This window comes from Myotis yumanensis, unplaced genomic scaffold (assembly GCF_028538775.1).
Source record: "Myotis yumanensis isolate MYYU_CA2020_CCGP unplaced genomic scaffold, mMyoYum1.0.hap1 SCAF_3, whole genome shotgun sequence".
NCBI lineage: Eukaryota > Metazoa > Chordata > Mammalia > Chiroptera > Vespertilionidae > Myotis > Myotis yumanensis.
Genome location: NW_027223754.1, coordinates 130,639,254 through 130,711,342, shown reverse-complemented (window position 1 = coordinate 130,711,342; position 72,089 = coordinate 130,639,254). Strand labels below are relative to the sequence as shown.

The window sequence follows — 72,089 nt, the reverse complement described above, 5'->3', positions numbered from 1 at the left end:
TGTCAGAAAGACATGAAACAGTTGTTAAAACAAAAGATCTGAAAAACTTGCTGAAAATTAAAGGTCAGTGGAGAACTGTGAATAACTCATCAGGAATAGTAATGGACAATATCAGCCAGGCTTTCTGCTGATGAAAACATTACAATTTGAAAGTACTCAAATAAAGATGAAATACTAGATATTTAAATACATTCTGTGTGTGTACTGGAAGGTAGTTCATGTTAATCCTTTTAAATCTCTGCGCAGTATTAAAGCTTAGAGAATCCTTCAGATGGCAGCAAGGGGTCATTTTTCAAAGGGGGGGTAATGGAAAGATAATCCTAATATTTGCTGCTTGATTTTTTAGGCCTCATTCAGTTCATGTGAAATTGAAACTTGTTTTACAGGTTGATTATAAAATATTATAAATCTCAAATATTAGCAAAAGCATACAAAAGAGTGAGTTCCAAATTATCCATCATGTGAAGTGGGAGAGTGAGAATGTTGAAGGCCAGCTCCCATAATGACGTTGCCATATTCTGTAAATGTGCTACATTCTGGATGCCTTAAATTGTCAAGAACATTTTACAATAATGTATTTATTAAGCGGTATAAATCTGGATACCACAACAAAGACTGCTGTGAGACTTGACTTCTGCATTGCTCTCATGGGGATACTTTGTGTGGCATAAAATGGCACAACAGCCTCCTGGTCACTTAATGTGGCACAGTACCACTTGAACTAAAGGTTAGATCTACTGCCAAAACCGGTTTGGCTCAGCGGATAGAGCGTCGGCCTGCGGACTGAAAGGTCCCAGGTTCGATTCCGGTCAAGGGCATGTACCTGGGTTGCGGGCACATCCCCAGTGGGGAGTGTGCAGGAGGCAGCTGATCGATGTTTCTCTCTCGTCGATGTTTCTAACTCTCTATCTCTCTCCCTTCCTCTCTGTAGAAAATCAATAAAATATATTTAAAAAAAAAAAAAAAAGGTTAGATCTACTGATGCTTTATCTGTAATTCATGCCATGTGTGGTGCATGATTTTATGTGTTGACTTGACAAGGGCATTGTAATACGTTTATTTGTCAAACATCAGTCTAGATATTGCTGAGAAAGCATTTCTTAGATGTGTTAATGTATAAGCAGTAGACATTGACTAACTCAAATTACTTTCCATAATATGGATGGACCTCATTTAAGACTGAAGTCTTAAGAGTAAAGACTGAAGTCATCTGAGGAAGAGAGAATTTGCCTTTAAATTGCCTTTGGACTCTAGACTGCAACATCAACACTTCCTTTGGTCTCTAGCCTCCTGATCTATTTGTGGATTCCAGATTTGTCAGTCCCCAGAATCACATGAGCCATTTTTTTTTTTATATACAAAAAAACAAACAAACAACTCTCTATCTATATACACACACATCCTATTGGTTCTGTTTCCTGGACAACATTGACTAATACACCAGACAAAAGAGAAACCCTGCAATTCTTCCATGTTGTGCTATCAGTGTGTCTGAATCACTTGTAAAAGCAAGTGGGTTAACCATCATGAGATATGCTGAAGAGAGAGGTATAAATATATATGCTGAAAAGAATTCCTGTAGCTATTGACCTAAAGTAATATGCTTTCTCTTAACATTAGGGTGAATAATATATCTCTGACTGTTTCTGTTTTCTAGTTGCCTAGTAGAAGTAAAAATAATTATTATAAGCACTGAACATTAAATTGCTACATAAACCTTCTGGCTTTCTGTATAAAAAACAATGATCCTATTCCAAAAATAATACAAAGTGTTTTGATATTGTTTTCTAATAATGATGATGGCTTGATATACATGATATATCCATGTTTTCTTGTGACCAAAAGTAGATAATCCTATATAATAAAAGCCTAGGTGGCATCATGCAACGTCGTCACAAGATGGCCACCACAAGATGTCTGCCCTCATGTCATCACAAGATGGTCACCACAAGATGGCCGGCAGGGGAGGGCAGTTGGGTGCAATCAGGCTGGCAGGCAGAAGTGGTTAGGGTCAATTAGGCAGGCAGGCAGGTAAGTGGTTAGGAGCCAGCGGTCCCTGATTGTGAGAGGGATGACTGGCAGTTGGACATCCTTCGAGGAGTCCCAGATTGGAGAGGGTGCAGGCTGGACTGAGGGACACCCCCGCCCTCCATGCATGAATTTTGTGCACTGGGCCTTTAGTAAACAATATAAAAATTCAACCTACTTCATCTCATTTAATATTTGTTGAGGGCCCAATACATTTGGTGTTGGAGATTTAAAAAAAGAAAAAAGATGCTGGAACCGGTTTGGCTCAGTGGATAGAGTGTCAGCCTGCGGACTGAAAGGTCCCAGGTTCGATTCCGGTCAAGGGCATGTACCTGGGTTGCGGACACATCCCCAGTAGGGGATGTGCAGGAGGCAGCTGATCGATGTTTCTCTCTCATCGATGTTTCTAACTCTCTATCTCTCTCCCTTCCTCTCTGTGAAAAGTCAATAAAATATATTTTTTAAAAAAAATAAATAAAAGAAGAAAAAAGAAATAACTCTGCCTTCAAGAGGTCACTGTTCAGTGGGATGACAGAATATAGATTTTTTTAGTCACATAAAGATATACTTTTATATCATAAAAATTTTGGAGCTTAAGGCATATAAAATTATTAAAAATAACCAAATGTAATAAGATTCTAAGTCAAATAAACCAATTGTGAAAAAAGTGATAGAGAAAATTTGGAACACTGTATAATTGGTGATATTAAAAGATGCTTTACTAAGCATCAGCAATTATTCTGTGACCATGAGATACAAAGCATGAGAGAAAGACTGAAAGAATTATAGAGACAATGGCCTGCTATCTTTGAACTGCTGAATTCTGCAGCTCAGGCCATTGCACTAACATTTAAGGCAGGACTTAAAGACTAACCTCATCCCTTGCCAGTTCTGTATTGCATATTTTATGCAGAACAGTAAGAAAGGCTGGGAGAGTGATCATTTGACAGATAAGAGAGAAGGGGACCAGGTATAAGAATAGGAGGAAGCAACCTACAGTGATGGTCACATGTTCCTAAAAAAGGACACTTCTGCAACTGTACTTGAAAAATAAATAATAATAATAAAAATGTTAAAGGACACTTTTGTTCTTAATAAGATCAAGCATTATAAAAAATAAATAAATAAATAAACCACACACAGAAAAGCTTCTTTTGTACTATGAATTTTTGCCAATTAGTCTTTTTTTAAAATTGAAAGCAAAAGTTAAAATTTTCAATTTTAGTTGACTTACATTATTATATTAGTTTCAGATGTACAACTGAGTGATTAGACTTACATAAGATTAAATAACTTACTAAGTGATCATCCCAGTAAATCTCATATCCATCTGAAACCATACATATAGTTATTAGAATACTATTAACTATATTCCCTTTGCTGTATTTTATACCCCCATGAATATTCTGTAACAACCAATTTGTACTTCTTCCCTTCACCCTTTTCACCCATCCCTTCTAAGCCCTTCCCACTTGGCAACTATCAAGTGTTCTCTGTATCTATGGGTCTTTTTCTGTTCTGCTTGTTTGTTTACTTTGTCTTTTAGATTCATTTGTTGATAGCTATGTATTTATTGCCATTTTATTGTCCGTATTTTTCTCTTTTTTTTCTTTCTTCTTAAAGAAAATCCTTTAACATCCTATATAATAAAAGGGTAATATGCAAATTGTCCCCTTTACCAGAGTTCAACCAGGGGGTGGAGTCAGCCAGCCAACCTCCCACGCCCCCACCCCCCCTCTGGCTGGCTGGACCCTACCTGTGCACGAATTCATGCACCAGGCCTCTAGTTTCATATAATACTGGTTGGGTGGTGATGGATTCCTTTAGTTTTTTCTTGTCTGGTAAGCTCTTTATCTGTCCTTTTATTCTAAATGATAGCTTTGTTGGATAGAGTAATCTTGATTGTAGGTCCTTGTTTTTCATCACTTTGAATATTTCTTGCCACTCTCTTCTGGCCTGCAGAGTTTCTGTTGAGAAATCAACCGACAATCTTATTGGGAGCTCCTTTGTAAGATTTTAAAAAATAATTAAATTGTGGTTGAGGAAATTGATTAAAGGCATTTTTTTACTCCACCCTTCTACTTCAAACCCCATAAAAAAAAAAATAAAGAATGACAAGTAAAAAGGAAATCATCAAGACAAAGAAATTGCTGTAACTCCTAACTTTACATAATAAAGCACTCCTAGACTGAGAGAAGAGAACATTCTTTTTTTAAAAAATATATTTTATTGATTTTTTTTACAGAGAGGAAGGGAGAGGGACAGAGAGTTAGACACATTGATGAGAGAGAAACATCAATCAGCTGCCTCCTGCACACCCCCTACTGGGGATGTGCCCACAACCAAGGTACATGCCCTTGACCAGAATCGAACCTGGGACCTTTCAGTCCACAGGCCAACGCTCTATCCACTGAGCCAAACCGGTTACGGCAGAGAACATTCTTAATACCAACAAATGTGGTTTTAGATTATTGAGCCAAAAATAAGTTTTCCTCCCCAAATTGGCACATTCTAAAGGACATATGCAATAATATATACATTTTTTATTAGAATGCTCTGTTAGACTGACTTTGAAAATCTAGAATTGTGATATAGGGAATTTTAAAAGAAAAATCATGGTGGAGTACTAGTCATTTCTATTGTTCATGACCTAGTTTCTCTTCTAACGAAGGTAGCCCAGTGGAAAGGAGGATTAAAAATTTTTTTTTCTAAAAAGACTATTAAGGCCACATTGCTACACTTAGAAATCTAAGAAAACATTTGTTCCTGAGATAAAGGAAATAACTTGTTAAGAGTAGTATTTGAAATAAACCCCAAAACTATTCATCAGCAGTTCCTGTTACCATTCAAAGCTCAGCAATATTCAGAAAAGAATCATCACTGGGCCTATGCCTGAAAAACATAAAGACAGATAAAAAAAAATAGACTGAAAGCAAGCAAGAAAGAGAAAAGGAATGAGCAAAAGACAGCTGAAAAAAAAACAATAATAGTTAAATCACATATAGAAAATGATTTATCTTAAAGAAATGAAAAAAAAGTTCAAAACAGTCATATATGTTTTCAAAAAGTGATCATAAGACCATGGAAAGGAATGAAAAGCATTTTGATAAAACTCAGAAAATAAAGTAAGACAAATAAAAATCTCATAATGGTGAAAAACATTCTAGAAACAACCCAAATAATGGAGTAAATGCAACTGAAAAAGTCAGAAGCACTCAGAATAAGTTAGAGAAAGTATAACCAAATGAAATGGAAAAAAAAAACAACAAAAAATTATATATGAGGGATTTGAGAGAAAACAATTGGGGAGATCTAACACATGCATGAGAGTTGTTTCTGAAAAAGAGAAAAGCAATGATTTCAAAACTATTAGGACTGTTTACATACATTCTGGTTCCTCACTCAATCGGGAACATAATATATAATTGCAATTCCTCATTTCCTATGATAGGCATGTGACAATATTGGGCCAAAGAAATGTGAATGGCAAAGGCATTAAGAGTTAGTGTTTTATTTAATACATTCTCTTTTCTCCCCATTTGGTCAATGGTAGAGTATGTATCAAAAAGAAGTCTTTAATACTGCCCGGTATCACTTAAATGTGGGGTGAAAAAAAAAAGTCAAGCTCTTAGAAACAAAGAGTAGAAAAAATGGTTGCCCAGGGCTGGAGCAGGAGAGAGAGGAGAAGAAATAGAAGAGATTGGTAAAAGGGTCCAATATAAATTTTCAGCTAAGATTCATAAAGTCTGAGGATCTAATGCATAAGCTGGTGACTATAGTTGATAACACCATATAATAAAATGAAAATTTGCTAAGAGCTTAGAACTTAAGTATCTTTGCCTCCTCCTCAAAAAGAAAAAAAAAAGAAAAAAGAAAGAAAGAAAAGATAAATATGTGAGGTGATGGGTCTGTTAATTAGATGGTGGGAAGCCTCTCACAATGTATACATATATCAGATCACCACAATGTCCACTTTAAATACATCTTACAATTTAATATGTCAATTATACTTCAATAAAACTGAAACAATAAAAATAAAAATGAAAAAGGAGACATCCTTAGCTTGGTGTTACATAAAAATAATCATAGAATCCTGATGACCCAAATTGCAGCAAGAAATAAACTTTCATGTGTCAAGCCACTAAAATTTTAGTTCTGTAGCATAGCCAAGACAAACCAGTATAGACAAATATTTCAAGAAATAAATGATTACCCCAAAGTTTTAGTATAGTTTTAAGCTTTAATAGATTCAGAAGTATAAATGATACCAATGTATAAAAAACAGTATTTAAAAGTTTAATTATCTGCACTTTCCCAATACTTATTTTTGTTAATCTTATTAATGCATTTAAATTTTATTTTGCTTCTTTTGTTGTACTATACCCTGTGAATCACACAAGGATGCCTCAAGAAGTCGAATTAAGGAGTCACATTTATTTCAAAGCCGGGACTATGAGGGGGCATTTTGCTCTTCAAATCTCATAGTGGTTAAATGACCGCAACACCAGATTTATATAGGCAAAAATCACAAAGGTATTGATTACATCTCGGGGTTAGGAATGAGGAACCTGGTTTGCAAAAAAGCGGTTTGTTACAGAAGCTAGATTGAGCCGATTAGTTATCTACAAAGATTAATTATAGTTTCAGGTCTTGGGACCACTGAGCCAATGGAAGCACATTATCTGGAGCCATCGGGTCTTGGGGCCACTGAGTCTACAGGAATGCATTATCTGGAGCCACTGAGGCAATTTAGAGTAGTTGTGCAGTCCTGGTCTCCAGGTACAGAGGAACGTGTTTTCTAAAACCAGTATGACCACAACCAATGGGGTATTCAAATTATAATCAATAGGGTATTCAATCGAATGGGATGATTTATATAATTCAGAAAATCAAAATAACTTTTCTATTATTTTAGCAAGCAAATAATGACAGAAGCCAAATCAGCAGGGTTAAAATATTAAACAGCAATTCCCACAAAGCACGGTTGCCACCATGCTTCACTTTCAATGTTTTCCATATTCAATAAGAGATACTAAAATCTTAGAATTACTAATTTTTGAAATTTACAAAAACACATAAGTATAACTAAAAATAGAAAACTTTCAAATCAAGGGGATGAGTTATTTATTTCCCTTAGTACTTTGCAAGCTACCTGAAGAAAAAGATAGCTATTCATTAATTAATTAATTTATTTTTTTATTTTTTGCCAAGTATGGTGCCTGGCATTGTACAGATTTTAAATAAACATTTCTTGGATAAAAATGAATCATTGTTGTTTTCAATATTGCAGCATAGACCAGACTGATATGTTTGACTGAGAATTGTGATTGGAACCATTCGGAATCTACATATATACACAATTTAAAAGATTTCTAGACTTTCTTACTTTTGATAGTGTGGCTTTATTTAAATCAACTTAGCCCCATAGACTACTGAATGTATTGCAAGTTAAGTTTGGGATTGAACAATTGTAAAAGAGATGATTGATAGAAACCATTATATAATTATGCCAAAGTAATCCTTTATAAACTGGTTTAAAAATGACACAACAGTATTTTACAATTATAATGAAGTTCAAATTGAGACATCTGAAAATGAAACTGACAGGGTTTTAATCTCTCTCTCTTTGAAAGCAAAGTGATCAGTCATGTTCTGGCAAATGAGGCTGAGTGCATAAATATCTCAGTTTAAATCTCCTTTTAAAGTCCCATAATTCTTTTTCTCCACTGCACACCACTCTATCCAGATAATATATGGGGCCCTTGCAACCCTCTTTTGGCTTCTATGTTAGCTCCAGTCTTTGACTAAATATGTTATCATACTTTTTGGGGTCTTCCCTCTCTTATCACTATTACTCAATGTCCTTTGCTGATTCGTTTTTCTTTTTTCTTTGTTTTCTTTTTGCCCTCTGATTGTAGATCATTTACCAGAGACAATCCTAAACTCTGTTCTTCTGCTCTTCTTAATAATCTCTTCAACTACTATGTTTGAAATATCATCCCCTACTGAAGATTGCCCATTTACTGTCATAAGCCATGACCCATTTCCTAAACACCATATCTTTGTTTGCAATTTTCTGCCAGACATACCAACTGGAATTCTCTGCAAACTTGGCATCTCTGAAAACTGCTCTTACTACTTCCCCTGGGCATTTCCTATCAGATTTTAAAGTAATGGTTCTCAGCTCCAGCTTAGCAGGGATATGTTGGGCTTGTTAGGGGATGCGGGTGAGTCACAATGACGTGTGGTGTTTTCAAACAACCTCTCCCCACATAAGCTGTGTCACAATTTCCTGGGGTAGGAAATGCAGAAAATGAACATGAAGTGAAAAAACCTAATGGGTGGTTTTACCCAACCTTAATCTCCCACTACCTTTACCTGGGAATGGCTGTTAGGCTCGTGGATATCCAAATTCCTTCTTCCTTGTCCATTCCTTGCAATTGCCACCATCAAGTGTGATCAAATGTGCCGGAGACAAAAGTGAGAGATTTCTTATTTACACAGGAAGGAGAAAAGAGGAAGAAAGGGGCCTAGTGAATTCTTGTAATGATCCTAGTTTTGAAAGATCTCTAACATATATTTCATGTTCAACATCTTCAACATATGTTTTGTGTTCTTTTTACTCCCATTCCCTCTACAATTGCTTTTCTTCATAGTTACCAGTATGACCTTGACTTTTGCAATGGCCTAATAAATGACTTCTCTATATTTAGTCTTTTTTCAATTTCATACACCCTGCATACTGCTATAAATGTAAATTATATGTGTGCATATTTACATAAAAAGTTAAACAAATTATATATGATTGAATTATAATTTAAATGCAGTAAAATTGATCAATATTTAGTGTACAATTTGGTAAATTTTGAAACTGTATACAGTCATGTAACCACCATGACCATATATAGTTATGACACAGAACATTTTCATTGCCTGAGAAAGTTTCCTCACGCCTCTGCAGTATATTCCCTCTCCCAACCTCCAGACCCTGAACACCAGTGATCTAATTTTTTTTTAATGTGGTGTTTTGTTTATTTCTAGACTTTCAAATAAATGGAAACCTATATTGTGTAGGGTTTATATCTAAATTCATTTACTATCTGAATTCATTCACTAAAAATAATGCTTTTGAGATATCCACCTCTTTCCATATCCTATATAATAAAAGCCTAATATGCTAAGTGTCCAACTATTTGTTTGACTGTTCGACCAGTCGCTATGATGTGCACTAACCACCAGGGGGCAGATGCTCTGACTGGTATGTTAGCTTGCTGCTGGGTTTTGGCCCATCGGGACTGGGCGAGATGGGCTGGACTTGCCCTGGATGAATCTCTGCACCAGGCCAGTTTCAGCCTGATCCCAGCAGGCCAGGTGGAAGTACCCCACTGGTACATGAATCCATGCACCAGGCCTCTAGTATATCAACCTATGGTTCCTATTTATTGTTAAACAGTTTTCCCAAAGTATGACTACACCACAGGTTTTTTGTTGGTTTGTCTATTTATTTATTTATTTTTAATCCACTCACCAGTTGTTGGGCATTTTAAATTGCTTCCAATTTTCAGCTAACATAAATATAAATATTTATGTGGACTTATGTTTCCATTTCTCTTAGATAAATATATAGGAATAAGATTGCTTTATCCAAAGTGACTATACTATTTTGCATTTCCACCACAAATCTATAGACATTCCTGTTGTTTCATATCATTGCCAACATTTGGTATTGCTAGTCTTCTTAATTTTAGTCATTCCAGTGAATAAAATCAGGTAATATGAGTATTTCAATTTTGTTCGTTTCATGAAAAATCTTTTCATCAATGAAAGCCATTTCGTTGTGGTTTTAATTTTCCTGATAACTAATAATGTTGAATATTTTTTCTGTGCTTATTTGTCATTTACATGTCTCTCTTTCTGCTAAACCTTTATGCACTTTTATTAGACTTTTGTCTTCTGAGCTATACTGATCTGTTACTGAGCTATAATAGTTATTTATTATAATCTGGATACAAATGTCTTCCAGATACATATTTTGCATATATTTTCTCCTAGCCTTCCACTTACTTTATTATTTTTAAGGATGTCTTTGAAAATGAAGTTTTAATGTTAATGAAATTCATTTTAACCATATTTTGATTTCATGGTTCATGCACTATCTGGCATATCTAGTTAACTCTGCTTAAATTAAGTTCACAAAGATTTTCTCCTTTACTTCCAGAATTTTTTGTTTTAAATGCTATATTTAGGCCTACATTTCTTTTAGGAAAATTTGTGTATTCAAGGGCCAAAATTCCTTTCATTTGTACAGAAATATTCAATTATTACAGCACTATTTGTTAAAAATTCTATCCTTTGCCCATTAAATTACTTTGGCTTTTTTGTTGAAATTCTTGCTTTCTGTTCTAGTCCATTGATCAGTATGTTGATCCCAATGCTAGTACCACAGTGTTTTATGGTATGCCATGAAATCAGGTAGTGCCTTTCAATTTTGTTATTTTCATGAAAAATCATTTTTTTTTCCAACAGGAATCATCTCTGCTATTCTAGGTACTTAGCATATCCATAAGGATTTAAGAATAACCTTGTCAAATTCTAAAAAAAAAAGCCTGGGATTTTACTTGAATATCTTTGATTATATAGATAATATTGAAAAAAGTCTTAATATGATTAGCTCTTTTATAAAACTCAATATCTCTCATTTATTTAGACCTTTTAAAATTAATTTCAGCAATGTTACCTAGTTTTTAGTTTATATAATTTGAATATATTTTGTTAAATATGTCCTTAAGCATCTTATATTTTTATTATAATTGGTATTGTTTTTTAAATGTTATTTCTTTTTGCCCTGGCCAGTGGCTTCTTTGGTTGGAGTGTCATGCCATACACCAGAAGGTGGTGGGTGTGATTCCAGGTCAGGGCACACACCCAGGCTGTGGGCTTCAATCACTGGTCAGGGCACATTCCAGAAGCCACTAATTGATGTTTCTCTCTCACATCAATATTTCTCTCTCTCTCTCTCTCTCTCTCGTCAATAATAGTCCAGTCAGCATGGCTCAGTGGTTGAGCATCGACCTATGAACCTGGAAGTCATAGGTTCAATTTCCCGTCAGGGCACATGCATGGGTTGTCAGCTCAATCCCCAGTGTGGGGTGTGCAGAAATCAGATAATCAATGGTTCCCTCTCATCACTAACGTTTCTATCTCTCTCCTCCTCTCCCTTTCTCTCTAAAAAATCAATAAAAATATATTAAAATAAATAAAAATAAAATCAATTATATATATATATATATAATTGATTTTATTATATATCCCTAGCCAGTGGGACTCAGTGGATAGAGCATCATAAAGGTGGTGGTTTTGATTCCAGGTCAAGGGCACATGCCTGGTTTGCAGGTTCGATCTCTGGCCCTAGTTGGGGCGTGTGAGGGAGGCAACCAATTGATGTGTCTTTCTCATATCTCTCTCTCTCTCTCTCTCTCTCTCTCTCTCTTTCTCTCCTCACTCCTTTCCACTCTCTCTAAAAATGAAAGGAGGATAACAAAAAAATTTTAGTTATATGAAAAGAAATAGTTTTAAAAGGTCATTTTTCTGGTTATGGCTTGCTAATGTATAGAACTACAACTGTTTTTGTCTATTAATTTGAATATGCAATCTTGATAAATTTACTTATACATTTTTGTTGCTTTTATGCAGAATCCTTAGGATTTCCTACATAATCAAACATGCCTTCAGCAAATAAAGACAGTTTTATTCTTATTCTTCTAGCTTTTTTCTTCTTCTTTTTTGCCTTATTCCAGTGGCTTGGTCTTCCAGTACAATATAGAAAAGAAGTGAAAAGAGGGGACATATTTGGCTCTTACACAATCTACAGAGAAAATATTTGGTGTTTAAATATTAAGTATGATGCAAGTAATAGGTTTCTCATAAATGTCCTTTGTTATATTGAGAAATTTCTAGTCTATTTTTTACACATAAGGAATATCAGGAATTAATGTTGAATTTTGTCAAATGATTTTTTCTGTATTTATATAGATGACTATATAATTTTTCTTTATAACTTGTTAATAGGTGAATTACATTGAATTTTCAAATGTTGAGCCAAGATTACATTGCTAGGATAAATCCCACTTGATTGTGTATTTCCTCTTCATATACTGCTAGATTATGTTACATTTGCAAAAGTTTAAAGGTTATAAGTATATTCATTTTATCCATTTCTTCTTGCCTATTGCTTGCATTATTCTGACAATGCTATCAGGTTTATTTTTGTTCTTCTGCATGTAACCTGTCTTTTATTTTCCAGCTGCTTTTAAGGTTTTTATCTTAAGCACTGTTTTTGAGATATTTGATTATTATGCACCTTGGTGAAATTTTTTTCATGTTTGTTGTCCTTTGGGTATGTTGAGCTACTTTGTACTATCCTATCTAATAATAAACAAACATGGTAATTGACCATACCTTTGCTATGCCTCCCATAAGCTAATCAGCATGGTATGCAAATTAACACATTGTTTGCGGGTAGTTTTATCGCGTGCTAACAGGTGGCATGGGCCATTTTTGCTAATTTTTTGCGCAAATGGCAACATTTAGTAAAATTACGATAACTTTAGTTTTACATATTTTTTTCAATGAAACTTTTTGTGGTTTACTAAAAAATGTATACTGAATTATTTTTCTTAAATTTTAAACAAACAAGTACTGGAAAACTCACTGGAAATTGAAATAAAAGTAATAAAATATCTAAAACGTATAAATACTTTTCCCACATACAATGTGTTAACCACCAACAAAGATGGCAGCTAATTTGCATACTGAAGGCAAGGCGGGACAGCACAAGCCACCAGCATGCCACCATCCAGGGCAGGCCAGCCCCAGAAGCCCCAGAAACCACCTGACATGGCAGTAACTCTATCAGTAAGCACTCTGAAAGTAAGTGGCATAAATGCACCAATTAAAAGTCAGATTATGAGGGTGAATCAAAAACAAAACCCACTTTAAATATAAAGACACATATAGATTAAAAGTAAATGAATTAAGCTGCAGCCTGTTTTGCTCAGTGGATAGAGCATTAGCCCGTGGACTGAAGGGTCCCAGGTTCGATTCCAGTCAAGGGCTTGAACCTCAGTTGCTGGCTTGATGCCCATTCCCTATCAGAGCATGTGCAGGAGGCAACCAATCAATGTGTCTCTCCTTTTCCCTTCACTCTCTCTAAAATTCAATGGAAAAATATCCTTGGGTGAAGATTAACAAAAACAAAGTAAATGGATTAAGTAACATTAAAGAGATTATAAGAAAAATATATTCCAAATTTTGTTAGCTGTATAATGGTTATGTTTAAATTATTAACACCTAAGAAATTGGGTGAAGGGTACATATAATATGCTGTAGTATTTTGTAGTTTTTTTACATGTATGAGATTATTTCAAATTAAAATATTAAAAATTAAAAATTAATAAAATATTAATTGAGCCCTAGCTGGTTTGGCTCAGTGGATAAAGCGTCAGCCTGGGGACTGAAGGGTCCCGGGTTCGATTCTGGTCAAGGGCATGTACCTTGGTTGTGGGCACATCCCCAGTAGGGAGTGTGCAGGAGGCAGCTGATCGATGTTTCCCTCTCATCGATGTTTCTAGCTCTCTATCCCTCTCCCTTACTCTCTCTGTAAGAAATCAATAAAATATATATTAAAAAAAATTAATTGAAATGTGTACGCATTACATGAAAAATCTGCTAATTGCTTCTAGCATAATTTATTAAATTGTGCTAAAATTTACAAAGGTTCAATTAAAAAATATCTTAATTCTAAATGATATAATAGAAAATATATAATAGTGCAGTTATAAGCACTTATCTGAAAATAAAAATTTAAAGAAGTGAATTTAAAGAAGGGATTAGACAAAGAAAATATATGCACAACCCATGGACACAGACAACAGTATGGTGATGGCCAGAGAGAAGTGGGGGGCAAAAGCTGAGTAGAGGGGGCAAAAGGAGGGAAATAGGGACATCCTATATAATAAGAATAAAAAGCTAATATGCACATTGACTGAACCGCAGAATGACCGGTTGCTACAATGTGCACTGGCCACAAAGGGGGCAGACGTTCAATGCAGGAGCTGCCCCCTGGTGGTCAGTGCACTTCCATATGGGGAGTGCCACTCAGCCAGAAGCTGGCTCATGGCTGGCCAGCACAGTGGTGGTGGCAGGAGCCTCTCCCACTTACGTGGCAGCCCTAAGAATGTCCAACTAATGGTTTAGGCCCGATCCCTTGGGGGCCTAAACCTTTAATCAGACATCCCTCGAGGGCTCCCTGGCTGCCAGAAGGATGTCTGACTGCAAACTTAGACCTTATCCCCTGGGGAATGGGCCTAAGTCAACAGTGGACATCCCCCAAGGGGTCCTGGACTGTGAATGGGTGCAGGCCTGGCTGAGAGACCCGCCCCCACCCCTGAGTGCACAAATTTTTGTGCACCGGGCCTCTAGTGGGTTTATAATTTCCATCAAATTAAAAAAAAATGTTGCCTATTATTGCCCTAACGAGTTTGGCTCAGTGGATAGAGTGTCAGTCTGTGGACTAAAGAGTCTGGTTTCGATTCCTGTCAGCACATGCCTGGATTGTGGGCTGGATCCCCAGTGTGGGGCATGCAGGAGGCAGCCAATCAATGATTCCCTCTCATCATTGATGTTTCTATCTCTCTCCCCCTCTCTGTTCCTCTCTGAAATCAATAAAAAATGTACATTAAAAACAATTTTGGCCATTGTTTTTTCAAGTAATTTTTCTCTCCATCCTTCTCTCTCCTCTCCTTCAGGGACTTCAAATACAAGTAGATTAGGTTGTTTAAAGTTCCACAACTAATGATGCTTTGTTTATTGCTTTTGTATATAATACTCTTACAATTACCCTGAGAGGTAAATACTGTCATTCATTCTCTAAAGGAGAAAACCAAGACTTCAAAGTTTGACTTTCTTGAAGTTTTTTATTCATCAAATATTTTTAAGCACCTACCATCATGCTGCACATTGAAGATACACAAATAAATGTGACATAGACCCAGCTTCTGTTTTTTAACTTTTCATTATGAAGAATTACCAATATACACAGAATCAGACAGAAGAGTATAATAAACTTCCTCATGTCCATCACTCTGAATTAATAATTATTAACTTATGATCAGTCTTATTTCATCTGTTCTCATACAATCCTTTACCCAGCTATTATATATTACTTTTAAATTTTATTTTGAAATAATTATAGATTCACAGGAAATTACAAAGAGAGTATACAGAGGACCTATGTACCCCTTCACCCAGTTTTTCATAGTAGTTACATCATCCATAACCATGGGTCAATATCAAAATCATTGACATTGGTACAACATATGTATAGTATTTTATTTGTTTGTTGTAATCACATATTGGATTTATTTAACCACCACTAAAATCAAAGGACAGAACTATTTTATCCCACAAAGATTTCACTTGTATTACGCATTTACCATCAAACTCACACCATCCCTAACATCTGGAAACCTCTAATTTAACCACCATCTCTAGAATTACATTACTTCAAAAATATTATAGAAGTGGAATCATATAGTATGTGACTTTTTTTATTGGCTTCAATCATTCTATATAAAAAAAGGCTAATATTCAAATCGACCAAACAGTGGAATGACCGGTTACTATGACATGTATTGACCACCAGGGGTCAGACGCTCAACGCAGGAGCTGCCCCTTGGTGGTCAGTGCTCTTCCACAGGGGGAGCATTGCTCAGCCAGAAGCCCTGAGCTGGGCTCACAGCTGGCAAGCACAGTGGCCTTAGCAGCAGCCTCTTCCACCTCCACAGCAGCGCTAAGGATGTCTAACTGCTGGCTGCACACTCCTGAGGGCTCCCAGACAATGAGAGGGCACAGCTGGGCTGAGGCACGCCTGCCCTCCCGAGTGCATGAATTTCGTGCACTGGGACTTTAGTCCAGTATAATGTTCTTAAACTCCATCCAAGTCATGCCATATATCAAGTGTTTCTTTCTGTTTATTGTTGAATAGTATTTCCATGGTATAAATGTACCACAGTTTGTTTTGCCATTTGTTAATTGTAGGACATGTTGGCTATTTCCAGTGTTTGGCTATTGCCACTAAAGCTACTACTAACAATTGTGTAAAATTTTTTGTGTGAACATAAGCTTTAATTTTTCTGGGATTAAATGCTCAGCAGTATGATTGCTGAGCTGTATCATTAGGTTATGTTTAATTTTTTAAATGGAAACTGGCAAACCAAGTTTCAGAATGACTGTCTTATTTTGTATTACTAGCTGCAATGTGTGAGAGATTAGATTTTTCTGCATATGATATTCTCAATCTTTTTAATTTTAGCTGTTTGTTAAATATGTAGTGGTATCTCACTGTTTTCTTAATTTGCATTACTATGATTGCCAGTGATGCTGAACTTTTTTATGTGCTTACTTGCTATTTATATATCCTCTTTGACAAAATGTTTCTTTATGTATTTAGTCACTTAAAAAAATGTTATTATAGCTTTTAGAGATAGGAAGTGGGAGGGAAAGAGGGATAGAAACATCAATGATGAGAGAGAATCATTGACCAGCTGCTTTCTGCACACTCTCTGACCAGGAATGGAACCGCAACCTCCTGGTCATGGGTCAATGCTCAACCACTAAGCCACACTAGCTGATTGATGATGTCTAGCCTCCAGAACTATCTATAATAATAAAAGGGTAATATGCTAATCAGACCAGATGTCCTTCTGGACGTCATTCCGGATGTCCTCCCAGACGAAGCTGGGGCCAGAGGGAAGCCCAGGTCCTGGGTGCTTGCAGGTGGCCAGAGGGAAGCTAGCCTGGGCCCTGGCTGCTAGAGGAAAGCTGGTGCCAGCAGTCGAGGGAAGGAAGGGCTACTCTTGCACAACTTTTGTGCATTGGGCCTCTAGTTAGACAATAAATGTTTGTAGGTTAAGCCACTCAGTTTGTGATAGGTACTTAGTATGCTAGTACATATACCCACTATGCTAGTTTTCTCAGAGTTTATTTTTGTTGGTGGTGTTTGTTTGTTTTTGTTGTTGTTTTAATGCACTGGTATTGAATTTCACGGGAAGTTTTTTTTGGCATCAATTTATATTGTCATGTGAATTTTTCCCTTGAGCCTGTTGTCATAGTGAGTTACAGTGATTGATGTTTGAATGTTAAAGTAGCCTTGTATGTTCAAATAAATCCTATTGAAAATGGTGTATAATTTCTTCACAAATAGTTGGCTAACATTTTATTCAGAATTTTTAGTTTATAATTATGAGGAATATTGGTCTCTAGTTTCTTTGATTTTTACTATTTTTCTCTGATTTTTTTTTTATCAGAATGATAGTGGCTTCATTAAATAAAATGGAAGTGTTTCCACTTTTTCTATTTTCTAGAACAGTGTGTAGAGTTGGTGTTATTTCTTCTTTAATGTTTGATACAATTCTCCATTAACGCATTTGAGCCTGGAGGTTTCTTTTTCAGGAGTTTTTAAATGACAAATATAATTTACTTAGCAGCTATATGTATATTCAAATGATCTAATTCATTTTGGGAGAATTGTGATAATTTGTGCTTTTTTGAGTGACATTTTCAAATATATGTGGGTTGAGTTGTCAGTAGGATTTCCTTATTATCCTTTTGGTGTCATCAGCGTTTGTAATAACTCTTATTTTATTCCTGATATTGGTAATTTGTGTCTTCTCTCTTTTTCTCTTTTTCAGTCTCTCTAGAGTTTTATCAATTTTATTGATCTTTTCAAAGAACCATCTGTTTGTTTTATTGGTATATCCTATTGTTTATGTTTTCAATTTCATTGATTTTTATGATGTTTATTATGTCCTTCCATCTGTTTCAATTTGGATTCATCTTGCTTTCATTTATATTTTCCTGAGATGGGAACTTAGAATGTTAATTTTCAATATTTAGTGCTGTAAATTTTCCTCTTAGCATTTTTTAATAGCATCCCACAAAATATAATATGTTATAATTTAATTTTCATTCAATGTAATGTATTTCTTATTTACCTATAGACTGCCTCTTTTACTTGTTGATTATTTATAAGTATATTGTTTAGTTTTCAAGTGGTTTGGACATGATGTTGCCAAGCATAGTCTGATATGGACAAACAATGATGGTTCTGTGAATATCATCACTTAGAGGAAAATTCTAGAAACAACTGTGAGATTGGCTTTCTTTGCCTTTTTAGAATTCAGATATTTAAAATAGAATTTGGCATGCCCAGAATTAAGTAAATTTATTGGTATAAGTCTAATAAGAATTGTGTAAAAAATCAAGTTACAATTGGGTGAAGGTGATTAGAAGCTATAAACCTCTGGTTATAAAATAAATAAGTCATAGGGCTGTAATGTACAGTATGGTGACTATAGTTAATGAAATGTATATTGGAAAGTTGCTTAGAGAGTAGATCTTAAAAGTTCTTATCACAAGGGAAAAAAATTTTAAACTGTGTATGGTGATGGATGTTAATTAGACTCATTGCAATGATCATTTTGTAATGTATTCAAATATAAAAATATGTTGTACACATATGTCAACTATGTCTCAATAAAAATTAAATTAGTTCTGATTAAATATGGTTGATTGATTATAAACTCCTGTAATCTCTCTTAAAACCATACTAAAATAATTATTAAAATATTTTAAAAATGGTAAAAAACAGCAAGGACTATGTACATATGACAAAAGTGATAACCAAGTTTTAGAAGCTGCGAGTCAAATGGACAAGTTATGACTGCTTTAACAGACCAGAGAAAGCTAAATCTTAGTCCAGAAGGGTGAGAACCTCTGAAACAAGATAGTCACAATGCAGAAGCCCAGCAGAGCTTGGGAACAGGAAACACCAGTTACACTGAAGCAGGGTAGGGCACAGGTGAGTCTTGAAAGGAGATGACTATTCAAAAATCTATATAAATAGTAGCTCAAACCCAAGATCTGCTCCCATGCTTCTCACAGTAGGAAAGTACCTCCTACACCCCAGCAGAGGATTAGAGTTCATTTTCTAGAAAGGTTGAAAATGAGTCGAAACACCATATACTGAAGAAGACAATGGCATCAAAATAAATATAGAGGAGCAAAGTAAAAGTCTTCTTATAAAAGTTTTCAGATAAAGTGAGTCAACAGTGGGCCCTGTTGACTCTCTTAGTTATGAGTGGGTAGCCAGTCTCTTATTTTTTCCAGACAGGACATGTAGGATTCCTTTCTGGAAAACTGACTATTTTAAGACAAGGAATCTGCAGATGTTGACCGTCTTCAATATTGGTTCTTCAGTGAAACTGCTCAGCAAGAACACACTCTGTGTTGAAGCCCAGAAGTGGACAAGCCTACCTTCATATGCTGAACATCCAATCAGCTTTTCAGTGTCTCTTAAAGATGAATGGGCAGCCAACAATAACCAAACATGAGAGGAAATCCTCTAACAAGGAAGACAGAGATCAATATAAATAACTAAAAATTTGAAACAGAGATAATGAAAGGAACAGAAGACAACTTTTTTGTAAAAATTAATAGTTGAGAAATGAAATTGCATTACATGAAAATAGAAGGCAATAAGAAAGATTCAGGGGGTGGGAGAGGCTGGGGAGAGGTCAATGGAGGGAAAAGGAGACATATGTAATATCTTAAACAAAAAATTAAAAATTAAAAAAAACACACACTTCAAATTTCCAATACAATCTGGTTTGTCTTCTCTCTCAAGAGGTGTAAAACTCTATTAAGGTGGTGTTCTCTTTTGTCATGGGGTAAGCGGTGAACTTTGTGTTATTAATAGGCTCTGTTGGTGATATTTGGGAGCCCTTGACAGAAGGTAATATAATATTGCTATGTATCCATTAAAAGCCCATAGAACTTACAGAAAAAAAAAATTCATAGAATGAAAGCTAGTCTTTAAAATTAAAATACGAAGAGGAGAAATTGGAAGATAAATTTGAAGAAAAACTCCTAGAAATATATAAAGAGCTAGGCTAAAGAAAGTGACAGATAAATCTGTTTGTTTTGTTTTTCATAAACTTTATAACTACTAGAAGCCCGGACCATGAAATTTGTGCACAGGGCTGGGAAGGGTGGGATTCCTCAGCCTGGCCTGCACCATCTCACAATCCAGGACCTTTCAGGGGATGTTCAACTGCCAGTTCAGGCCCGATCCTACAGGGATCCCTGCAGGACTGGGCCTAAACCTGCAGTAGGACATCCCTCTTACAATCCTGGACTGATAGCTTTTAACCACTCACCTGCTTGCCTGCCTGATCACCCCTAACTGCTCGCCTGCCTGCTTCATCACCCCTAACCACTTTGCCTGCCTACCTGATAGCCCCTAACCCCTCTTCCTGCCTGATTGATTGCCCCTAACCACTCGCATGCCTGCCTGATCACCCCTAACCTCCTCTGCCTGCCTAATCACCCCTAGCTGCTTGCAGGGTAGTGGGGGCAGGGCCAGCCAGGGCAAGGGGCTGTGGTCGTTCTGGTCTCTGGTTGTTCTGGTTTGTTCTGCCATTTCAGTCGCTGGGCTTTTATTATATAGGGTTTCACTTTTTAAATTATGTAAGTAGTTTTTTAAAGTTAATAGTATAAGAATCAGGCTGAAAATTTGGGAATTAACCAAAGCAGATATCCAACTTCTTAAGAAATTTGACTCCTTCCTGAAAGTGAAAAAAGGTGTGTAGCTTCAGGAGAGAGCTGATCAAGGAAGGAGCTATTTATTTGACCTACCTGCAGAGACAAAATTTTCTCTAGACTAATCTGGTGAGATTTGAAACTTTTGTTTGAGATGACATATTATCAGAAACAGGAGATATTGCAGAGAACAACAGGGCAGGAAATATGCAGTAATATTCTGAATTGTGGCTATAAAAATGCCAACACATGATAAGAGAATTGGCACACCTCTAAGATGAGCTAAGTGACCACAATTATAGAAGGTTTTCAACATCCATGATTAGTAATTATACATGGTCTCAAAGTTATCAGTGGATGCATTTTTATAGCAAAAGAATATTTATTAACAGGGATGAAAGCTGGTTAAAGATATCCCATATATGTACTAAAATTTAAGTAACTATTTTGGTGAGCCATGAGACAAGATGTTGTGGAGCACAGTTTAAGAAATTAGCCCTAAAAAGAAATTAGTCCTGATTAGAGATGGTTCCTGCCATAGCAATTTAAAAACAAAGCCTTATGGAACATCTTTAGTTGATATGTGAACTGCATACATGTTGAATCCCTTTCCCACTAATTATACCCTCATTAATTCAATAAATATTGATGAAACTCCAATAGTTGTTAGACAGTCCTATGTAACAGAGCTGAAAATGAAATGATTGAATACAGTCTTTGTCTTCATGGAATTTATAATATAACTAGGGTCCCAGTGCATGAATTCGTGTACCTTGAAAGGAACTGTGGGCTGCAAGGCTACAGTAGGCACAGGGGTGGATCTAGGCCCATCCTCTTCACCCCTGTCTTGCCCCTCCCGCTGTGGCCCCTGGTCCCCTTCTTCTGGCAGCTCTGCTCCTGCCGCTGCTCCTACGCACTGACAGCCCTGGCCCTACTTTCACCAGCTGACAGAGTGGAGCGATTGGGGCCAGTGCCAGCAGCAGGTGCAAGTGGTGGCTGTTGCCTTGATCACCCCTCAGGAGCAGGGAGAGGAGGAGAAGCTTTCAGGGGCAATAGGGCCAGCAGCCACCACTCGCATCCGCTGATGGTGCTGAGTGATCAGGACTGCTGCCAGGCACTGGCAGCTGGTGCAAGAGGTGGCTCCAGCACTGGCTGTGGGTGCAAGTGGGGCTGTGGGTGCAAGTGTGAGTGGCGGTTTTGGGCGCCAGCAGCAGGTGCAAGCACCAGGTTGGACCGTGGAATGCGGGAGCAAAGAATTTTCAGTAACCACCAGAGGCTTGCCCCAATGACAGTGACGGGTGCCCCACCTTGGTCTGGCATCCCCGCTCACCTGCTCCACCATCCTGCTGCAGCCAATGCACACCATGTTCCACACACACCCGCTGGTGGTCAGCACACGTCATAGCGACGGGTTGTTCGATGTTTTGGTTGTTCCAGTTGTTCCGCTGTTCAGTCTATTTGCATATTAGCCTTTTATTATATAGGATAGAAAATTTTATAAGGGTTATAAGCAATCCTAAAAATGGTCAAGACCATTGGAAGGGGGTGGCAAAAGTGAAAGTGACTTAACCCCCTCTGACAACTTAGAGAAAACTTGAGAAAGTGACATTCAAGCTGAGATCTAATGGGTTGGTAAGATTTCATTAAGCAAATACAGGAGTAGGTGACAAAGTGTTTTATGCAGAAGGAACAGAATGTGCAAAGTCTGTGGAATAGGAAATAGCATGATGCCTTCAAAGATGTGAAAAGCCATCTATATTGATTGCATGTGGTGATAAAGAGGAAAGGGCACCCACTGGAGACAAAATGGCAGGTCAAATTTGGGTTTTTCTGGACTAATAGGTGGACTAGGGGCTTTATTCCAAAGGCAATAGGAAGATGTGGAAGCGTTTGAAACAGAATCTGATGCTTTGAATTCTTGAAATATTTCTCTGACTTCTTTGTGATGATCAGATTGGAGGAGAGAAAAAGTAGATTGAAGGATGCGAAATGGGAAGTTTTGTTGCTGGGTAATTTTTTTATTGAATTTTCTGTTCCTTATGTTTGATGCTTCATTTTCCTCATTAGGAAATTAGGCATAGGGCATTTCCTTGATTGTTTACTTTTATTTTGTATTAATCTTTATTATTGATACTAGAGGCCCAGTACACAAAAATTTGTGCACTCGGGGGGGAAGGGGGGCCCTCAGCCCGGCCTGTGCCCTCTTGCAGTCTGGGACCCCTCAGGAGATAACGACCTACTGGCTTAGGCCTGCTCCTGGGTGGCAGAGGGCAAGCCCAATCCCTAGGTGCAGCCCCTGGTCGGGCTCAGAGCAGGGCGGATTGGGAGGTTGCGATGCCACCCTCAGTCACGCTCAGGGTATGGCTGATTGGGGGGTTGGGGCACCGCCCCCTATCACACTCAAGGCAGGGTCTATGGGGAGATTGCGGCGCCACCCCCTGTGACGCACAGAGCAGGGCCAATCAGGGGGGTTGGGGCTCCGTACCCTGTCACACACAGAACAGGGCCAATCAGGGGGTTGGGGAGCTCCCCCCTGTCACGCACAGAGCAGGGCCTATGGGGAGGTTATGGCTCTACCCCGTCACACACAGAGCAGGGCCCGTGGGGGAAGGGAGGTTGGGGCGCCGCCCTCTATCACCCACAGAGCCACAGGGCGATCAGGAGGTTTGGGCGCTGCCCCCTGTCATGCTGATCTGGTGCCAGGAGGCCTCGCAGCTCCGCTGATCCCGGTGCCGGGAGGCATATTACCCTTTTACTATATAGGATAGAGGCCTGGGGGCAGGCTGGTTTGCCCTGAAGGGTGTCCTGGATCAGGGTGGGGGTCCCCACTGGGGTGCCTGGCCAGTCTGGGTGAGGGGCTGAGGGCTGCTTTCAGGCTGGCGGTTGTTGATTGAAGCTCCCAACCGCTCCTTTTTTTTTATTTTATTCTTGGCCAGCTTTAGCTCTGGCTCTAGCTCTGAGAGCAGGTATCTGGTTTGTTTCGGTTCTATAACCGAAACAATGTATAACTTCAGCTCTGAGATCCCGGCCTATATTTGTTAGAATGTTTCAAACTGCCAGCTCAGAGGCCGGCAAGTGAGGCGGTGAACGTTGGAGTCTGCAGTCCCTGGAGCAAGCAAGCCTCATGTTCGCTTCCAGCTGCCTGGCTGCCGGCCGCCATCTTGGCTGACAGTTAATTTGCATAAGGATACGCTGATTAGCCAATGGGAAGGGTAGCGGTCGTACGCCAATTACCATGTTTCTCTTTTATTAGTGTAGATTATTACAGATGTCCCTCTTTCCCCCCCCCCCCCATAGATCCCCTCCACCTGGTCCCCACCCCATCCCAGGCCCTCACCACCCTATTGTCTGTTTCCATAGGTAATACATACAGGCATATAAAATCTTTATCTAATCTCTTCCCACACCCCCACACCTGCTTCCCTCTGAGAATCACTAGTCTGTTCCATTTCCATGCCCCTCATTCTATTCCATTCACCAGTTTATTCTGTGTGGGGCTGGGACCCCTAGGTCCTCCAGGTGGCCTCTGCAGAGGTGATCTCCCTCCCAATTAAAACAGTGCACACCTGGGTGCTGGACCAGCCAGTTCTGTGCCTCCGCACCTCCACACCTCTGCATTTCTGCACCTCCTACCAGTCTCAGTGTGCTTTCTTCTTTACTTCTCCAGTTGTATTATTTACATTCAGCCAGCTTTCCTGTGGTTCTGGATGATAATTTTCTGTATTTTATTTGTAATTTTGATGTGGTTGTGGGAGGCAGCAAGTACAGGTGTTTCCCTATGCCGTCATCTTGGTTTAGGAGTCTCCTTGATTGGTTTTTAAGGTTTAAATAGTGGTTTCATTAGTGGTAAAGGAACCCAAATCCCTGAAATCTAAAATTATACTTGATAACCAACAAGTAGTAGGTTAGGAATAGGCTGTGTGTGAGTGTGTGTGTGTGTGTGTGTGTGTGTGTGTGTGTGTAGTGAAGAGAGATCATGAAGTACAAGAAGCATGGAAGCTGGGTTTTCTTCAGAGTGTTCTTCTCTCTCTTGCTTTGTGTTCTCTCACCCTCAGTGATATCTTGCTGGAGGCACCTGGGCTTGTCAGGGAAGCCTCTTAGCTGTGATGTTTTGTGTAAAGCACTCAGCCAGTTACCTCAGAGCAGAATAATTAATTTCCTTCATGAACTATCAACCTACCTCTTGTGTAATTGTATTATTTTAAGCTTAAAAATGAATATGTAAACTGGGGTCAAAAGGTCTATGTTTTGATATGAAATGGATTTGCAAAGTTAAGGGCATGCCCTCATTTTCCCTGATACAAACCTTTGCCTAACTTTAACATCAATCAAATGAGCTGGGGAAGTAAAAAAAGTATCAAGTAAGATCTTAAATTCCTCTATCAGAAAATATTTTTACTTTTGTTTGAGCCTGAGTGTCTTAGAATGTATTGGATGAGGCTTATACATTTGTCTAAGCAAAACTGTTCATTCACTCATTTACACAGGTAGTTATGGGGTGACACTGAGACCCTTGCTCTCAACTAGTTTTCTTTCAGGTTGTGTGATATACAAATTATCAATGTTAACACAAATATACAATTACAGTTATAGTGGGTAAATATTGTTCAGAAGCTAAAAAAGTACAAGTAAGGGCATTTAACCCAGACTTTGAGGTTATCTTAAAAGAGTATGAAGAGTGTCCAAGAAAGTTTTCTTCTGCATGCATAGAATTCTACCAGGCACAGCGGTGGAGGAAAGTACTCCACAGATAGAGAGAGCATGGCCCACTGGGGGATTATGGAAAATCCAGATGTATACTTAAGGCTTCAGACCCATCTGGATCCAGGAACTTAAAAAAATAATCAGGACTCAGTTTTTATCTGCTTTCCAGAGTGATGGCCTCATTTTTCTTACCTCCAACAGCACTGTGCTTACATCATTCTCACAATCAGCAATTCAGCAGAAAGAACATAATTCTTTCTTAATGGCTTCAATATAAGTCCCAGAAAAGAATCTCCTTAGCTCTATTTGACCTAATTTGAGTCATGTGGCCAGATGGAAGGAATGAAAATGTCCACTGCAGCGATGTAACCCACACTTTTATAAAATGAACATGGGAAAAAAGGCCAGGAAGGTGATAGGAAATTAGAGTGCTAGGAAACCAACAGAAGAATATATTCAAGAGGGAGGAAGTGATCAGTTAATGATGGTCCTTAGTGAACTGAGAAATGAATGTAAAATATTCACTTGATTTAGCAACAAAATGATGATTTATGACCTCAGCAAAGAAGTTCATGTGATGGGTCAGAAGAGAGAATGAAGTGCCACAAATGAAAAGTTAGTAAAGTGGTGGAGCCTGGGAGGACAGACAACTCTTTTGACTATTAAGAAGACTGAGCACCAGGATGGTGGTTAAGTTCACAATTGCTGTTGCATTATTCTGAGGGCAAGTAAACTTGAATATTGACCGAGTCCAAATAAATAGTGCTGGACTGCCACCACCACCTTCGGTCCCTCCTGGCATTGCCTCCACATTCTTGCAGTACAAGCCTGGTGTCTTATTATGAGTCAGAAGAGACTGACACTCACCATTCCTAATGATATCAAAAACAGAAGATGAAGTCAAGACCAAAACAATTATCATATTAATTTCTAAGGCAAAAGGGAAGAGGAATGTGAGACAATTTAAAATTATGAAATAATGAGAAGAATATATGACAAAGTAATGATTTACAAAGATTTTTAATGAGGCATGTTCATTTCTAATTTGATGATCATCTATCATTACATTTTTATAAATGGGTCTAATGCCCTTGTGTGTGTAAGGATAGTATAGAAATTAATTAAATGGGTTTTGGGATTAAAGAGGTTAAAAACTGGCTTTAATACTTTCTATGTGTGGTTGTTGGAAAAATTATCAAAGTTCTTTATGCCTCATTTTCTCATTGGTAGAGTACTACTACTAATAATAGCCACACATAAACATGCTCTGAAGATTATGTTGCCTAGTGTAAGTAAGTCACCTACAAAGTATTACATCAATGCTTACTACTGCTGCTATTATTATTTTTAAAACAATTTAACCTTGCCTCTTTGTACATTAACTAGCATATTTAGAAATTTAAAAACAGTAAGTTTTTTCAACAAAAATGATAATAGGCTATCCTATATAATAAAGAGGTAATATGCAAATTGACTGCCACAACTTCACACAAGATGGCCACCCCCATGTGATCACAAGATGGCCACCACAAGATGGCTGGCAAGGGAGGGCAGTTGTGGGAGACCGTGTCTGAAGGGGAGGACAGTTAGGAGTGACCAGGCCTACAGGGGAGGGCAGGAGAGCAGTTAAGCATCAATCAAGCTGGCAGGGGAGTGGTTAGGAGGTGATCAGGCTGGCAGGCAGAAATGGTTAGGGACAATCAGGCAGGCAGGCAGGCAAGCAGGTGAAGGGTTGGGAGCCAGCAGTCCCTGTCAGATTGGGCCTAAACCGGTAGTCGGACATCCCCTGAGGGGTCCCAGATTGGAGAGGGTGCGGGCTGGGCTGAGGGACAATCCCCCACCCCAGTGCAGGAATTTTGTGCACTGGGCCTCTAGTGTTAAATAAAATGTTAGTATTTTTTTCTCAATTTGTGGCATGCAAACTACTTTTATACTTGTGTTTCAATATATCATTTAGGCATCATAAATTAAAAAGAAAAGAAAAGAAGAGAAGAGAAAAGAAGATGCTTATTTATTTTGTTCATATTAGATTGTGTATATTAATTTAAAACTTAATTTCTACAAGTAGCCAAAACATGTATTAAGGGTTCACTCAATTTTAGCACTTTTACTACACATACATCCATGGCATCCTTGATTAAGGTCCCAGTGAATTCTAGATTTGCACTGGAGCCTGGTCTCACTTTAGCAAATGCCTTCAATATCTTTCTTTGGCTATAAAATGGCAACCAAAATATTTACCAACACTTCAGTAAAAGTTCTTTTTTCCCCACTCACACTATAATTTTCTCTTAATCTATGTCAAACAAGTGTTGATGATACTAAGCTAAATTATGTTCTTACTACTAATGATGGATTCACAGCATAGTAGCATCTCACATAGGAATCAGTTTTAAGATGAGTGCTTAAAGCAAAAATAAATAGAGTAAATAATGCCCTTGATAATGACCTACAAGTACAATATTAATTATGTCCAATACAATTTTTCCAGTAGCTTTAGAATTAAGATCTGTTTCTTTGGTTAAGCATGAGGTGACAGCTGGCTTGCATGGAAGGTGTTTAGGGACCGGGTTGTAAAATAAATATTTACTGAATGTTTAAAAATGAAAATTGGCTCAGCCAGTGTGACTCAGTGGTTGAACTTTGACTCATGAACCAGGAGCTCAAGGTTTGATTCCTTGTCAGGGTACATGCCACAGTTGTGGGCTCAATCCCCAGTGGCAGTCAATCAGTGATTCTCTCTCATTGTTGAAGTTTCTGTTTCTGTCTCCCTCTCCCTCTCTTTGAAATCAAGACATTTTTAAAAAAATTAAATTTATCACAGCAAGATGCTCTCATTTAAGTAGTTGAGAATTAAGATTACTAGATTTGTGCCTTCCATTTTCTGTTCACCCAGAGCCATAAACTCATCCTGTGGGCAGTGGAGAAAAGCAATTGATTTTTCTTTCTTTCCTTGCCCTCTGTGCATGCATAATTAAATTTATTTAAATTACATTAACATACCATGCTACTTCATTGTAATATTTATCAGATGACATCAGTATACTAGATCTTTTACCATCTATGAATAATCTTTTCACAAACATATATGAGATATAAACTTAATATTACTATGAAGTTTTTTAATCCATTAAAACAAACAAACAAACAAACCCCAAATAATTTGACAGAGCTATTGCCCACATTACATTAAGAGCATAACAATGAAAAATCATGGGGTCAAAATACCCAGACTAGTTATTTGCTGGGCCCTCCCAATATAGCTGTGATGAACAACAAGAATCTAGAACCTCTTCTGATATGGGGGTAGAAGAGCAGGTTTTTCAAAACTTTATGACCACATGACTGCACTAATTGGTGCTACATACCCTGAAATTAAATTATCTTATTCTATGAGTAGACACACAACACAGCTTCAGAAGATAACCTAACATAAATTTTACCAACACAGCTTCAGAAGATAATCTAACATAAATTTGACATAGTAAACCAGTAAAAAAAAAAATTTCAGCTTGAAAAACTTTTACTTAATCTATAAAGCTATGCCACAGATTAATAAATGGTGTTTTGGCATCTATAGATCAATAATTAAAATTGAAAAGTGAGCATTTTTATTTCCTTGCTGAGGATAGACACATTCTATAATCATACATGGATAAACTCACTTATTTTGATGTAAATAAAATAAAAATGAAATGTGTATTTGAGGCAAAATACATTTTTCTCCCTAGGTTTATACTGATTTTTGTTATCTTTATTGGTCCACTATTAAATTTTTGCTATTATTTCAAATATTTAACTCACAGTTGCAAAAATTTGCTTGAAAAATATGTGTAGACTAAGAATTTTTTTAAAAGGCTGGAGAGAAGGAAGAGAGGAAGAGAGGGAGAAAGATTCAATTAAAGTATACTAACTCATGAAAGTTGTTAAACTGGTAGTCTATTAGTAAACTCATATGGTTAAATTTTTTAAATATTTTTTTTACTTTTCAATTTTAGTTGACATACAATATTATGTTAGTTTCCAATATATAATATAGAGATTAGACATTTATATAACTTACTAAGTGATTACCCCAATAAATCTAGTACCCATCTGACATCATACATAGTATTACAATATTATTGACTATATTCCCTTGGCTGTAGTTTATATCTCTGTGACTGCTTTTACAACTGACAATTTGCACATCTCAATTCCTCCCCGCTTTCACTCATCCCCCCAAACCCTCTTCCATCTGGAAACCATCAAAATATTTTCTGTATCTATGAGCATGTTTCAAGGGTAGTTTTTGGTTTTGTTCATTTATTTGTTTTTTAGACTCCACATATAAGTGAAACCATATGGCATTTGTCTTTCTGTCTGACTTATTTCACTTAGCATGATACCCTCTAGGTCTGTCCACACTTGTTGCAGACGGCAGATTTCATTCTTTTGTATGGCTGAGTAATCGTCCATTGTATATATGCACCATCTTTTCTATATACATTTATCTATTAATGGACACTAAGGTTGTTTCTATTAAGTCTAAAACAATAACAAGCACTCAATTTTGTCTGTGTGTGTGTGTTTAGAAAGTTTGACCCTTACTGAACAGAGTAATTATCTGACAACCTCAAAGTTGAGTTTATTTTACTTTATAAAATATACTCCTGCCTTACAGTGATAGCTGGAGTGTAAGAAGTCAGTCAGTGTTATTTGTAGTTTAGGTAAGTTTTAAATGGCAAGTAACTGGATTACCCATGCATTTCTAATTTTGATATTAAGGCTGAATGATGATGAATACAGTTTTAACATTTTGTATAGAAAGCACTAAAGTCTTTTTACATAAATAGATGATACAATAATCCTACTCCCACCCAGCCAGTGTTGCTCAGTTGTTGAGTGTCAACCCATGAACCAGGAGGTTCTATTCCAAGTCAGGGCATGTGCCTGGGTTGCAGGCTCAAACTCCAGGTTGTGGCATGCAAGAGTCAGTCAATCAATGATTCTCTGTCATCATTAATGTTTCTCAATCTCTCTCCCTCTCCCTTCCTCTCTGAAATCAATGATATATATATATATATATATATATATATATATATATATATATATGTGTGTGTGTATATATATATATATATATTTTTTTTTTAAAAGAATCCTACCCCCAAGGCTCTCAAAGTAGTTTTAGAATATACTATCACTTAATACAGAAGAGCATACTCTCTGGACCATCCCACCCACCCCCAGAAGGAATTAAACAAGGGATGAAGAAATGAAGAAAGGGAGAAAGGGAGGAAGGAATAAGTTTAGGAATAGCTTTAAGAAGTAGTCATCCCTAGAAACTTTATTGAAAATTCTGAAAACTGAATTAAGTGTATTCTGTATAATGTCAATGACAGTTATACCTCTTACCTACCTTCAAATAAAACTATAATCAAGCGAGAAATAACTAAATATTTATTAGAATAGTAATTTATTTAATGACTACTTATAATATGTTTTCTCATTTGATTTTTACATTTTAAATTGAGTTAATATTACTTTAACCACCTCCACCCCAATTATATAGATTAAACTTTCAGAAAATTAACTAACTTAGCAAAGTCTATAGAAGTTTGAGGAGTGTGTTTGAGGAGGGTCTCTGATAACAAAGCTGTATCACTTTGAGACCTTGTTATTTTTAAAAGTAAATCATCACTTGGATTGGTTTCAGAGAAGTCTCTGGAAGTCTAGATTCCATATTAATATGACAATTTTTTAAAGCGAGAGTTGGATATGGGGAGGATAGAAGAGAAGATGAGGTTCTTGAAGAGCTTCCTGTGTATTCCATCCCTTCTCATGTCTGCCACAACAGAAGGAAACAACAAAGGTAACAAAGAGGAGAAACTATTTATTACTGGACCCTAATTGTAAGTCCTATACAATTTGGAAAGTGAAAATGTGTTCTCCCTTTCCCCAGTTCTTTCCTAGTCCTTCCTCTCCTCTTCCACTAATGTCTTCCCATAGTAGGAGTAGTGAGAGAAAGGGAGGAGGAGGAAGAAGAAAAGAAGGAGGGAGATGAGAGAAGCTAACCATTGGTGAGAGTAGAAAATGATCAAAGGGCTCATTTGTTGTTTTTTTTTTAATTTTATTGGGGTGACATTAGTCTACATGCACCGATAGGTTACACATGCTCATTACTAATTTACAAAATCTGTATGTAGGACCATGTGCCCACCACCCAAAGTCACTTGGCTTTTGAGGATCTGCCTACCCTCAGGCCTTCCTCATTCTGTTTCTGTTCATCAGGTCAGAGCTTCTTGCACTACAAAGGCAGGCAGGGATCTTCCCATGGTCAGTTGGGTCATAGTGATGCTCTGAAAGTCTATAGGTGGTTTCTAGCTTTAGATTTGAGACATGAAGTAGCAGAGGCTCATTTTAACCTACCAGTTTGTATTGTGCTTCCCAGTCTACATTATAGGGCTGCTCTTTTATCTGTGGTTTCTGGCTCAGAATTCAGAAGGAGGGTTGATTAGACATTTCTAGAATCTCAAAATACTCATTTTATTGTTATTGCTACTTAAAAAAGCAGAATATTTGGTGCCTCCAAAAGAATATATTAATAATGTTTGTTCCTCATGAAAGATTCTACTATAATTTTAAGAAGGAAAAATTATGCTATGTTCTCAATTTTTTCCAGTGACTGCAATAACTAAAATGGGAAGATTTCCAAACCTTGCTTTTGAGGACATATAAATCAAAGGCAGTAATAAAAAAAATGGATAATTTTGTAAGTTTTGCAACTTGACAGTATTGCTTTGAAAATTGCAAATCTTTGACACTTTATGATTTAAGAATATGCTTTCACATGTCTAATTGCTAATAGACAGGCATGAATCTGCTTTGAATCCAAAGTTTCCATCTGTCTAGCTGATTGCTTCAGTGTGAGTTTGCTAATAACAAATTTTATTTTTTAAAATGAAAATCTAAAATTAAGATGTGAAAATGTGCTTTTCCTTTTCCCTGAAGGGGGTAATGTAGTTATATCTGCAAATCACCTAATCCCAGACTCCTCAGCCTTGATCAGTTCCTCTGGTCTGGCACTCTCACAGCATCCTCTACCTTTCCTTTGCAGCAATATGGCAGTAGCAATTAGGAAGTTATTGGTACACTTATGGTTGATAAACTGTATCCCTCAGTAGACTGTAAGTTCCATGAATGGAAAGATTATATTTGCTTTATTCATCGTCATGTTTCTTTCTGCTGTTCAGCATAGAGCCAGATATACGACAATTGGATAAACTTCAACCAAAAACAATATATCACATTTGTAATGCAGATATTAGAATCAGCTATATCTAAGCTAGATATTAAAGAAAATTGCAAGACTGAAAGATTTAATCCATTCACATTTAAAGTAATTATAGACCCTTAAGGACTTACTATTGCCATTTTGTTAATTGTTTACTGACTATTATAGATCCTTTGTACTTTGCTTCCTTACATGCTGTCATCCCTTGAGATTTAATGACTTTCTGTGAGGATATGCTTTTATTTCTTTACTAGAGGCCAGGTGCACAAGATTCGTGCATGGGGGAGGGGGTCCCCTCAGCCCAGCCTGCACCCTTTCCAACCCAGGACCCCTTGAGGGATGTCCAGGGGATTGGGCCTAAGCCAGCAGTCGGACATCCCTCTCACAATCCTGGACCGCTGGCTCCTAATCGCTCACCTGCCTGCCTGCTTGGTCACCCCTAACTGCCCCCCCTGCCAGCCTGATCACCCCTCACTGCCTCTGCATGCCGGCCTGATTGCCCCTAACTGCCCCTCTGCCGGCCTGGTTACCTCCAACTGCCCCGCCCCCCCGCTGGTCTGTTCACCCCCAACTGCACCCCATATAGCCTGCTTGTTCAGTTGTTTGGCCATCCCTCACTAACCCCCCTGCTAGCCTGGTCATAGGCAGCCAACTTGTGAGGGCATGAGGGTTAATTTGATTTGCATATTACCTCTTTATTATATAGGATTATAACCTTTTGTGTATCTACTACAGGTTTTCTTTTGTGGCAAGGTTGTCATATAGAATTTTTTGGGTTTGACCTATTTGGGATCCTTTGAACCTCATGAATCTGGATATCAATTTCTCTCCCCAAATTTGGGAAGGTTTCATCCATTATTTCTTTAAACAGGTTTTCTGTCTCTTTCTCTTTTCTTGACAGGACCTCTATAATGCATACATTGTTTCTTTTAATATGCTATTCTTTTTTGGTTTTTCTCCTCTAAATGGATAATTTCAAATGATCTGTCTTTGAATTCACTGATTTTCTCCTGGGTGGTACTATAGGCTAGATTCTAAGGCTGCTCAGTATCATTTTTCAGGCTCCCTGGTTATCTTGGGCCAGAACTTATGCTCAACAGGTGGGCAGGGTTGCTGGCTTGGCTCCTTGCCCAAGTGGGTGATAGGATGGGCTCCATGGTTAATATCTGTGGCCACACTTCCTGGAGGGGCAGAATTGCATGCACTGGGCCACTAGTGTGTGTGTGTGTGTGTGTGTGTGTGTGTGTGTGTGTGTGTATTTTTTTTTCTTAGCAGCTATGAAGTCCTTCACCTCAACCCAGTTTTACTGAGTTATTCCTAGTTTGAGACACTGAAATCCACAGAGATGCTAACTGTTAAAACAGGAACTTTAGGAAAGGGTATATTTGCTAAGCTTCCTATGATGGATATTCTAATTCGCTGTGTGGTAGCATCCAGTCAAAATTTATATAGTGGAGGGACCAAGGGTACCAGTTAAGCAATGCTTACAGTCCAAAATACCATTACCAACTGTCCCAGTTTATCTAGAACTGAAGGATTTCCTGGGATGTGGGATTGTCAATGCTAAAACCAGGAAAGTACTGGGCAATTTGGTCAGGGCTTGTCTTGCTAGTGATTTGTTTATGTCATACCTGTGGAACTTCAGTAGTCAGGAGACCACTATTTTACTCATCCTAATGCCTCCTGAGTTTTATCATTGGAATAGACAAAATGAGGAGCTGTTGTTTTGAGCAGGGTTTTGGTGAACAATATATACATTTACTTGTGCTTTGCTTCTGGGGAGATGGTAGCATATAATGCTTAGTGGGGAGCCATGTGCCTGGTCCAAACCCAAGCTGCACCATTTATTTGCTGAGTATCTTTTGGAAATTTATTTAACCTTTCTGTGTCTCAGTTTCCTCATGTGCAAAATTTCAAATTTACAGAACATATTTTATTCTTTTGTTATTGAAGATTAAATTGGGTAATATTTGTAAGTTTCTTAGAATAGTGTTTATTATTTTTATTGCTATTGTCAGTTGTCATAAATACATGGTAATACTATTAATTAGCTATTAATTAGATGCTCAATTCTTCAGTTTCTTTATTTGTAAGATAGAGATAATATCTCACATGGTTGTCCTGAGGTTTAAAAGAGAAGAGAAAATATATGAAAGCACTTAGCATGGTGCCTGACAAAAAGTTAGCCTTCAAGATTTTACTCTACATCATTATCATAATTATTACTAGAGGCCTGGTGCACGAAATCCATGCACTGGGGGGCAGGGTGTCCCTCAGCCCAGCCTACACCCTCTCTGAGACTTCTGGCTCCCAACTGCTTGCCTGCCTGCCTGCCTGATTGCCCCTATCCGCTTCTGCCTACAGCCTGATCAACCCCTAATTACTCCCCTGTCATCCTGATTGATGCCTAACTGCTCCCCTGCTGGCCTCATTGCCCCCAACTGCCCTCCTCTGCCAGCCTTATCTCCCCTAACTGCCCTCCCCTGTGGTGGCCATCTTGTGTCCACATGGGGGTGGCCATCTTGTATGAGTGCATGACGGTCAATTTGCATATTATCTCTGTATTATATAGGATTGCCCTGGCTGGTGTTTATCAGTGGCTAGAGCTTGCCAGGTACCAAAGGGTCTCAGGTTAAATTTTCAGTCAAGGGCATGTACCTGAGTTGCAGGTTTAATCCCCTCACCCCTGTCGGAAAGCAACCTATCAATGTGTCTCTCTCACATCTCTCTCTCTCTCTCTCTCTCTCTTTCCCCACTCCTTTCCACTCTTCCTAAAAAGCAATGGAAAAAATATTCTTGGATAAGTATTAACAAAAAAATACCTTTTTATTTTTATTATTATTAGTGTGTCTTATGCTAATTCCAAAGGTAGAAAACAGGTTACAAGCAAATGCTTTGGATTCTTGGGAAGCTTTCAATTTTGATATGCAATGTTTCCTGTGATTTTCCTTTATGTTATGGCTCCAGCCCCCAGTACACTATCTCATAATGATATCTTTCTCAAATGCTTATAAAATTGGGATCAGTTACTTGGCTTTTTCATGGATGTCTTGCCATCAAGTCATTGGAACCAACAGCGGTGACAACAGACTGCTGCATAATTTAGTGTGTGGTTGTCAGGGTCCTGAAGAAATTTCAGGCAAGTGGCTGCCTGGGGTAGATGATGCTTCTGTTTTTTCCACCCTACCCCAAATTCATAGTTCTTACAATTCAGGGGCTGCTTAACCTTAATTTTCTCATAAATCTCAAAAAACATATCAGAGCAGAACTGCACATACATAAAATGTTTGTTGGAAAAGGAAATGAAAAACTGGAAACTTCTTTTTAAAATCAAACAATTCTGATATTAACCAATGCAAGTGTCATGTCTGAGTTGAGGAAGGAAGAAAGGGAGGAGAAAGGAGATGGAAATTGTAAACCAATTGGTAGAGCTCAGTTAAACCTTTGAGGTTCCCAGGAACACATTATTAAACATACATTCCAAGCCTGTAATGTGACTATCAATTTTTTTTTTCATGCCTCAGTATGGCATAACAGGTCATAGGCTTTGTAGCCCAGGAGAAAACACACACAAAAGATTGGTTTAAGTATTTAAGTTATCATACCAGTGCTTACATAAATACAAATCAATGTTAGAGCAACATTTGATACCACCAATCCTATGAACAAGGTAAGCATAATCAGCCTTTAAAGTCTCCGCAAAGGAGTGGTGTTGAGTAAGGAATGTCTGTCCTCACATGAACTCATTGTATAGTAGAAGGATTTAAAAGTAGCTCTATTTGTAAGAAAATGTGCAAACTCCCCAAAGAGAGATATCAGATACGTTCAGGTGGCCTAAGCCCTGGCTCCTACAAATGTGCTCGGATGCTCAGTTCATTGACATCCGATGGTGGGATTTGGAGGCTCCTATACAAAACCAAAGGACTGCAGCCAATATGTGCAATAGGATCCGTTTTCTTCCCTTTCTGTAATCCCTTTCTGTTCAGAATGGAAAAAAATAAAAAAGAAATAAAAGAGTCCTGAGGGTTTAGGTTTTCAGTTAAAGACAGGGTTTTAAACTCAGTTGTTCTATAGCTTGTGATATGATAGGAAAGAATCACAGTGAGCACAGGCAGCCTGCCAACTGGAAACCAAGGCGCCCAAGTGGAAGGGACGCTGGGCAAACCATCATGAGCAGGCACACTTTTGTACAGGACAGCATCAGTCTTTTTTTAAATGTTTTATAAAATATATTTTTATTGATTTCAGTGAGGAAGGAAGAGGAAAGAATCATTGATTGGCTGCCTCCTGCACGCGCCCCCTCCCCCGTCCCCCAACCACCGGGGACCAAACCTGCAACCAGGACATGTTCCCTGACAGGGGAATCAAACCGTGACCTCCTGGTTCATAGGTCAATGCCAAACCACTTAGCAATACTGGCCAGGCAGCATCAGTTTCTTCTTCCTTTCTTTCTTTCTTTTCTCTCTCTCTCTCTCTCTTTCTTTTTTTAATCTAATATATTTTTATTGATTTCAGAGAGGAGGGAGAGGGAGAGAGAGATGGAAACATCAATGATGAGAGAAAATCATTGATCAGCTGCCTCCTGCGCGCCCCCTACTGGAGATCAAGCCCACAACCCTGGCATGTGCCCTTGACTGAAATCAAACCCAGGACCCTTTAGTTCACAGGCTGATGCTCTATCCATTGAGCAAAACAAGCTAGGGCATCAGTCTTTCTTAATGCTATGGAAGACAAGGAAGATTTTCAACATTTTAGAAACTGGGTGGACCCATTGTCTGAGTGAAAAGTGAATATGCTATAGGAGTCCATTGAAGTGTTGTTATGAAAGAAATTTTATGAATAAAAGATGATTTCTAGAATTCATTATGCGTTCAGAGAGTCACTAATTTCCAGGGTGCGGTCAGGTAGTCATAGTGAAATGAGTACACACACAAACCAGGCAAACAGAAAGCATGGGTTTCTTTTCCTGGGAACCTGGGGGTATTCTTTTTATGAGAAAAGCTACTTTTAGCCCATCTAGCTTACACAGAATTCATGTGAGGATAGACTGAGCACTGCTGCCTTAAACCTCATCCCTTATGTCACTTCCCATCATGCTTGTGGTTACTTTTCTTTCAGCTTCCCCCAGTCTTTACAATGTTTTGCATTATAAATCTTACGCTATTTTACAATAACTCTACCAGATCTACAAAACAGCCATCCTCAAGAATGTTCTCTTGCCGTTAGTCACTAGGTTTGTCTGCTGGTAGTATTTTTTCTATGTTCTTCAGACTAGTTTTTGTTTGTTTTTAACAGTATGATTGCCTGTGTTTAATATCATGGTGCATCATGGTTGTACTCCCTCCACCAGTGGAATGAATCAGATGTGAATATCTGGCCAAGAGGAATATCACCATCAAATAATGATTATTAATCATTTCATGTGTTTTGGAAATGCATTCAATATCCATTCAATTTGGTAATGCATTCAATTAATTGATCAATACGTATTATGTCCTTACTACATTCTCAGGCATTGCTCATAGCCAAGTGTATATCTATATTTAAATTGCCAAGGGATTTATTGTCTATAATACCTATAAAATTTCATTGACAAAAACTCATGCATGTTGTATATTTTTTTATTTCCTTCTATGAGCCAGGTATTATGCTGTTTTATGTACATTATTTCTATTATTCCCTCAAATCTCTTCAGGGTAGAAATTATTACTCTCTTTTTATAAACGAGACATTGAGGCTCACAAGCACTGAGTAACACAGCTAATGCCACAGATCCAGTAGTTGGAGAAGGATTTTCCAAGCCCCGACCCTGGTGCTGCAGCTCACCTCTTTTTCCTAGACCACAAGTGTAGGGGACATCAAGCAAACCTTACGGAAAAGTCTTCATAGTCAGGGGAACAGGTCTTGAAAGTCACTGACTGTATAGTTCTTTCCACTATTTACTCACTCAATGTTTCATTTTTTACTTGGCTTTTGATTAAATAAAGGTTGTAGTCATTGACTTTGAGTAATAAATCACCAAGGCCATAGACAAAGAATGTAGAAAAAAGCCAAAGAATAAATCTATGTGCAAGAAAAGAGGAAAAGCTCTAAACATATGAACATTATGACTCTAAAATTGAAACTTCTCTTCAGTTGAGAAAATTCTCCAGGGGGAATAAATCAAACAATACCAAAAGTGACCTAGATTCTTTCTTCCCATATCTTTTCCTCCGTCTCTGCCTCCCTTTTTTCCTCTCAATCTCTATTCCTCTCTTTCTCCCTCCCTTTTTGTTGTCCTTCCTTCCACATTAATTAGTTACTTACATGCAAGGTTCTACATTGGATGCTTGAACTAAATGATGAATCCTAGAAGACATATATGTAAGGAGAAAATTATAAAATAAAATCAAGCCAGTTGAACATTGTCAATGTAGAGATTTAAGTAAAGATAATGAAGCAAATTAAATATATAAAAATAACATATATATGTATGTATATGCATATATTCAAATTTTTAGTTATATATAATGAGGATATACATTCACAGTAAATGCCTTAAAAGGAAAGTTTCTTGAGAGCAAGGATCATGTATTATATTTGCCTGTTTAAAAATCATCCTCTGAACCTACTTTATCCCTAATAACTGATCCTCAACAAATACCTAAATTACTTTCTTTAGTGAATGCCTAAGCTGACAAATTCTTATTTTCTTCAGACTCATTTTATATATGAATCTTAAACTTTTGTGTGTTGAAATTGTACTCAAAACCTCCATGACAACCACAATACTTGTAAAATATCTGTTGCTTTTCAATTTTCAGTGTTGTCACATAATTATCTCATTTTTATTTTTTTAAACAGCCTGGGTTCTCCTTTTTCAGGTGAGTCAATAGAGGTCACAGAAGCCTCTGTGATTTCCTGTGGTCACTCAGCTGGGAAAGGGACATCCAAATCCTGGGCTCCCAAGCCCCAGCCCATCACATTATACTGACCCTGTGAGAAAGAGTTTATAGTGAGACCTTCAGACACAAGCTTCCCTATGCCTCAGACAGAGGACAACTGGCCTCACGAGGCCAGACCTGGCCTGTTGGTTTTCCTGACAATTGTTGAGCGTCGGACATGTGTTGGAACGGACCAAACTGGGCTCTAATGAAAGCAGGATTTTGTCAGTGGGGCGGTCCATCAGTCAATGTGACCTTGTCAGTCAGTGTGTCATGAGGTCAGTTAGGTGCCAGTACAGCTCTCTGGCCTAACAGCCTCCTGGTGAGACAAAGACCAATTATGGGTCAGTTAGATGGTGAGGCTTCCTGAGAGGCCATCAGCCAAACAGTCAGTTCACCAGGAGCCTGTCTCTATAGTTGTCAGCTTGCCACCAAATGAGTCCCAGGTCAACCTGAAGGGTAGCCAAGCAACCTGTCAATTAATGATCAGGTTAGTTGGTCCTCTTGTAAAACAGTTAAACTGTTCCCTCCATCAGTTAATCCATTAACTAGACTTCCTCTAAGGCAAGTCCTTAATAAATTAATCCCCCATAAAGCACTCAGTGGTCAGTCACAGTTATCCGCCCCCTGTAATCCAGTTAGTCAGTTTCACTGTGAGACCTTGGTTTCCCTAGGAAATCAGTCTTCCAGACAGCCCAAAAGTAGGTCAGTCATCCCAAAGGCTGGAAAGCCCTTTGTACCACCTGCACTCTGCCCAAGAAATAGAAAGAAGTGTGCTGAGGACAAAGATTATCCTGAAGGCCCCGGAACAAGAGACAAAGGTAAAATTGAGAAGGGTAGTGATGGATAAAAGGAAGTGCAAGGGGCAGGAAAAAAGAGGGTGCATGGGGTGTCCTCCCATGTACCTCTAAAGCCTGGCAGGGAAGAGCAAGAAGAAATCAGACCCTGAGAGCTAGGCTGATCTTTACATCTCAAACACGAGAATCCACTCATGGCACAGATGAGGAAATAAGAGGAAACCACAGAGGAAGAAATGCTGGCCAGGGTTACACAGTGATTTACTGGCAAAACTGAGGCCAGGACCCAGATGGGGCTCATTCCCACATCCAACATGTGGTCATAAATCAGAGAAGAGAAAAGAAAGAGATTGGCAGTGCCAAAAGGGAGCAAATGTGGGGTATGATGAAAAATAAATAAACAATAAAGTGAGACCTTCACATTTCATAAGCCTAAATTAAAAAAAAAAATCCTTCCACTACAACATAGGAAAGTTGCAGTGTGGGCCTTGTAGAGAGTCAGACCTGGAGCTGCTATTTACCAACTGTGAGTCTGTTAAAATTAAGCCTTCAAAGTTTTAGGGTCTTCATGTTTTAAAAAGTGTTTAAAACTACCTCAGAAGGACTGCTGTATACATGAAATAAGATCACATGAGGGGCTTTCCCTCACTAGGCTCCCCAAAAGAGAAAGGATTATTATTATCAGAGCAACAGTCCGTATGAGTTAAAGCAATGTAAGGAAGGGTACAGGCATCAAGGAAGTCATGGAAATGAAATCGGTCTTTTGCGGGAGATAAGTTTAAGGTTGGCCAAAAAAGGGAATTCTAGACAGAGGGACAGAACAAGTGAAGACAAGAAAAGAATGGTGAAAATATCAGGAAAGCCAACAAGCCACGTCTGGCCTCGTGAGATCACCAATCTAATCAGGGAATATATATCTCAAGGAACTAGTCAAAATATAAAAATAAAATTAACTTAAGGGGACTTGGATTCCTTTATTTCCCCTTAAATCCTCGCCCAAGGATTTGTTTATTGATTTGAGAGAGAGAGAGGGAGACAGGTGTGAGAGAGAAACATCAGTCAGTTGCCTCCATATGCACTCTGAATGGGAATCAAATCCACAACATAGTTAGCTGCCCTGATTGTAACAGAACCAGTGAACTTTTGCTCCTCCAACAAACTAAGGCAGTAGGCCAGGCTTTGTATTCCTTTTGGTTTGCCTTCTACCAACTTCTAAAGCGGGGGATAACATAATAGAAGCGATGTTCTAGGGAAAGAACTCTAGATCTTTTTTTTTTTTCTTTTTTAAATTCTTTATTTATTTTTTTATTAAATCTTTATTGTTCAGGTTACATTTATTCCTCTTCCCCCCCCCCCATAACTCCCCTCCTCCCAGTTCCCGCCCCACCCTCCGACCTCACTCCCCACCCACTGTCCTCATCCATAGGTGCATGATTTTTGTCCAGTCTCTTCCCGCATCTCCCACACCCCTTTCCACCCCCAAGAATAGTCAGTCCATTCCCTTTCTATGTCCCTGATTCATTATAATCACCAGTTCATTCTGTACATCAGATTATTTATTCACTTGATTCTTAGATTCACTTGTTGATAGATGCATGTTCGTTGTTCACAATTTGTATCTTTACCTTTTTCTTCTTCCTCTTCTTAAAGGATATCGTTCAGCATTTCATATAGTACTGGTTTAGTGGTGATGAACTCCTTTAGCTTTTCCTTATCTGTGAAGCTCTTTATCTGACCTTCAATTCTGAATGATAGCTTTGCTGGATAAAGTAATCTTGGTTGTAGGTTCTTGGTATTCATCACTTTGAATATTTCTTGCCATTCCCTTCTGGCCTGCAAAGTTTCTGTTGAGAAATCAGCTGACAGTCGTATGGGTATTCCCTTGTAGGTAATTGAGTCTCTTTCTCTTGCTGCTTTTAAGATTCTCTTTGTCTTTTGCTCTTGGCATTTTAATGATGATGTGTCTTGGTGTGGTCCTCTTTGGATTCCTTTTGTTTAGGGTTCTCTGTGCTTCTTGGACCTGTAAGTCCATTTATTTCACCAGGTGGGGGAAGTTTTCTGCCATTATTTCTTCAAATAGGTTTTCAATATCTTGCTGTCTCTCATCTTCTGGCACCCCTATAATTCTGATATTTGTACGCTTGAAGCTGTCCCAGAGGCTCCTTACACTATCTTCGTATTTTCGGATTCTTTTTTCAATTTGCTTTTCCAGTTGGGTGTTTTTTGCTTCTTCGCATTTCAAATCTTTGACTTGATTCTTGCACTCCTCTGGTCTGCTGTTGGGTGTCTGTATAATATTCTTTATTTCAGTCCGTGTATGCTTAATTTCTAGTTGGTTCTTTATCATAGCATTGAGGGTCTCATTAGTTTTCCTGAGGCTCTCATCAAGTTTATTGGCTGCTTCTAGCACATTATTGCAAGCCCTCAAAATTGCGTTTGTTAGCTCTATATCCTCCATTTCTGTCATGTTTTTTTGTCTCCGCATTTTTTATGCTTTCTTGGTGCACCCCCTTGTGGTTTTTGTGCGCAGTTTTGTTCTAGTTGAGCCTTGATTGTTGTAGTTAATACTAGAGGGATTTGACCACCAGGCCGACTGGCTGTGAGAATCAGCTGTGGGAAAACTTCTGTTCTCTGGAGAGGTGCTAATCTAGCCTTTGCCTTAGGCAATCTGGCAAATGGCTCTGCACAGGGCTTGGGAGGGGCGGGATCAACAGGGCGGGTGGAGGGAGCAGTTATGGCTGCTCTCAGTCCTGTTCCCAGAGGCTCTGTTTCTCAGAACCCCAGCAATGGCTGCAAACCTCGGAGAGAAAGCTGCCCTCATGTTTCAACTGATGCCAGACAATCCCACTTCTCCAGTTTGAGTCTGAGTCCCTAGAAACTCACCCGGATCTAGAGCTCAGAGTCTGAGACTCCCTCCTGATTGAAAACGACAACCGCGCCCTCAGCCACCAGCCCACTTTGCACGCGCACCTTGGTACCTTTATATTTTCCACACTGCACCTCCTCTGAGCCTTGGTATGCTGTTCTCTTTCCTTCTAGTTGAAGAGTCTCTCCTCAGCCAGCTTTCCTGTGGTTCTGGGTGATGTCCGTTCCGTCTTTTAGTTGTATTTTTGAAGTGGTTGTTTGCGGCAGCAATCTCAGGTGTTTACCTATGCCGCCATCTTGGTCTCCAGAACTCTAGATCTTAGCGTGTGTTGGATGGGAGGAATTCAAAACAGGAACCAAAGTATAGGTTACTGAAATCACTAGTACAGAGGTAAAATGATCACATTAACCCAGTGGGAAGCAGAAAAAAAGTCTCTTGGTGCCCTGGCTGGTCTGCTCAGTGGTTTGAGTGGTGGCCCTGGGACCAAAGGGTCTTGGTTTCAATTCCTGGCCAAGGGCACATGCCTCAGTTGCAGGTTCCTCCTATGCCCCAACTTTCAACTTTTGGGAGACAACCAATTGATGTGTTCTCTCAAACTGATATTTCTCTCTCTCTCTCTCTTCCCCTCTTCTCCCTCCCTTCCCTTCTCTCTAAAAAAAAAGAAAAAAAGGGGGGGGGGATATCTTTGGGTGAAGATTTTTAAAAAAAGTCTCTTAGTATTTCTCTTTAGATATTCCACTTCAAAATCAACATTTCCACAACTGCCTCAAATATGACTTTCATCCTCTATTCTCTCCTTATTCTACCAACAATTTCATCACCCAAATCTAGAAATTATCTTTAACCCTATATTATCCCATGTAAATCATCCAGTCATAAAATCTTGTCAATTCTGCTTGGTAGATGTCCTCTCTTCCAACCTCATGGCCACTGCAAGTATTCACAAAGCTTCTACTGAAGTAGGTACAGGGATAGAGTAGAGGACAAGTAGCTTACAATCTAGTGCAGACAGCAAACATTGCTACAGAGAAGTACAAGGTCCTATTTTTGTGCATCACTAGGCTGTGAATCCTGATGTGAAGGGTTAATGAAGGCTTTTCTGGGGAAGTGACATTAAAACTGAAACCTAAAAGGTAAAAATGAATTAAATAATGTAAATAATATCCAGAAAGAAGGAATATCACCTGCAGTGGTCCTAAGCCAATAAAGGACATGGTGTGGGGGTTGGGGGACAAAGAATTAGATGAAACTAATAGATGATCAGTTCTGTGTGTCTTATGCTGAGTTGCTTTTGCATTTTCTTTCCTTCTCTTTTAGACTATTCTCATAAGTTTTTCAACTTGCTGTTAGTGTGACCTTTCTAAAATGCAAACCTCATTATGCCACAAATTCCATAATGGTTCCCCACTGCCTACTCAAGTAAAGGACAAATTCCCAATATGACACATGGGATCCTTCAGTTTCCTTCCCTGTGTCTTTCACCCCCTCCAACGCTAAGAGCCATTTATGGCTCTTCAAAGGACTCATGTCTGGTCACCTAATGTCTTTACCAAGTGCTATTTCCCCAACTTAGAATGCATTTGCTTGCTTGGAAAACGCCTGCTCATTCTTTAGTGGAACTCAAATGCCACATTCTCTAAAACAGATGTCAGTAAGCTATAGTCCATGAGCCAAATCCAACCCCTGACTGTCAAAATGCAAGCTATAAGCTAAAAACGCTTTTTACATTTTGTAATATGTAAAAATTTCATTAAGTTAGAATTTCAATGGCTATAAATGCAGCTTAATTGGAAGACAATCATACTATAAATGCAGCTTAATTGGAAGACAATCATACTCCTTTGCTTACATATTGTCTGTGGCTACTCAATAAATACTTGTTGAATGAACAAATGAGTGAATGGGAATTGGAGTTACGGCCATGAAAGGTGAGAATGAATATGGGATGTGCTGAGCAGTAAAATGATAGTGTATATTCACATCACAAATATGTGCTGCTTTTCTTTATTGCTTTTAGCTGAATTTTAAAAATGTAATAAAGCCAGAAATCATTTTCATTCAAATGCCAGAAAATAAGAGAAGTTTGACTAAAGCAGAGGGACTATACTGCATATCAAGGCCTTACAAGCTCCAGTAACTAACTCTGAACTTTTATTACCTTGCATTTCATTTCCTGACTTTTATAGGAATCATTCTGGGCAGGATACACATAGTTGCTGATGCCTTTGTGTGCTCTTGGGCCAACTGCTCTTTTCATATTTTCTTGCCACTGATTTATTTGTCTTCCGCGCATGAGGCTACATTTAACTTGGCTGAAAAGCAAGATTATAAGAAATTAAAAACCATCCTGTACACGTACATACATATACATATACAGAGAAACAGAAACACACTGTGAATCCACAGAATAGGTGGGAGAAATTTTTTCTCAATTATTAATACAACTAGAGGCCAGGTGCACAAAAATTTGTGCACTTGGGGGTGGTTCCTCAGCCCGGCCTGTGCCCTCTCGCAGTCTGGGTCCCCTCGGGGGATGACCACCTGCTGGCTTAGGCCCGCTCCCAGGGGATTGGGCCTAAGCTGGCAGTCAGACATTCCTCTGGCAGCCCGGGAGCCCTCAGAGGATGTCCACTTGCCAGCAGGGAGCAGGCCAAAGCTGCAGTCTGACATCCTTAGTGCTGCTGAGGAGGCGGGAGAGGCTCCCACCACCACTGCTGTACTGGCAGCTGTCAGCCTGGCTTGTGGCTGAGCAGAGCTCCCCTTGTGGGAGTGCATGGACCACCAGGGGCAGCTCCTGCATTGAGCATCTGCCCCCTGGTGGTCAGTGTGTGTCATAGTGACCAGTCATTCTCAGTCTTTCTGCTGTTAGGGTCAGTTTGCATATTACCCTTTTACTATATAGGATAGAGGCCTGGTGCATGGGTGGGGGCCAGCTGGTTTTCCCTGAAGGGTGTCCTGGATCAGGGTGGGGGTCCCGCTTGGGTGCCTGGCGAGCCTGGGTGAGGGGCTGATGGCTGTTTGCAGGCTGGTCAAGTCCCCCCGCCAGTGGAGACCCTCACCCCATGGAGGATTGGCCAGCCTGGGTGAGGGGCTGATGGCTGTTTTCAGGCTGGCCACATGTCTTTTAGGGTGGGGGTTCCCCACTGGGGTGCCTGGCCAGTCTGGGTGAGGGGCTGAGGGCCATTTTCAGGCTGGCCAAGCCCGCAGTGACGGAAGCTCCCAGCCTCTCCTTTTTTTTCTTTTTTCTTTTTTATTCTGGGATTTATTTACCTTCTATAATTGAAACTTTGTTGCCTTCAGTGGAGCTCAGAGCCGGCTCCTGCTCACTCCAGCTCCGTGGCTGCAGGCCGCCATCTTGGTTGGGTTAATTTGCATATAGTCACTCTGATTGGCTGGTGGGCATGGCTTAAGACATAGCGAAGGTACCGTCAATTTGCATGCTTGTCTTTTATTAGATTAGATGGACATTCCAGCTTTCACCCAGGATATGTCTACTACTGAGATTTAGACAAGATAGTTATTTTCATTGAAATGCTGAGATGGGATCTCCAGATATCCATTCAGAAGGATTTGTAAAGCTCCTGGGAATTAATTCATTCTGAGCAAAAAGATTGTCTAGAGAACAAGGCAGTAGCAGAGGTTTGGTGGTCACAGAGGAGAGGTGGCTGAAGTAGAGTATTTGTCCTTTCTTATTATCTGCCAGACCAGGCTCCATGGATTCCTCTCTAGTCCCTATATATGAATGTTAAATCTGAAAATACACTTTTCACAATCTTAGTATGATGTTGAGTCACAACAGCATCGCTCTAGGTCCCCTTTAAGACAGTGCTTTAAAAAAAATAGGATCAAGGGAAGAAGAAAGGCCTTTTTCTCACTTGGAAACCTTAAGTTTAGAACAGATTCATGCTTCAGTGGCAGTTCCAGAGGCACAAGTTGTGGTCCTGACCACCTATGAAGGTACCCGCAGAAGAGTTCTGTCCTAAGAAAGCTGTACCCAGTACCAGTGTCAACAATGAGTCATCACACAGGTCTCTAGGAACAGTAAGACAGCCACCTAAACCTGAAAGGTCAGGAGTTTCCTCAAGGATGAACTCACTAACTTGAGATCTATACGGAGGTGTGAGGAGGAGGAGCAACAACTACTACAAAGTTTTAGCCATGATGAAGATCATGGCCCATTGGGGAACTGCGATTCATTTATTTTTTACCACAACCCAATGCAGTGAGTACAGTGATCATCTTCCTTTACAAATGAGAAGCTTAAACAGAGAGGTGATGTAACTTACCTAAGTTACATAGCTAATAAGTGGAAAATATAGGATCTAAACTCAGGCAAACTGACTCCCAGGTCTATCATCCTAAGGTCTATTGTATAATATTACTAGTTAATAGATATCTTTAATTAAACATGTATTATATGATGTTATTCATTTCAGATGCTCAAAGTCACTAATCACCCAAGAGATTCAAATCAAAACGACAATGTGGTACCATCTCAGACCTGTCAGAATGGCTATCATCAGCAAATCAACAAACAAGTGCTGGCGAGGATGTGGAGAAAAAGGAACCCTCGTGCACTGCTGGTGGGAATGCAGACTGGTGCAGCCACTGTGGAGTTTCCTCAAAAAACTAAAAATGGAACTCCCATTTGACCCAGTGATCCCACTTCTAGGAATATATCCCAAGAAACCAGAAACACCAATCAGAGAGGACATATGCACCCCTATGTTCATAGCAGTACAATTCACCATAGCTAAGATTTGGAAACAGCCTAAGTGCCCATCAGCAGATGAGTGGATTAGAAAACTGTGGTACATCTACACAATTGAATACAACACTGTGGTAAAAAAGAAGGAGTTCTTATCATTTGCAACAGCATGGATGGAACTGGAGAGCATTAGGCTAAGTGAAATAAACCAGTCAGAGCAAGATAAATATCACATGATCTCACTCATTTATAGAATATAATGAACAACATAAACTGATGAACAAAAACAGATCCAGAGACAGAGAAGCATTGATCAGACCATCAAACCTCAGAGGGAAGGTAGGGGAGGGGAGGGGTAAGGGGGAGAGATCAACCAAAGGACTTGTATGCATGCATATAAGCCTAACCAATGGACACAGACAACAGGGGGGTGAGGGAATGAGTGAGGAGGATGGAGGGTAATGAGGGGGATAAGGACATATATGTAATACCTTAATCCAGGGGTCCTCCAACTATGGCCCGCGGGCCACATGCAAATACGAATATTGTATTTGTTCCCGTTTTGTTTTTTTACTTCAAAATAAGATATGTGCAGTGTGCATAGGAATTTGTTCATAGTTTTTTTTTAAACTATAGTCCAGCCCTCCAATAGTCTGAGGGACAGTGAACTGGCCCCCTGTTTAAAAAGTTTGAGACCCCTGCCTTAATCAATAAAGAAATTTAAAAAAAACATATATTATAAATCATATACCATATTAAGTACTTTATATGTATTATCTGATTTAAATATGTTTCAGTAATCTCTTGCTTCATACCACAACTTAGTGTCTTAGATCTATAACAGTCATTTATTTTGCTCATGAATCTGCAATTTGGTCTAGGCCAGGGGTGGGCAACCCCTGGCACGCATGCCAAACATGGCATGCCAGTAACATTTGCTGGCACACGAAACCCTCTCTTATAATTTTCCATTTACAATTTTTTTCTTAATATGGACTTTTTTATTTTTCAGATAAATTCAGTGTAGGTGCATCTTAGATAAATAAATAATTTTACATAACAAGTTATCTTAAAGACCATAGACATGGATTGACGAGAGAGGGGAAGAGCAATTTCTATGCCTCTGCCTTAACTCTCCCTGCCTTCCTAGATCTGACCAGTGTTTTAGTTTCATCCACATACGCTTGTGAATCTTTGTTCTCAGTGATGAATTTTGTTAAGTTTCATAATAGGAGTAGCCTGACGGATGAAAGTAGTAGCTCATGCATATCTCTAAAGGTCACGAAATATAAACCTGATGTAAAATCTTGGTCATCAGTGATGCAGCAGCAAAAGTCCCACTGAAAATATCAAACGGAGTCATAAAGTTTTCTGTCGGACTATCAGTGTACGTGTATACATTAAAAAATAAATGTATTTTTCATCATCATATACTGTGTTTTTGTCACTAGAATGAATTTTATTATTTCTTCAAGGTTCTTCACATATATACACCTTAAGAGATATCAAGTATTCGTAACATGTTCTCAAAAAGTTAGGGTTGGCACGCAGAAGAATTTTGAATCAGAGATTTTGCTGGTTTTGGCACGCACTCACAAAAAGGTTGCCCACCCCTGGTCTAGGCTCTGTGAGTAAGGTTCATCTCTGCTTCATCCAGTGTCAGTTCAGTTGAGGTCTGAATAATTTGTTTTCCAGATGGCTCATTGACATGCTGGGAAGTTAGAGCGAGCCAGAGCTGAGGATCAGGAGCCTTAGTGACTCGTCATTGAGTGTCTCTGTGTGTCCTGGGCTTCCTCACAGTTCATGGCTGGGTTTCTAGGTCAATCATCCCATGAGAGAGCCAAGTGAAAGCTGTATTACTTTTAATAACCTGCCTCAAAAGTCATAAAGAAGCCAGAAAAGGTAATAAAGGCCTGTCCAGGTTAAAGGGCAGAAACATGGACTTCACTTTTAGATGACAGGTTCTGAAATTACATGTGAAGTCAAGAATATGGTTGCAGGCACTTAGGAGAAATACATTAATACACATTTCTGACTTAACCTTTATGATAAAACTATGATGTAGCCTGGCCAGCGTGGTTCAGTGGTTGAGTGTTAACCTATGAGGCAGGAGGTAACAGTTTGATTCCTGGTCAGGACACATGCCTAGGTTGTGGGCTCGATCCCCAGTAGGGGGCGTGCAGGAGGCAGCCAATCGATGATTCTCTCTCATTATTGATATTTCTATCTCTCTCTCTTCCTTTCCATTCCTCTTTTAAATCAATAAAAATATATTAAAACATTATGATGTAGGTTTTATTGCCATGATTTTGAAGATGAAAACACAGGTGAGAGAGACTAAGCAACTGGACCACAGCAATGTAGTTGGTACATGATGGGACAGACAGCAGGTTCCTGTTTCAGTACTCCATGCATTATACCATCTTTAGCTTCAGGTGGTTTTTCCTTACTTAGCCTTTCCTAACCACTACATTCTGAACATTACTCTTTGTAATATTTTATGATCTTATATTGCATGTATCTATTATTTTGGGTATCACACTGATTGGAAGATAGGGTTTTAGAATGATATTTAAACACAGAACTTTAGAGCTAGACCTCTTGGGTTCAAACTTCAGTTCTACCACTTCCTGCTAGTTGTTTGACTATAGATGGTCACTTGGCCACTCTCAGTTTTCTGATCTTCAAAATAAGGATAATAATATCAATTTCTTATGCCAATTGTGAAAAAAAGGTGAGATTATAATAAACTGCTTAGAACAGTGCCTGGCATATAGTAATTGCTATACAAATGTTAGCTGTTTGTCTTGGATTTAATTACAGTTGGTCTCCATATCCACGAAATTTGCACCTGTAGATTTAGTACATAGTTAGGCCTACAGTGGGTGCATCTGTACTGAACAGGTAGATTTTTTTCTTGTCATTATTCCTTAAATTATACAGTATATCAACTATTTACATATCACTTACATTGTATTAGGTATTATAAGTAATCCAGAGATGATTTAAAGTATATAGAAGGGTGTATGAAGGTTATAATCAAATAGTATACAATTTTATATAAGGAACTTGAACATCATAAATTTTGGTATCTATGGAGGAACCAATCCCCCAGACATATGAAGAGATGATTGTATCTGAATGTCTACTTCTCCTGTAAGAAGGGTAAGGCTTCATCTTGTCGAAACCGGTTTGGCTCAGTGGATAGAGCGTCAGCCTGTGGACTGAAGGGTCCCAGGTTCGATTCCAGTCAAGGGCATGTACCTGGGTTGCGGGCACATCCCCAGTAGGAGGTGTGCAGGAGGCAGCTGATCGATGTTTCTCTCTCATTGATGTTTCTAACTCTCTCTCTCTCCCTTCCTCTCTGTAAAAAAATCAATAAAATATATTTTTTTAAAAAAAGAGGGTAAGGCTTCATCTTATTCTTCTTTTTACTCTAAAGTTTAGTCCAGGACCTCAATATATATTAATTGTACTAAACAGAGAGAGCTCTGTCATCTGACTTGTTTTGTTCAATGAATCTCCACATTTCAAATAATCAGATTCCCCCCAAATTCTTCTTTAGGAGAAAAAGCATATTTTAAAATAAACCAAATGTTATTAAAAATTTAGTCACAAAAGTTGATGCATGTCATATAAGTAGTCCTGCACCTTTATGCTCTACACCTTTTACATTTACTACTTTAATCACATATTTAACAGTTAAAAGAGATGTTTAGAAGTCATCATTGGCATCTTCTTTATTTTATACATAAGAAAGCTAAATATCAGAGTTGTTAACTCTTTTTTCATTGGTCATCTAGTGATAAAGCTCAGACTAGATCCAGGATACCCAGTATCCTTGTTTGCTTCACTTCTTCCACTTCATGTATTCAAAGAGAAATAAACTTTAATGTGATAATTGGGAAATGCAATAACCCATCCATTCATGAGTAGAAATAGTTTTTGAGTACTCACTGTATGGAGGTGTCATGTTAGGTTCTGGTAATGTAAAATGAATGAATCATAGTCACAGTTCTCAAAGATAGACATGTTGAAAGAAACAGACATGAGCACATATAACCTCCACACTACATGAGAAGCCTATCCAAGCACATGATAACCTACATAGTGTACTTCTAGGGCACAAGTAAACCCAAATCTAAGGTAAGAACCCATTATCATTCTCTAGAGGTAACACTTGAGCTGTGTCTTGAAGAATGAACAGCATTTCATCCAAAGATAGAATTCTAGACAATAAAAACAACTTGGATCAATTACCAAATGCTCATTTAATAAACATTGTGGACCAGACCATATGCTGTAGACCAAAGTATAAGGGTCAGCAAGATAATAAGATCCCTGCCCATGTGCATTTTTTACTGTTGTGGGAAATTTAAAGGGTTAACTGCCGGAAGCCGGTCCATCCTTGCTGCTTGACACAGTCGCTGCAGGAAAGAAACATCTACACAGCATATGTTTCAATGGACCTGGCATATATAGCATACTGTTTTTAATATGTTTGCTCCCTTTAGCGCCATGTGTTTTAACCAAGGTCACCTCTCCGAGAAAGGTTGTTTCCCCAGGTGGGGATCTTTCCCTGAGGTTAGGGAGGGGATACAACCCCTTAATTAAGTGCCAGGCGGGTAGTTAAGCTACATGGTCTTTACTCCGTGAAATGGAGATGAGAAACGCCTTAACCCTTGTAATAGAAATTGACAGGATTAAAATCGGCTGGTATAAATATGGATGTAATAAGACAATAAACGTCAGATCCTCATCAGTTCCTAACCAGAACTCCGACCAGAACTTTGGCTGGAGATCCTGGCTATAGGTCCTGACTAGGCTGCTGACCAACTGAAGGCTGTCTTCGTGTCATTCCTTCTTCGCCGACTCCGTCCACACCTTTGGGGACCCCTGGACCTGCTGGGATTGGACCCCGGCAGTTAACTATGAGTGATTTGTCTTTTAAAAGTTCCAAGAAAATGTCTGAAGAAGATTTAACTTGCAGGTAGAGAAGAGAAGTAAGTGACATTGAGGTTAAAACTTAGAGGGTTAACTACGGTTAGGGTAGTTAACTACCCTAACCGGCATATGGAGAAGCATGAGACAATGATAATACCATGTCTAATGGCCCTGTGGTAATCAGCTGTTTATGAAGATGAGCAGTGTTTTCACATACACAATAGGGACAGGAGTGACCTGAGATGGCTCTAGAAAGGTAGGTGGGGCCAGGTCAAGAAACATCTGTGAGAAACATCAATAAAAACATTGCAAGATTTAAAAAGAGAGGTTAGTGAAATGATAAAATTTGTCATCTTAAAAATCACTCCAACTCTATGGGGAAAGCCACAAGGGTGTGAAAGACAGGGTACTGAACTGAAGGAAATTTTATAAAGCTGGAATTTAGGGACTGATGGGAGTTTCAGGAAATGCAGGCTGGATTCAGATCTTGAAAGAAGTCCCTTTTGTCCAGGGTAAGACTTGTGCATTTTATTCAACTTGCAATAGGAGCATTTAATGATTTACATGCAGGAGAATAAAATGTTCAGACCACAAGAATCATGCCAAAAAGATTCATGTGCATTCAGATACATTGATAATAAATTTAAAAATTTGCAAATATTTTATCAAAAGTTGGAAAGAAAAAAAAGAACTACACATTTGAATTAACCAGAATGCTTGTTTCTGCTTTCTAGTTATTTGATGTTTGTTTATAAAAATAAACGAACTTCGACATGGTAGAGAAGGGCAACTAATGCCAGGTGGGATGGGCTTTCTGGTAAACCTATGTGAACTCTCCAAGGAAATGCCTGGGCATATACCTGAATAGTGCCTGCCTATGTGATGCAATCTAATGCTGGCTCTACTTGCTACAATTTTACTTTGTGCCTATGGGTGGTAATTACAGATCGTTTGATCTTAGTCAATAAAATACTCTTCAATTTCCCCTGAAGACATCAGAGATGTATTTACTATAGTAAAAACATTTTCCCATAACACTATTTGAATTTCAAACATACATATGTCTAGTCATTCACTTCCTAGCTATTTGTACATGTTTTTTTTTAACATATAGACTCTAAGTGCAAATTAAAAGTATAAGACCATTACTCATATTTCTGGAGGAAAGATGGATGGATGTTCAACAAATTACACCTCATCTTAACAGAAATTGTGTTGATGAAACTCATGAAGATTAACTTCTGAATCAATCTACGCTGGTTGTCTCCCATGACAAGTTTATATTCTGAAGTTCATATTAAACTGATGATGCAAGAAACACCTACGTTCAGAATTAGAGAGATACCTTTGAAAATTCAACGGAATCCTACGTAATAATTTTCTAAATCACTTGTCTCATACATAGCCTAGTCCAAATTATGCCCCTCAATTTATTATAACTACTCATCTTAGAGTTTACCTGTAAAAGTGGAAGCAATCCTTTTTCACACCTGTATTATAAAAAGGTGCCATTTTATTTAACAGCTTATGAGATGCTACTGGTAAATGCGCCTGTAGCAATGGTAGTCTCAGGAGAGAGACAAAGATCTTGAGTTTGTCCAATTACTAAGTAATTAAAACTCATCGATACATCCACAAGGAATAGGGGGGGAAAGCACACCCTGAATTCTGCCATTGCCACCTTGGAAATGTGAAACAGTTTGTATCCTCATTAATTGGTAGAATATACAACTCTAATATTAGAAGTAGAATGTTTTCTGTATACTACATTACACTGTATTATATGACACTAAATAGCAGACTAAATAAATATGATTTTTAAATGTAACTCATACTGTTATATGACCAGTGAAAAATGTCTTTGGAACAAGTGAAAGTATTCATGTTTTACATCAACTGTCTTCAAAACATGAAGAATCTCTCAATATTATGATGATTCAAATAAATTTGGTAAGGGGTCTAGTAGTTTGTAGTAAAAGTTGAAGTAATATTCTAAAAATTCATTAGTAATAGTCTTAAAATTTGGACTCACTCATCAACATGAGCATGAAAAAGTTTTGTTTTATTGTGTTTCTGAGAAGTATAGGATAACCCCAAATCAAGAGAAATATGGTAGTCCCACTTTAAAAGGGAACATAACTTTGAGGAGATTAGATATGTATATCATAAGTTAAATACTAGAGTGGTTGGGTAGTTATAAAACATACAAGACCACAGAAAAATGGGTGCCATGATGCAAAATATGTGATTAAACAGGAATCAAATTAGCAGTAAAGATATTAAGTGCCATGAGGTCTTATCTACAGAGTGAAATGTGTTGGTGTTGTAACGAAAACTTAATAGGGAAGTTAGAAATTAATAGGCATTAAAGCACTAGTAGGAAATGGACAGTGGAGAAGCTCTCAGGAAAGGCTTGTGGGAAGGGAGAGGTAGAAAATAGGGGTAGGTGTGAGGTAACAGGCACTGGGGCAAATAGGAGGGAGGAATCCAGCATTAATTTCAGGCAGTGACTAAACTAGTCTGCAGGCAATAGTCTGGATTCAAATCTTTATGAAGGAGAATAGTGGGAAGTGGGCTGGAATGTTATGTTGGGGAACACGAGATCCCTTTAGTCAAACTCTTATTAAAACCTTACACTTGCCCTAACAGGTTTGGCTCAGTGGATAGAGCGTCAGCCTGTAGACTAAAGGGTCCCAGGTTCGCTTCACAACAAGGGCATGTACCTTGGTTGCGACACATCCCCAGTAGGGGGTGTGCAGGAGGCAGCTGATCGATGTTTCTCTCTCAATGTTTCTAACTCTCTATCCCTCTCCTTTCCTCTCTGTAAAAAAATCAATAAAATATATTTAAAAAAAAAACTTCCACTGAATGGCAGTCTTTCACGTCTCCTGATCTTTGATATTGCATGGACTACTGGTAGATTGGGTTAGATATTGCTAATTCCCTTGTTCAATTCATCTTCTCATATTTCAAATCAAAATGTGGGGCTTGGTACAAACTGGCTTTTTCAAAGAAAGAATGCAGATGATTTCGAAATTGGTTTCTGGAATGTGCATCTTCTCGGTTTATCTTTTATCTCAACTGTCTATTGGGATTTACACTTCCAAATACTGCTATGCCTCCCTCTACTCTGGTCCAAAGTGAAATTCTTCCCCATTCTGGATGTCCATATTCCCTATATTTGCCAGAGACACAGAAAGGCAGTTTCATGATCACAGCTGCCTGGTTAGGAGCTGCTCCCCAATACATAAAATGATGCTGTAATTCATCTATGTGAAAGGAGTGCTGACAATAACTACATTGGGACAGCAGATATTGACTAAATGGTCCCGGGGAAACCAGGATTAACCATCAATTTTTTAACTCTAATTTCCTCCCTTCCTTTTTATTGCTTCTGCCCCATCTGTACAATGAATTCAATAGCACCCTCCTCACTTTCTTGCTAGTCTTCTACCCCTCTACCTGGTCATAAATATGCCTGAATCTCTATTCCTGGTGTGACTCCCTTGCTGAAGAACCTACAGTGAATCTTCAGTGTTTCTCACCCAAAAGAATAAATGACTCTTTCTGGCTTTTAAAAGCCAGTTTGCTCTGCATCTACCTACCTGCTAATACCTCTTACCCCTCCTAACCACAGCACTGGATGGGATTCCCCAGAAGTATCTGTTTCCCCTTTTATTTTTTATCTTTCTGCTTTTGCAAATATTACTGGACAGGCTAACATGTCCACATCTATATCATCACACTTTTCTATATTTTTCTTCTAATCAAACTACTATGTAATATTTAAGAATTGTATCAATCCTACTTCCTCTCTTAGAGCCTTCTCTGATACGGAACTCTCCTTCAAACTTCTCACCCCTTACATTTAATATTTGATAAACCATTTAAGCTTTTGTGTTCACACTCCTTTTTAGGGTTGGTGTTCTTAAACAAATTGTGTTAGCTAGATTGCTAACTACAGACTGAGGTGTTCTATATCGGTCACATAAAGTATTTTCAAATATGTGATAGATAGATGTTTCCCACCAAAAATTCTTTCTGTTCTTCTCCTGCCTGATCTCCCCTTTGCCACTTCTAGAAAGTAAAACAAAACAAAAAACTGCTTTACATTTCGTTATGATCTACATGACAAATCTAAAGTAATTGTGTCATCTCCTTACTAAATGAAATAAATAAGTTTCAATCCATGGCAGTATTGATGTTCTGTGTCTTCAGTATCTATGCCAAATTCAGCCAAATCATTCTCAGAAAGACTAATAGCTTGCTTTTCTATGAATAAATGACTCATATACAAAAATGTCCCGACTAGGATTATTCCTGGGGAACCTTAAATCTGGCAAAGTTCCTTGTGCTTTTATATTTTCCCACCTTTCTATTTTAATACCTTCTGTAAACCTAAAGCTAGCAGCTGAGTCTCTGATGCATGGTCCATGTGGCACACTGGCCTGGCTGTTTACCACCAGCTCTGTTGCCTCTGTGGCCTCTGCTGCTGGTGGTTCTTGACTCAATGTCTGTGATAAACAGAACTGAGGGTGGCTCAGACACGGTAAACCTCAGGAAAGTCGCAGCCACCATTTCAGGTTACATCGACGCCATCACCGAGGTGGCTCCTTCCCCTTCCCGGAGTTCCAAAGGAGGCTACAGGGAAGGCACCTGGCCTCGCTCTTTCCCTCAACTTCTAGAACCTGCTTTTCTTCTTGTCCTATTCAGGAAGGGAGGGAGCACTGATACCTTATTTCTGATTTTCATTTTCTTTTTCCTCTTATCCCCTGGGCATGAAAAATGGGAAAATGGGTAAGCATTTTTTTCTTCAGCTACCCTCCTCCTTGATTTTAACAGTGGACTGAGCACTCTAAGAGCTGGAGTCCCCAGGTTTTGGTCCTGGATGTGTTAAAAGAGAGAGCATGTCGCCCTGGTTGGGTGTCTCGGTTGGAGCATTGTCCTGTACACCAAAAAGTTTCAGGTTCGATTCCTAGTCAGGACACATGCGTTCAATCCCTGGCCAGGGCGCATCTGGAAGGTAACTGATGGATGTTTCTCTTTCACATTGATATTTCTCGCTCTTGCTCTTCCTCTCTCTCTTGAAAAACAAACAACAAAACAAAAAACATATCCTTAGGTGAGGATTAAAAAAAAGAGAGAGAGAAAGAGCATGTTTTCCCTACACATAAAGCCAAGCTTCCCTCACTTTTATCTTAACAAAAAAGGTTACGACTCAGCCATCTCCTGCTCTAACCCAGATTTAGCAGAGCAAATTAAGATCTAGCACTTTAATGTTTGCAAAATAAATATCTGGTTTATACATGAATTAGATAAAATTAGATAAAATTCTTTTTTATTGACAGAAAAAAAAAATCCTCCCAAAATATACTCCTGTGTGAAGGCAATGATTTTCATAATTAGGTCCTAGTAGTATGTAGCTATAAATTTATGTCTTACAATTCTAGAGTCATGGGGCATATGTGTGGTTATAAAAAATTCAAAGCTTAAGCTTGAATGCTCAATGCAGTTACCCCACATATCTTGAAAGGATTTTACAAATACCAGCTTTCTATATAGTGTCATTTTGAGCAATAATTATTGTTACTGTTAATTACTAATCTATTGCACTCTAAAATTATTTACTCAGAACAATGACATTAATAATATACTGCTGAAATTTAAGAGATGAAAGCAGCCTGCTAACTCTTTCTTTATTCTCTTTTCCTTTTAATTCAATGTTCATTCATTCAGCATTTACTGAAAACCTACTTTGAACCAAGTCCTTCATGGGGTAAAGCATTAGAGATGAAGATGACAAACATGAAGAGCTAATATGTGTATTGTGTGCCATTTTCTTTACTGCATTTCTCCTTTCTTTCATTTAATTTCATAATATAATAGTTTCCCAAACATATGGCAGGTATTTCTTTGAATGATGAGTAGAAGAAACAGAGTCTAGCAGAAATCACTATTTTACCCAATACATTAATACTCCACTCTTCATTCATACGTTCAGTTGTTTATTCAAGTTTTTTTTTGTATATTCATTTGTTCAACAAACATTTATTAAGCTGTTACTGGAAGTCAACTGCTATAGTTGGCTTCTGGACAGAAACCATCTATCTTGGTCTTCAAAGTGATCCCCTAGCCCTGGCTGGTGTGGTTCAGTTGGTGGAGCATCCTCCTATGCACTGAAAGATCACCAGTTCTATTCCAGGTCAGGACACATGCCCAGGTTGTGGGGTTGGGGTGTATAAGGTTGGCCACCAATCAATGTTCTCTAATATTTCTCTCTCTCTTTCCTCTTCATCCCTCTCTATCAAGTCAATAAAAAGTATTTATTTTTAAAAAGTGATCTTCATTTACTGAGTTAGTATACATGTTAGAGCTATAATAGAGTGTTATGGATATGAAATGAGGAAGGAGAGGTTACCTGGGGTGGAATGGAAACCTTTCACAGAGGAATGGATAACTTGAACTGATGTTGAAGATATAGAAGAAAATGTAATAGTTAAGTGGGAAAGGGCAGTGTTGTGCAAGTAACCATATACACAGAGGCATGAAGACTTGAGAAAACATAATTTCTTTAAGCCTAAAATATAGAGTATGCCAAAGGGCCTACTGCAATATTGCTGGGCATAAAAATGTGCCAAGTTCAAAGAGGACATTTCCTAGCCTTTTCTTTAAATAAGGGTTAAGAATGGCAATGCAACTCACTCAGGCCTGCTTCTTGAGTCAAACTTGTTGTGGAGCGAGGTGTCCAGGCAAACTCCTTAAAAGCTCAGCTGGAATAAGCCTTTTGCCCTTTACCCTCCTGTTCTTCCCACCTGGAATGCAACCATGATGCCCAGAGAAAGAACAACACCCTGTGACCACAGGTAACACGTGAGTGTTAAGGGTGGCTGAGCAGAAAGATGCGAGGATCCTGCAGCCCGAAGACAGATAGAACAGCTCTGTTGACTGTCTATCATAGACTTCTCATTACCACCAACACAAGGTGGTTCTGAGATATAAAAATCAGGAGAAATTAAGATCTTTTAGTAAAAGCATCTAGCGTGAATTTGAATCTCATGGGCTATGATGTTGGTTTTGATAAGCAAGGTATTTAGCTAGCCTTGCACATCACCACACACCTATTTCTTAGTTCTTGAATTTCTGGGTTTTATGAATTTGGAAATCTCAAAGATTTGGAGCTGTAACCAGTGCAAATATTATTGGTCTCCACATTAGCATTTCTCCAAATATTTTTTTCCCTTTAACAATTCAACAAGATGTTAAATTTTAAAAAGGCTTCATGTTGAAATAAATTTGGAAAATATTAGGTTATACAAAGTCTTCACTGAAGGATCTATCAAAACTTTAATATAAAAAAAGCCCACTATAAATCTCCAAGAGAGAAATATTTGCAGCATTTCCCAAAAGTTTCACAAAGGAATTGTGTTTTTTTTGAGTTTTAAGTAATGTTCCACAAAACACAATTCTAAGAATCTCTGTAGTCATGTAGATCATAGGGCAAATGAGTAATAAAAAGAAAGAGAGAATGAAAAAATTACTAAATGCAAATTTCTCTCCTTAGCAGCACAAGAAAAGCAGTTTTAGGAATCATTTCAAAATATTTATATTTGTTTTTAAATTCATTATAATTTATTTTAGTATTTTATTCTCAATATCTTCCTGTGCTCATCTTGCAGACTTCTGCTGTTTTCCCTTTGAGCTCTGCCAGATCAGTGTTTTGTGTAGTCTTCTGTTTCTTTTTCTTCCTCTAATCATAAACTGTAACTATAAAACATAAAACCGAAAGACTCATCAGCTTTATTCAGCCAGTAGACATCTTCTGAAGTGGGAGAAACAATCTCAATGTATGCAGGATAAAAAGCAAATCCAATTTTTCTTAATGAGCTAAATAGGCTGAGATATCTTTGTTATAGGAAAACTGCAAGGTAAATAGTAAATACTAGTAAATATGCCTGAACTTCTCTACTAAGGAAAATGCTCTCATTAATGTTGGTGCTTTATTGTTTTGGTTTCATCAAACATAAAACAATATTTTAATAATCTGAATAGGTAAATTCAAGGCTCTGAAAGGATTGCTGGATTTAAGAAGAGGTACCATAAAGCATTCATTTTAGATATTTTTCAATTAAATATTTTAGCTGATTAAAAAAAACCTTGAAACTTGTTTAATGGTAATAAAGGACTGATTAAGGCAACCAATTTAATCTAAATCATGTATGGACTTGATTGATACATAAGAACACTGACTTCTGACACAATCTGATAAAATATTTAAAATAACCCATATGTGTTAATTAGATATATTACTCTTAGTATCTTGTTGCCTTTATTAATATTTAACATAAATAATTTTAAATTAAAATTAGGGTCTTACAATAAACAAGTAAACAAATAAAAAATAAAAATGTTTCTCAACTGAACCCAGGTTTTCTCTTCTCTCTGGGGCATAAGTGCTTTCAGGGAAAGAATCTTTTGGAGCATTAGTCTCATATTTTTACTCCTTGTGTGTATGTATATAGTATGTATCTCTTTCTCTTTGTTTTTATATTTTAATTATAAAAGTCAGGTCATATTTTAATATGTGAAATTTCTGTTTGTTATCTTTTATAACAAAGGATATATCTACATATTAATTACTATTGTTATTCACTCATTCCCCAATATATCATGTAAAGAAAATACAATGATGAATTAAATGCACTCCAAGTTGCCCCAAGAAATGTCCTATCACTTGCATAGATGAACAGTAACAGAATTATAAATCCTATCAATGACAATATAAGATCTCCTCTAATAAATGAGAGTGTTCACTTCACCATTCCACTCCAACAAAATTTCCCAGTCCTTTGTCTTTTTGTGATGGAATGAAATTAAGTGAAATCTGGATATTGGCATATCTCCAAGTTTTCTCTTCTATGTCTGCCTCATATTTTTATTATAGACACCACTAACCTGTGGTTTCCTAACAAAAAATGGTAATCTCAAACAAATAATTAATCAGTCTACCAAAGTTTTTCAGTGTTCTGTTGGAAATCTATTCAAGACCAGGTGGGCAAATTAAAGCATTATGTTAAAAGACCAAAGTTTAGAATACCAATTAATCAAAGAACAAAATATAAAATATTATGATATATTTGTCATGATGTAATCAGTAAGTGATGATCCAGGTTAACTTTTTTTATTGAGACTAATTAGTTACCTTTCTGCTTGACCTTAACTTGGATTTCTAACTAAAGCCAATTTGCTCATACACACCTACAAAAATACAGAGAAAAACATTATATTAAACCTAGATTTTTTAAAAGTTTAGATTAACAATCTGTACCTAAGCCCTAGCAGGTTTGGCTTAGTGTCATTGGCCTGTGGACTGAAGGGTCTCCGGTTCAATTCCGGTCAAGGGCACATGCCCAGTTTGCGGGCTCAGTCCCTAGTGGAGGGCATGCAGGAGGCAGCCAAACAATTATTCTCTCTCATCATTGATGTTTCTATCTCTCTCTCCTTCTCCTTTCCTCTCAGAAATCAATTAAAAATATATAAAATAATAACCTGTACTTAAATCTTAAATCTGTAAGGCTAATTATTATTATCACCACAGTTGTTAATGTCTAGGGTTGTGCCTTTCAAACTAATAGACACTAGTTACATGTAGGTGCTTAGCTGCTGGGTGCCTGAAATGTCTTAAGTTCAAAGTAAGATGTGCTGTAAATGTAAAATATACTCTAAATTTAGAAGACATTACAAAAAAAGAATGTAACATATCTCATTAATTTTCATTTGATTAAATATTAACATAATATTTTAATATATTGGATTATAAATAAACTATGCTATTAAGATTAATTATTTTCACCTGTTTTCTTTTACTGTGTTATTGAGAGTACCAGGACATTTAAAGTACATATGTGGCTTGTATTGGGGCTCATATTATATTTAACTTCCAAATTTACAAATGTGTATTTTATCAGCACTGTTCTAGAGTAATTCTTTGTTTATAAAATATTAAGTAATACTATTAATAAATTTTAAGAGGCTTAAAAGTGTTATATGATGGAAAACTTTAAAGAGAAAATAAAAATTAAAAATTTTAAGTTACACTAGGTTACAAGGTTTTACTTTTTTAAAAATATATTTTTGTTTTGCATTTATTTTTTAGTTTATCTGTATTTTCTAATTTTTCAGCAATAGATAAGTGATAAATGCATGGATTTTTAAAAATTAACATGAATTGCAATGGGCTTTATGAGAAGAAAACTAGGAGACCATGTGGGAGGCATGCAGGTGGGCCATGAAGGGGGATCCAGGCTTCATTGACAGGAATCTAGGTAAGAGAAGGTTGTCACGGCAGCTAAGTGCATCCTTGATATTTGGAGCCAGGTAACTGTGTGTGCAAATACAAGCTCTAAACTATGATCATGGATAATTTTTTAAACATTTCCAAGGCAATCTGATCATAAATCCTACCTTGAAGGCATGTTGTAGAAATTACATGACACGATCATGCAAAACAAGTAGCATCATGCTCCTTAGAGTTGATGGCAAACAAATGATGAGTAGGCAGATATATCCTCCAGGGTGATGGATACTTTACTCTTCATCAATGTCAGTGCCTTCGTGCACTTAGTCTTCCACCACTACACAGCCTGGGGAAGGAGTAATGAAGAATCCAGAGTCAATACCAGAGAATACACCCTTCCCCCCAGATGCCCATCCAAATCCAAAACTCCAGCCAAGAGTCTGAAAAGAATCCCTGTTTTCTACTATCAATTTACATGAACCATTTCCCCATGTATGTTAGGAAACAATTCCTCTAACTAGTGAGCAAATGTTGGTTTTATGTGTGCTACATTTAGAGTGGGCCAGGAATGAACTGAAAATCAATGGGCACATTGATTTAGTAGGCAGAGAACAAACACTAAAGCAGCGGTTCTCAACCTGTGGGTCGCGACCCCTTTGGCGGTCGAACGACCCTTTCACAGGGGTCGCCTAAGACCATCCTGTATATCAGATATTTACATTATGATTCATAACAGTAGCAACGTTACAGTTATGAAGTAGCAACAAAAATAATTTTATGGTTGGGTCACAACATGAGGAACTATATTTAAAGGGCCAAAAGGTTGAGAACCACTGCGTGACTAAAGGTTTTCAAAGATATCTTGGATGTTTCTGAAAGGGAATTATTGAGAAGAAGGTAGACTAGATGTCCCTGAAGTTCTCAAGTCTAAACATTTATGATTCTATGACTTTTACTTTAGTACATGATTAAGATTTTTAGACTTTATAATCATAGTGTTTATTAGCTAATTGTACACATGCTTAAGACATTTTTTTCATGTCATTACTTTTTGATGATTTTCTCTTTTATGATATGGTGTACTTTTGCAAGCTTCTTTCCTTTTAATATGTTTTCACAGATGATTAACTCCTCTCTGACTGACAGTCTTTTCACTATATTAACATCTTTAGTCTGATTATAGTCAAATTTAGCAAGTTTAGAAGCTTTAGAAACGATAATCTTTAAAGTACCTTTTTGTTGTTGAAATGACAAAGCCAGGTTTATTGCTCCAGGTGAAGCCAGTGCATACAAATTGAGGGGGGAGATGAGTAGAGAAAGTTGGAGAACATGTCCTCAGGGTCATTGCTGAGGCACCCTGGGGAGCTGCCCCCATGCACTATGCATATGCTGTTCATCTGCTCACAGGCCAGGCTATACCCTACACCCCAAATTTCGAGCTGCAACCCAAGGAGCAGGGCTCCTTCTGTCCACGGTGCTGCCCGTGGAGTAGCCTGCAGAGCTCTGAGGATGGATGCAGGGGCTGTGTCCTTAGGAAGGTATCTTGGTGGAGGAGGAAGAGGCTGCCTAATTTTTGGCAAAGGCTTTCAGCAATGCCAGCTTCTTGGGCAGGCTGGTGTTGGCTTTCACCAACACATCATGTTTAATCTTCCGGAACCTGACTTCCAGGTCCTTCTTGAGCTTTGGCTGCTGCACAATGTGTGCCTTCTTAGGGGTAATACCATGACCTCCCTTCCTCGGCTTCGGCATGGTTCTGCTCCCAGGCCTCTGCCACTGCAGTATCTTGCCCTTGGCCGGCCTCTGCACCTGGAACGTGTGCTGCCCCTGAGTCATGATTGGAAATCTTGTGCACCCGGATGTGGGCCTAACTGCTTCATTCTGAGCAGGCAGTCTCATTTCCCTACTTCCAAGTGCTCAAGAAACTCAGCCTGCAATTCTGATTACTGATAAATTATGGATGAACAAACTATGGTCAGACACTCACAGTGTTGCTAATTTTTAAGTTCCGATTCAAAGATGATCCATCTTTAAAACATTCAAATTTATAAACTAAGTTATGATATTTTCTTTTTTAGATATGAACAATGTAAACAACTGAAATTAATGTATTTAGTTTGATAAACCTGTTCACATTTGACACTTGGAGCCTTAAAAATTATTTTTAAAGGATAAGAGCTGCCTCTTTGGAGCTAGGGAAGAGAGGAGAGTTTTAGTCGCCAAAGGCCAAAATACTCTATAAAAATCAAATTGGAAATAGAAGAGTTTTCTTGCTTCTCAACAGCTGGCAGAGCCTTACCATGAGAAAACCTTGGCAGATTTTAATGCCAAGTTTACAATTAAGAAGGAAGAAATGATAAATGCTGCCCCAGCTCACACACACACTGCACACACATTTCCCCATACTTCCTCTCTTTTCTAAGTGATTCAAATTTTAAAAAAAAACAACAACCATGAATGAAATGATAGAGCACATCTTTTCAAAGAAATGAAGACATCTGATAACAACAAATCTAAGTTCTTCAATTCATAAAAGGAGATAATTTTAAATGCAATTAAGTTAGTAAATGCTAAAGTGATACAGTCCAAAGAGATAGCTCTCTAACTTGATATAAGAAGAAATTATTATACCTTTATTTCTTATCCCCTACCCCTCTATGGACACTCTGAAGTCCCTAGTACACATCATCATTGGTACACACAAGCCCCCTCTCACTTTGTATTATTTTATTTCCCCATTTGTCCTTAACTTCAGTACTTTTCCCTTCATCTTACTGGCTTCCACCCTATTGTGTCTGGTGTATGGCACTAAAGATTTATGAACTATTGATAAATATAGGCTGTGAAAGTTTTTGTTACAGATCTTCTCTTTCCTCCCTAATTCACACTGTATGTCTTAGTTCTATTCAGAGGATGCAGATTAAATATGGCTGCACATTCTTGGCTATTCCCTCCAATCAAGAGACAAATTAATATCCCTTACTTTGAATCTGGTACGCTCTGTGAATGCTTTCACTAACAGAATATGGAAAAATTGACACTGAGCTAAGTTTCAAAACCCAGGCCTTCAGAAACAGAGTTTCTACTTCCTACCCTTAGAATGCCTTCAGTGGGAGCCCTGAGATACCAGGTAAAAAGTCCACCTACCTGAGACCACCTTTCTGGGGAAGTCACACCACACATAGACACTCCAGTTGACAGTCCCAGTTGAGTCCAGTCTTTCAGCCTCTACCAAGGCACCAGGCATGAGAGTGAAGCCATCTGTGTGCTGCAGACCAGCCCTTCTACTAATAAATACCAGTTGGTCACACCAGTTAATGTCATGTGAAGTACAAGAATCATCCAGTCAAGTCTTGTCTGAATTCCTGACCCATAAAATTGTGAGGTGCTAAATGGTTGCTGTTTTAAGTCACTAAGTATGGGATAGTTTGTTACTCATTAATAGATAATGAAAATAATGTGCTACTGCAAGTCCTGCTACTTTATGATTTCTGACTGCTATAGATTTAGTTTTCTTTGTCTACTGTGATCCATGAGTTCTTTTAAATTTATATCAATATAGGCATTATATTATTGATCTAGTTCTTTTTGCATTCTACTCTTTTGAAGATCCATCCATGTGGCTCTTTGAAAATCTACTTGTTTTCTTCCAACTGTCCAATTTCAACCACCACATATGTTTCCATATCTTTAGGACCAAATACAATACTGTAATACATATACTTACACATGCTTATCTGTCACCCAATGCAATAATTCCTTTGGGATATATTCCAAGGACTAGGATTGCCAGATGACAAGGAATATGCACATTAAGTTTTGCGTAATACTGCTACACAGCTCTTCATCATGGTATTGCACCATACCTTTATACTTATCATAAGTACTATTACATTAAGAGTTGTTGCAATACTCCCACCTAATTCTGTGTTCTCTCTTTTTTATTTATTTTATAGCTTTCTGCCTCCTGTCGGATAGATTAACTTTTCTTCTGCTGATTTTAAAGCTACATATTATTTTGTATTCTACTGGCAATTAATATATTAGCCAGGATTCAGTTACAAAGAATAAAATCCTCTTTAGTTAGTTTTGCCGGGAAGTATTAATTACAGAGTTTTAAATGGTTTACGAACTCATTAGGAGAGCTGAAGAAACACACTCTAGGTCAGTGGTCGGCAAACCATGGCTCGCGAGCCACATGCGGCTCTTTGGCCCCTTGAGTGTGGCTCTTCCACAAAATACCACGTGTGGGCGCGCACATACAGTGCAATTGAAACTTCGTGGCCCATGCGCAGAAGTCGGTTTTCGGCCTGGGCGAGTCTATTTTGAAGAAGTGGCCTTAGAAGAAGTGGGGGGTGTCAGTCCATCGGGAGACAGGAGACGGAGACAGGGTGCAGGCGGGCCCCAGGATACGCAGCCTTGGGGAGGTACATTGTTTTGAGGTACATTCCCTGAGGTCAACCCCTTCCAACTCTCCTATCCACACTCATCTATCTGAAACAAGTATACAAGCCGAGTGTGGATTGGAGAGTTGGTAGGGGTCGACCTCAGCGAACGTACCTCAATCAGATTGAGGACGTTTTTTAGCAAAGGCCAGCTTAGGAGTACCCTAATTAAGTTAATAACAATGTACCTACCTATATAGTTTAAGTTAAAAAAATTTGGCCCTCGAAAGAAATTTCAATCGTTGTACTGTTGTTGTTTGGTTCTGTTGACTAATGAGTTTGCCGATCACTGCTCTAGGTTAAATTTTAGAAACAATTCAGGAAAATTCTTAGTCATTGTTTCTTTAAATATGCATTCCCTACTCTTTTTAATTTTTTTTCTTATATTTTTCATTTCTGTGATTTCTTAATGTTATTTGGATAGTTTCTTCCATCAATTCTTGTAGCCTATACATTCACTTTCACCTTTAACATTTTGATATACATCCTACATATGGAATTCTTTTGACTGTTATATTCTTTAAATACATAATTCCCAACTGGTCCTTTTTTTATCAATATTTGTTTCCTTTTTATATTACCAGTGTCTGCCCTTACTACTCCTTGGAGGATATTAAGCTTATTTTAAACCCTGTTCTCACTTTTCTCATTCCTTTTCTTTAGATATAATCATGTAGCCCTTGGAGTATGAGAGGAAAAGGGGCAGCAGGAAATACTCAGGCATTCACTGTTATTCATCCCTATCTCTGCCTTTTGTGGTTTTCCTGCTCACATGGAAGTAGGGTAGACACTGACCCACCCAAGGATGTGAGGGCAAGAAAAATTTGCTCTTACATTGGAATGAAAGTTTGGCTGTGTAAAGTATCTAAATAATTTTCCTTTAGCACCTTGGAAACATTGTTTGCTAGCAACCTACATCACAGCCAAGAAATCAGATGTTATTTTAGTTCTCTTTTTGAGTAAATTCTTTTTTCCTTTGTAATTATGAGGATATGTTTATTATATATTTTACTAGAGGTCCGGTGCACAAAAATTTGTGCACTCGGGGGGCGGGGGGAGGGGGGTTCCCCAAGCCTGGCCTGTGCCCTCTCGCAGTCTGGGACCCCTCTGGAGATAACGACCTGCTGGCTTAGGCCTGCTCCCGGGTGGCACAGGGCAGGCCCAATACCTAAGTGCAGCCCCTGGTCAGGCTCAGAGCAGGGCTGATTGTGGAGTTGGGGCGCAGCCCCGTCATGCACAGAGCAAGGCAGATCGGGAGGTTGCGATGCCACCCTCAATCACGCTCAGGGTAGGGCCAATTAAGGGGTTGGGGCACCAGCCCCTGTCACACTCAAGGCAGGGTCAATGGGGAGGTTGCAATGCCACCTCCTGTCATGCACAGAGCAGGGCCGATCAGGGGGTTGGGGCGCTGTCCCCTGTCACTCACAGAGCAGGGCCCATCAGGGGGGTTGGGGCTCCGTACCCTGTCATACACTGAGCAGGGTCAATCAGGGGGTTGGGGCGCTGCCCCCTGTCACGTGCAGAGCAGGGTCCATCAGGGGGTTGAGGAGCTCCCCCCTGTCACTCACAGAGTAGGGCCGATAGGGGAGTTGGGCACTGCCCCCTGTCACAAATAGAGCAGGGCAGATCAGGGGGTTGGGGCGCTGCACCCTGTCACACTCAGGGCAGGGCCAATGGAGAGGTTATGGCTCTACCCTGTCACACACAGAGCAGGGCCAATCGGGGGTTGGTGCGCTGCACCCTGTCAAACACAGAACCGTAGGGCGATAAGGGGATTGGGGAGCTCCCCCCTATCAGGCACAGAGCAGGGCTGATCAGGGGGTTGGGCCACCTTCTCCTGTCATGAACAGAGCAGGGTGGATAGGGAGGTTGTGGCCCGACCCCTGTCACACACAGAGCCACAGGGCGATCAGAGGGTTTGGGCGCTGCCCCCTGTCACGCTGATCCCGGTTTTGGGAGCCTCGCTGCTCCACTGATCCCGGTGCCTGGAGGCATATTACCCTTTTACTATATAGAATAGAGGCCTGGTGCATGGATGGGAGCCAGCTGGTTTGCCCTGAAGGGTGTCCTGGATCAGGGTGGGGGTCCCCACTAGGGTGCCTGGCCAGTCTGGCTGAGGGGCTGAGGGCTGTTTTCTGGCTGGCGAGTGACTGAAGCTTCCAACCGCTCCTTGTTTTCTTTTTTTTTTTTTATTCTGGGCCAGCTTTTGCTCTGAGGCATTGCTGCTGAATACATCGATACAATGTTGCGGTCCGGCTGGCTTTCAGTCTGGCTAGTTTCTGGGGTTTTGTTTAGCTTCTTATTTGCAACATAGTACATAGTTGCTTAGAGTTGCAGCTGAGAGGCCGGCAGCAGCAGGCGGGGAACGTTGGAGTCCGCAGTCACTGGAGCAAGCAAGCCTCCCTGCTCGCTTCAGTGCATGGCTGCTGGCCGCCATCTTGGTTGTCAGTTAATTTGCATATACTCACTGATTAGCCAATGAAAAGGGTAGGGGTCGTACGCTAATTACCATGTTTCTTTTTTATTAGTGTAGATTGCTTGTTCTCTTATATCTCCTCTATTTCTTCTTCAGAAACTCTAGGAGAGAAATTAGCTTTTCTAGATCTATTCTTTATGCCTCTTAAACAATATAGAATCTATCACTTATATAAAAGGAATTCTATAATCTATATGGGAATATTTAGGCAGTTACTAATAAAAATTAAAATAAGTTTACAATTAGGTCAAAGAATTAACCCCTAAAAACCTTTACCCAAATGAACTAGTATATAAGAATACATGTACAAATACTGAAGCTTTTATTTTTGCCTTAGCAAAACATATGAATGTTCATCAATACAAGGATAGTTGAAAAATATTAGGGCATATGTATTCTATGAAATAGTATGCAACTATTTATAAAATAAATTAGATTAAAGGTTTTACTTAAATTATTTTTCCTTTAATAACTGTGAATATATTCAGTGATAATGTTATTACTTTTAATTGTTTTTAAAGAAAAACATTAAAGGAAGAAAAATTAGAAGGAAGAAAGACAATAAAGAAGGAAGAATGTAGAAAAGCAGGATTAACTCACAAGCTCTATAAACCTTTGAATTTTGCTGATAAAGGTTTTTATCTCTGGCTTTTGTGTCCCACCCCTGGAGGGACCTAGCATTTACAAAGTTTCAGGCTGTTTTCATTGAACTACACAGTTGGCAGAAATAGACCCCTCCTGCATATTTATTGGAAATCCCAATTCTATAAACTCCCTCATCAATTGGGCAATTATTTTCCTAAATTGGCAGTCCTTATTTTTCTAATAAGAGAGAAACATTGATTGGTTGCCTCCCAGTACATGCCCCTAATCGGAATCAAACCTAGGACCCTTCAGTTTGTGGGCTGATGCTCTATCCACTGAGCCAAACCTGCGAGGGCCCAAGTAACTTCCTTTTTCTACCATTTTCTATAACTTGCTAAATTAGTCAGGATTGTTATTTTTTAAAGTTCTGGTAATCTTTGCCAAGTTGGGGCTTAATGTGAGTCTAACAAAGGACAAACAAGACAAACTGGTAATGTAGCTTCAGGAACTTTTCAAAACATAAAAGAGAATTTTTAAATTGGCAGAATGTTTTGAAACAACTCGGTCATATTTAATTAACCTTTTAATTTCAGAGGATAAGACAAGAATAGATAATCAAGTCAAGGATTGTGCAAATGTAGGAGAGACACTAATTATTCGCAGGGGGGAAGAGGATCCTAAAGTTAACCTATGGGGGAAAATCAATTTGAACAGGAACATTCCACTTAAAAGAATGACCCATGGGGAAACAATCCTTCTACTTGAAAATGAGTTCAGGTAAGACTCTGGAAACCCTACCATCTATTCTGGCATTCACGTGCACAACAGTATTTATTTCATCTGTCAGATAGTAGGATTAAATGGAATTCACAAGATTGTTGAATTGTAGCCATACAGCCAAACAAACAACGGGTACCTTGGCAGGAGGATATAAACATTAAGAAATTTTACATTCATTTCATTTGGGTGTTCCATCAAGACAAGAAATTTTGTTTACATAAATACCAGAAGCTCAGTAAGAATCCCTTGATAGTAACTGAGATTCTAATAGCGAATACAGCCTTATTTCTACCTTTCTTGATCTTCAGTAGTGGTGGTAAGGGGCAAACTAAAATTATTTTTCTGGAGTCCAATTTGTATAAAAGCATAAACTGTTAAAATTCAAAAGAAAACCCCAATAGAATTGAATTACAAAAACCAGTTCCCTGTTCAGTTACATTTGTCCAAGGGGAATCTTGGACATTGGAAGCAAATCACTAGAATCTAACCTAAGGGCAGATGTCTAATGAAGCGTAAAATTAATTGGGGCTTAACTGTCAGTTGAATGACTATCAAAACTGATTCTATCCTAGGTTGTTGGCACCTAAGTATAATTAGTCATGGGGAAAAGTC

The 72,089-nt window shown here is 38.5% G+C and overlaps 1 long non-coding RNA gene across 3 annotated transcripts; it reads right to left on the bottom strand.

Moving 5' to 3' along the window:
* Positions 1–42,514: 42,514 nt before the first annotated feature.
* On the bottom strand, positions 42,515–66,442 carry LOC139005321 (uncharacterized). Of its 3 annotated transcripts, XR_011470669.1 has the most exons (5): positions 66,339–66,442; positions 63,362–63,540; positions 46,519–46,653; positions 45,407–45,560; positions 42,515–43,565 (listed from the first exon to the last, which is right to left on the bottom strand). It is a non-coding gene; the product is annotated as an uncharacterized lncRNA (long non-coding RNA). The 3 variants fall into 3 exon arrangements; XR_011470670.1 differs by lacking the exon at positions 46,519–46,653; XR_011470668.1 differs by lacking the exons at positions 42,515–43,565; positions 45,407–45,560; positions 46,519–46,653 and adding an exon at positions 60,548–60,664.
* Between the last annotated feature and the right edge of the window lie 5,647 nt (positions 66,443–72,089).